The following is a 54142-nucleotide window of genomic DNA, read 5'->3' as shown; positions in this document are numbered from 1 at the left end:
GCTTTCATCCATCATTTGTTGACTTTGGTTTCTCCTATTTACTGTTCTTTTTGCAATATGAAAGTAAATTGCAACAAGAGAAAGCTTTTCTGCTAGACGACATTGTCAGCTACGATCGGCACACGCCATATACCAGTGCTGAGTGATGAAAGCTAGGCCTAACATTAGGCTATGCAGTTTCTTATATGCGTGAATCAGTTTGGTGACCTTGTAGTATTGAACTGACCTTGGTGGCCAACGTTAGTAGTTGTGACAAGTACACACTCAAATGACAATATGCAGTTCAAAATAAATTGTTATATCCAACGAGTTTGTCTTCTTTGTGATGTTTAAATTATTTTACTTCAATTTTACAGTAGAAGATATGGAAAATCTTTTCAAACACATTGCGCACAGTTCGTGTCCAAAAATGATCGTTAAAACTTGAAAGGTACATTGCGCAATCCAAAATACTATACGACATGTACAGCCACGCACACAGCTGGCCCAGAAGACACACCTAGCAGTGAGAAAACATTTGAACAGGGCTCTGTTAGTTGAACAACAAAAATGCAAAAAGTAACATTAGACCAATCACAGTTCATTATTCACAGACACACCTTGCGTCAGGGTTGAGCCAAGGAGTACTAAAGTAGTGAAAATGTTGCATATATGGCTCGAAATTACAGATGTTGCCGTTGGACAACTTTTCTTTGTGCGCTAATAGATTTTATTTTCTTTGTTAGTTTCCTTTCACTATTTCTTCTGTTGGTTGTTCGCTTACTTTGATGTACACATGTTTCGAACTTTAACGTGAACAACTTTAACATTTGCTGACCAAATCTCCACATTTGCCAGCGATATTTTTTCAACTTGTACTTGAAGTGAAGACGGTAGATTCTCTTCACTCCTTGAAGAGAATTTTTTTACCGCCAAGACACCACCCGCGAACATGGCTAAAGCCTTGTGTAATTTGGTACATTCGAACACTTTGTCAGCCACTACTGAATTTATTGGACCAATCATATTATAAAGCAATCTTTTTACGATCTCCAATTGATACATTTCCTTTGATCATGTATTTGAACAACTATTACCAAGTTGAGTATTCAACCCGGTATTGTCTGGTGGGAGAGTTCAACGTGAGTGACAGGGATTGTAATTATATCGATCGAACATGCATTGACTGGATTATCTTCGCCGCCGCTGTCGGCTCGATATAAAGTACACTTGTGCCTCGAATCAGGAAGTTTTCAAAAAAGGATAACAGCGTTGCAGAGCGCAAGCTATTCATGCTTGTATTAAAAAATCTGTTAGCGCCGATTAATTGGCGCTAACAGATATAAGTTTTACAAAAAGCTTAGAGCAAGCAGTGTGCTTGCCTTTAAAGCCGGTAGAAAATCTATTAGCGCCGAGTAATCTGTTATTTATACATCAGAAATGTAGTGCATACAAGCCATTCATATCGCCGGATACATCGGGGGGGGGACAATAGTAGGATTACGTTAGCGGTTTATGATTCGACTGATCGTAAGTTGTGTTGTTATTTCGCATAGTAGACAAAATAAACACGGGAATTGATACGCGATTTTTGCCAATAATTTAATTGTCAGTTGATATCATAGTTTCGTTTAAACGTTCATCAGGTTTTATTAAACGTTTAAACGATGTTTCGTTCGTTTACACGTTTTAACGGCACAGCACTAGAGTACATCTTCCTTCTTTACACAAAGCTGAACACATCTTTGCTCAGAGTGCCACCCCCTCCCATACTTGATGTTTATATTCATTCCTAGGGTCTTGTACATTTCTCAATAGTTATCTTATCGTTCTGAGCTAAACGGTCTTTTCGATGTTTTAAGGCAGATTTGCCAAAGTAAAGTGAAGCAGCTAAGCAGATAGCCAGAAGGGTTCACTCCTTCATACATTCATGTATGTCCTGCATCCCACCCTCATGATTTGTTCTGTAAGAAACTGATCATCATGGCATAGCAATTTTGTACAAATCCCGCATCTCTTATATGAATAAAGATTCATGCTGTTTGGAGGAATGTCCACGATTTTTGTAACGGACAGAATCCTCAGCCAGGTGGTATTCAGTGAACGATCTCCTTCAGATACTGGGTATACTGGAATTTATCTTGTATACTGGGTATACTGGAATAAAACATGTTTCTCCATACCCTATTAAAGTTTAACTATGAAGTAAATATTTACTCATGCCTTGCAATTTCTTTCTTACCTTCTTTCACCACGGTAAATCTGTTTGCCCATAGTTGTACCGAAGTTCTTGACCATGTTTTATGTCTTTTAGGGCAAACAAACAGAGACAGACTCTTCCTTGAAGTATTTGTTTCTTCAAAACAGAATTGGCCTCCCTGCCAATCTCATCTTTTACCATCTTTGCAACACAGGCTGTGTCTGTAGCATCAATACTGAGGGCAACAAATTGAAAGTTTAAGTGGATTATAAAAACAATTCAGAATGACTATGAAACCAAAGGAGCAGGACTGAACAACTTTAAAAGTTGACACACTGTATAGAGAGCTACATAGACAGATCACCCATTGTATATGATAGTACAAGCCAAAATGAATTTTTGACAGGTTAAATAGGAAAATGAATGTAACATTCTGGAGGAATTTGATCTTCAAGTCATATGTTTTGATGTACATTTGAAGTTGTCTCTTTTCACACAAAAGTCAACCCCAAGCATCAAGTATGATTCCTGATTTGCAAGTTATTCATTCCAAGGTGCAAACATACAGTAGTTTGTGAAAGGTAAAAAAAAAACCTTTGTTGTCAGTGCGTAAGTCTGACATCACCCTCGTTTGCTTCAAGTCCACTTCTGGTGAAAAATCAGTGTAATTCAAAGGTGATATCTCGCTCCATCAGACAAATCTTTGGAAAGTAGACTAGGTTTTATTTGTAGAAATATGCAGCAAATATTCTCAGGGAATTTAGGCTACGCCATGAAAAATAGTAGTGCCTTTCATTTTCTCCTGGTAATAATAAAATCCTACTCACAAATTAGCAAGTAGTGTGACATTTGAACCCTCCATTTTGTGAATATTTATAGAACAAAATATGCATTTCAAAGTTTAAATTGTTATCCTTAATGTTGTGAATAGTCAAAGAAAAATAAACATTTACAGACCATAATATGGGAAGCAAACATTTTAACTTACCATTCTATAATTCCACCATTCTCATAAAAGTACAAGAAGGTGTTGCCATCTTCCTTGGTTCTAGCTATTTTGGATGCCTCCTCAGGAGAAATTATTTCTCCTCTATAGTCTAGCTAGAAATCACCTTGCCTGATTTCCTTTGTTGCAAACACTCCTCTTCCTGTCAAGATGTCAAAAAAGGAATGGATTGAAAAAGATTTTCTGATACAGGGAAAGAAAATAGAAGAGTTCTTTGATGTTGTGTCCAAAGTCTTCAATCTTGGACAGCCTCACTTCCCGCGTTCCATATCGGATTGGGAACAATCACAGAAGGCCATACACAGTTGGTGTTCTACAAGTGACTTTGTTCTTAAATAATCTCCCTTCTTTCTGCTCACCCCCATCCCTCCATCTGTACAACCATTATAATGAAACAGTAATGTTATCAAGACCAACTCTTCTAAATGAACACCCCCCATCACCCCACATACAAAAAGGACAAAACAAAATGAGAGAGACACTGGGCATGACCCCCTCATCCCCCCACCCCACCCCAATGCCAGTGGCAGGAAGAAAAATTGCTTTGTATTCATAATAGTATTCCATTGAGCAACAGTAAATGGTGGTACTTTCCATATTGGAACTAAATCAATTTACCTCACTGGGACATTTAGTCATCTTGTGTGTTCATTTAGAATATGAGAACAGTTTGGAAATTAAAGACCTCAAGGTCAGTACTTTTTGAAAACTTCTAACAATTTAAGCATGCCAAAATTTAGGGCCAATGCAGACTACCTTTAACATACTGTACTCCAATGTCAGAAAAAAGCAATTTGACCAACGTTCAAGTTGAAATTTTTAGTGTTAGTTTTATAATTTAAGCTGTGGATCATTTCCCACTTAAATTTGATGCACTATCATACAGAATATCCTAAAAAGGCATTAAATGATTTTTTTTTTACATCTTACCAATGCCTCACTTGAAAGTCTTCCTTATCACACTCTGATTGTAAATGATGGAGGCAGTCCTGGTGTAGGGTGATCTTATTATGAAACTACATAAAAAAGAGAGATAACACAAAACATTTAAAATCATAAAAACAATACACATGCAATGACATTGAAAGCAGTAAGTTAAAAGCAGAAGCAAAACTGGAAAATGTCCCATAAGTAGCTGCTTAAGAAATAATTACTACTGTTTAATCTAATAATAGGTAGAAAGTTTAAAGAAAGAATTCTTTAATATGGTTTGTTTGATTTTTTTTTCCATTTTGTATCAGAGACATGCTGCTCTCAAAATAAATATTTGTTAAAAACAAATCCAAGTGGCAAGGTATGATCCAGAGTAGTTAAGACTCACAGCAACTTTTGATAATTTATAGCTTCCACACAAAAGATAGCCACTATAAGTACCAGCCATAACTAGTGATTATCTAATGGCAGATGATATTTCCTTTTGCACAAGTGTAGAATCCAAATTCATTTAAAATCAAATGAGCTATTGGTTAAATGATGAAAAACAGGTTGGAGTCAGTGGAAATTTACCCTTATAATATAGGAGTTTTTATTTGCATTCAGTAATTTATTTTGTTATTTTGAGGTTAATAGTAAGGGGCTGGTTTAGAAAATTTTATGGTCTATGGTAGCCCCCTACTTTAAAGGTACAGAAATATTGCAGCACTCTATCAGTACCTGTTGGCTAACAGCCGGCTGTATGTTTAAAGTAAGGGTTTGCAGCTAATAAACTTTTGCAGAACTTTGCTTAAAATTAACTTGTTAGTTTTGTTGAAATACCAACAAAGACATCATGGTGAAATTTGTCAAATGTAGAGATAATTGTTTATAGACCTAACTTGATCAGTACCTCAAAACAAAATTGTGATCTCTAGAGTGACTCACCATGAACCAACTGGAATATGCACTCAACAATTAGCTTTGAATATATAAACATTTTTTGCACAGTAAATGAGTGAAGAAATTCTAGTTTCTGTATGGGACTGAAGTTACTGTTACATTTTCTTGAAAGTAATTATCAAAATATATGAAAATGCATTTAAGAAGTAGAAGCTTCTATACTATGTTTTCATTCATCAACATTTTGGCAGTTTGAGAAGATAACAGGTCATTTTGTCCCACTACCAGTTTGCACACTACCAGTGTGCCTCCCAAGTAGAAATCCTTTCAAATTCCCACATACCTAACAGTTTGCCTCCTCACATCTATCCAATGTGTACTTTCAAAAATTGCCAGATGCTGTTATGAATATTCAAATATTAGGATTAACTCTGTGACAAAATGCCATGTTCAGCAAATTTAGAGTGGAATATAATATGTTCAGACAGGTACTTTATTGCTGAGAAGTGATGAAGGTCAAATGTGGGTCATCAACATGCATATATTTGATGTGATTTAAGTAACAATGAAGTTTTAATTTCATTGTTTAGATATAAAAAGTTGTAAATAAGGACAATGTTCCACATGAACAATTTACTTAAATGGCACAGGCCTTGGCAACTCATGAACATATGCCATCAATGCCAACAACCAATCAGGTGATGAGCTGAGACTTGTAAACACATCAGCAACTTAAAGGAATTAAACCAATGCTCCCCTCTAAGGTCACTACTGTACTCTCAGCTAATTCATCAGAGTCATCCAGGCACCTGATAAACAACAGCAATAGGACAAACCAAACTTTTCAAACCTACTTTTCTAATATCAAATATCACCTGTACTCATGTACACATTCCATCAATGACAAGGACCATGTGTCGAGCTGAGACTTGCAATCTCATCCACTCAGGAAGGATAATTAATATTCATCATATATAAGTAAGATATTTTGTAACATATTAGTTCAATAACACTATTTTCATTTTTAAGATGTAATGGCTGAATTGTATGCACTTATGATGGTATTTCTTTGCTCTACCATGTGGTGAGCAAGTTGAGCAGGAGCGAGTAGGAGTCAGCCTAGCTAGAAGTAAACAGGGATGAGACTGAGCCGGGAAAAAAAAATCTGAAATTCATCGATTGCCGTCCCGGGGGAGGGGTTTAAGGGGAGGGGGTGTCCCCCTACCCTTGAGAAAATTTTTGCCAGGTAAGGAGGGCTTAGATGCAAAATGGTGGACTCTAGAAGGAATCTATCACATCACGTAACTCGCCAAAAAAGTGTGGAATTTCTGCTTGTATAATTTATCCATTAGCTTTTTTGCAACAAAAAAAGGCTTTTTTGCTTGCTCTGTGCTACTTGATTCCACCACTGGTCAAATTCAGTGTTCCATCCCTTCACAGTCCAGCATGTTCGGCAACAACAACAAAAAATCCCCCCCCCCCCCAAAAAAAATAAAAAAACGCGAATTACGAGAAAAAATGCGAAAATGAAAAGAAAAAAAATCGGAAATCCGCGTTTCCGCGGAAGAGTCTCATGCCTGAGTAAACCTTAGACAAAACCAAAATAATAATTTGCACGCAGAGAGCATAATTGTTCTTTTTCAATCAGTTTAGTTACTAAAATATAATGGAATAAATGCATTCGTACTGTCCAACAAACATGTCATTTTGGGGTTCAATTTTTTTAAATTTTATTTTCTTCATTAGGATCACAACAGGAAAAAGAGCATTTTATGCACTTGTGTAATCTTTGTATGGGCACTCACCTCGTGGCCCTGGGCATGCTGGGTGAGACTTGCCCCAGCTGACAGCCCTTTCAGCTGCCCTACTAAATTGGGAGGGTCATAAGGAGAGGAGAATTGTTTTCAACAAGGAAAACTAGCTAGACTTAAATGTCAATATGGTACTATCCATGATGAGACTCTTGCTGGTAATTGTTAAGGAAAAATTCATGTTTATTGATTTTGTGTAGTTTCATGAATGAAAGTTTTTTGGATCACCTCATGACGGCATCAGCAGTGGGTTTGGAAAGTGGGTTGGCCAAATTTGCATCTTCTCACTTGACAAGTACATCAGTGGCGCACAAAGCATGATATTTTCTTTGGATCACACAAATAGCTGCATAGAGCCTTGATGTCTGAATAAGGGGCAGGGGTATGAGGGGAGGGGTGTCCATAGCTTATTTCCCAGATTTAGCCATGTGTTTAGCTCTGAAATTATGGTATCTGCATAAAGTGAATCAGAGAAACAAAACTGAAGGTTTTGGGGAAAAGTGCAATGGTCCACCCTTTATTACCTTCCCTCCTCCCTCCCATGTTATCCAATCCACCCCCTTCCCTATCACACCTTCTCATGTTATAGATGTTTATTTGGACAAGATTAAAGTAGAAGGCAGATACTGAGATACCATTAGATTAGCACTAAAAATTGGAAACGCAAACTAACATGGCCGAAGCTATTTGTTATAGGCCTCAGTAGACCAAGCCCAATCACTAATATTCATAAGTTGTGCACCAAAACAATAGGGATCACCAACTTCCCAACTTATTAACAAAGTATGGTGTCACTCTAGTATGCATTTTGTAGAGATATTTTGTTCACAAGCTCATTGTCACATACTGTACACACCCAGACACCAACTTGATTGCATAGGTTTTAGTTGCCTCCAGTATGGGAAGTAATTAACAAGGAGCCAATCAATTGTTTCAAGACAATACAACTCACTGATGTATGGTGTTTTCTCCTTCTTCAGCATCATAACTACTGTGTTTATATCTTTGGCATCAATCATTTTGTCTATATATAAGAAAAATATGTAATGACAACCTAGACCAGTAGAAATATCATGGCTTGCTTTGCACTACTGATCATTATTTCGCATGAAATGATAGTTTATAGTGTGAACTTTTCATTGTTTATCAACAATTAAATCACATAATTAAATTAGTAAGGGTTGAGTTTGCATATGATCAACCACCAATAGAAATGACTTCCTTGCCAAAAATGAGCTATTAGCCACAAAAGTTGTTATTAATTAACTTTTACTAAAAAGTGCAAATTGTTCAAATCTGCATTGTTGATAAAGTAATGATAATAATCATATTTACATGAGTTCAATCCAAATGGAAAAATAAAATAATGTTATAGCCATACAGGAATTAACATTCTAGTTTAGCAAATTTAACAAAATGGTAAAATATTCTCCAATATGATAATTTCTCACTGGTTCATGTTAACACCTACAGTAATCAACCAAGAAAATTTGGTAAACACCACAATTATTAAATGTAACAGTCAATGTTATGTTTTTGGACTAATTAGTAATTGGCATTAGAATGGAATGATCCACACAACACAAATACAACTTTATGAAATGTAACAAAACATTCCCCCAATTATTGGCATGTAGAAATCTTGTATTGGTCCATAAAATTTGTTTTAACATTTTATGTTTGAGTTATAATAAAGTTTTCAAATTTTGTTAAGGTCAATTTATGTTGTACAGCAGCACATTCCATGCTTGATGAAATTTTACCTACTTTATAGTTGTGTATATATTGAAAACTTAATTCATAATTAATTTATGGTACGAGTACCAACAATCCAACATAACATGGCATATTGGCTCATTTAACTACATAATCCAAGATTCCATTATAAGACATACACACACACATAATCACACAAAAACATGCAGACTTCACTATGTCTGATCAAACCTCTCACCTCTAATCTAGGATTTTAACTTTCTTGCTGGTCTCTTCGCTCGAGTCCCTTGAATGATGATCTTTGAGCTTTGCATGGTGATTATCACACTGAAAATAAACAAGGTTTGAGGTTATAATGATGCATTCATAGTTTTAAATAGCTATGGACAACTTTTCTGGGAGTCATCCTGTTCCAAAGTTTAATCTCTCCCTACCCCTTCTCCACACCCGTACCCACCATTCCCCAATAGCCTCCTTTACTCTCTTCTGCCCCCTCCCATACAATATGACAGGGAAAACTTGTAAAACATGACTCATAGACTGCTTCATTAACACTACTATGCCAAGAGTTTTAAAATGTCTTTGAATCCTAATTGTCCAAGCAGTTGACAAACTGTCCATACTGTACTTATCATGCCTTATCGATTACATAATGGCAATCCAATATTTGCAAATATTTAAGTACAATCACAAACAACGTTACCAATGGCAATACATCCAGGCCAGCCAAGTTGGTGTGAGCAACAAAAATCAAAATTATGTTTCAACTGGATTCTCGACTCTGATATTCTTGTCCCGGCCTTCACTCTGATTCTGACATGGCTTGGACTCAGGACATGTTGACTTGGACTTGATTTTGGACAAGTGAACCTGGCTAGAGCCCTGCTATATGCCTCACTATTGGTTGCTCAGATCATATTAATTAGGTCACATGGGTCAATATTATATTTTATGAATTTTTAAATGGAAAATCTGAACTTCTTCAAATTGGCTGGCCTGGAGATACTGCTACTGAAGTTGTGATTTTACTTAGATATTTGTAAAACATCAGATTGCCATGATTGCAGTTGTATAAACAATGATGAACCATATATAGAAGTGCTTTTCCAATGTAACAGCATGTTGGGCAAGGAAATGACAGCTAAAAAGGAAAGAAAACAGAATTAAAAATTACAGGAAAATCATGAAATTACAACCACAAAAAATAAAAAATTAGAGAAACACATTCAACATTAATGAATAAGAAAAGCAAGCCACTGTAAGCTTGGATAAAAACAGTTCAGCACTGCAAGCAACAATTCCCGCTTTCCTGAAATGATGCAAGTGAAAGATAGTATAATTGACCCATGAACAGGAATTCCGATTCACAGCCTGACTGGACAAGCATAGCCAATGTTAGCTCACACATATAGTCTGTATGAAAATATAATCAGAAATGCCTGCATGCACATAGCCACAACCAAAGATGTACAAATCATCAAACAAGAACATAAGTAAATTCAGCCTGAGAGTTGATGATGGGGATATTTTAGGTTACAAACCAAAATTATCATCAACTCATGCACCGGTGCTCAACCTCTGACCAGTGAGAACTGCTTAGGCGTACCTGACATTTATATAGGCTATCATTAATAAGAGAATGCTGAACTTGGTCTGTCATTTCTCCATAACCTGAATTTTTGAGACTCACAAAACACACATCATTTCTATTCATAGCAGACATAAATCAACTATTCATAGGACACAGTCTGCCCTTTTACAGATGTCATGAAAATCCCTTTCTAACCCCTACTACTTCACCAATTTCTGGAAGGCCACTTTCATCATGCCACAAATGAGCTTTCTGCCAAAGTCTAACTGGACATACAATATATGGCCAAAAGGCTAGGTAACTTCTGATGAACATGACACTCTTGTCAAAATGCAAACATTCTACAGCCTCTGATATGGCAAGGTTCATCCTTGGCTTGCACAATGACAGACTGACTACCCATATCAGAGACATTCATTCCTACAATCTGACCAAGGATAATAAACCATACTCATTGTCTCAGACTGGAACTGTTTGTAAGTTAATCCTTAACTGCTCCAGCCATCTGTGAGTCTACCTACTGTAGGTCCCTATCTATCAGTCCTGAGACAAGAGACACACCCCTTCACAGACCATACTTTGCTATAATCATGTCAATTAGTTCATTTTTCATTGCTATTTTATGTCTATTTGAAACACATCAGTTCAACAATGTTATATGCTTTGAGGATGAATTTGAAAATTATGTCAACATACATCACACTCTTTACAAAATATTTAACCAAGGAATAATAGCGCCACTGATGAATTTGATTTGGTATTCACCATGTTGTACGATATCAATATTTAAGCAGGTAATCATTTAAACACTTTAAGATGGCAGCAAAATGAATTGATTAGCTGCAAACTCTCATGTCCATCAAAAAATCACTGCAATATGCCATATATTCAAGTCACAATTCATTCTCTGAATACTTTATTTCAACATACTTCCATCTATTTCTATCTTTGCAGGTTTTCCTTCCAGTGTGTCATCACTTAAATTCTTTACTCTAGTCGCCATCAAAATCTGCGTAACTACTGTACAGTATAGGATTGCCCCTCTGTGAAGATACAAATAAATTAAAACATGGTTACTATCTTAGAAACTTACATGATGGGTTATTCAATACATTATGGGTCCAAAAGTGTGGCATTTTGATAAAATATTTACTTTCAAAATTTAACAAAAGTACTGTGAGTAAATATTATGACACAAAAATAGTATTTTTATTGCATGTGCTATCAAGACACCAAGCTCACTATCTCCAAGTTAATAAAAGTCTTCAATCTCAAAACCTGGTTTGATTGTACATATTAGCTTCACCTTTTTATAACATTTCATACTATTAGTGTTATATCAACACAAATTTGTTACAGTACTTGGCTATCGAAGATTTCAATAACTATCAGGGTTGAAACTGAAATTTCTTTACTTTTCCAGGATTTTCCACTGGACAAATCAAAGTTATCCACTGCTGAATAAAGTTACTGACTGACTGGAGTAACATCACACAACACAAAACATGGTCTAGCCACTTACAACATCTTCAGATCTAGCTGGAATAGAGTTACTGACTGACTGGAATCACATCACACAATATGAAACATGGTCTAGCCACTTAAAGTGCTGCATCTTTAGATCTAACAGGTGAGACCTTGTGAACTGTGAAGGGTTATTTCTAACAGGAGACCTTTTGAACCGTGAAGGGTTATATCTGAAAGTACCTTGCAATGAAAGTACTTTTGATTAAGGGCACAAGTACAGGATGCTACTACAAAATTGCATGCTGATTGAGCAGAAAAGGATAGAGCTAGATGCTGTCATTCAAATTGGAAGAAGAATGTGAGTTTCCTTAATAAAAAAGGCAGTAATTTTACTTGTCAAAATATTAGAACTTTACTTCTTACATTGTGTGAATATGATACTTTTCATAAAAAAATTTGCTACTTACATTTGTCCTCACTAGTACTTAAGCTGCAATCTTTGGCCTTTGTCCTTCACCTGGTGTTGCCTGGCTACATGGTGTGCAAGGTAGAGGACATGCTTCCCACAACTGACACACTGTATTGCTCATCTATTCTCCATATTTGCCTATAGGAGAATATACGAGAATAAAAAAAATTGCTGTATAAGATTATATGAGATTCTGTATGGAAGGATCGATAAACATTTTGCCTGTGAGTCAAGAAAAGTATCTCAATGGGACATAATAAATCGTGTGTTGAAGCGGTGAAGCCTTGAGAAAAGTGAGGCAAAGAGCCAGATCATTTATAAGTCGTCATACATACATTGTCCATTCGACTTTGAAAACGGAATTTGATTTTATCCATTTTCCGAAAGAGTAGGTGTACTTTTCACAAGAGAGACATGTTATGGTGACCAGATCAGAGTAGTAAGTACTATACTCCTGACTTATAAGAACCAACTTTGAAACATTTTCTCGCCTCTTATAAGCAAGTGGAGTGCTTTATGCAACTTTTAATGTCTGGAAAGTGTCATTTCCGGTAACAGAGAAGCATATGGCAAACATTTTCTTGCTTGTATTATTTTAGTGCTCTACTCAGATAGTGTCAGTTGTCCCAGGAAAATGCAGTGAAGAAGCAACCCTCCCTCCACCTTCCACCCCACTCCCCCTTTCCACACACCTACTTTTGTGTAATATTTCCATATTAGTCTATGCATGCAGTTTTCAGTTAAATGTTAATGTTGCAAAGTGAGTAGTAGATTATGCAGGATAACAGATCCCACCTTATGAAGTGAGAGTGCAAACACTGTTGATGCATATCTACATTCAGTCACATATTGTCATAGATGAGATGTTATCACGAGTAGTGGCTTCAGTGTGTTGTATTGCCTACAAAGCTTCAATGTCCAAACATGGTAAGTGAATATCATTAGGCCTTTAAATCATAGTTGAGTAAATTTATGCAAATTGCCTGTAATTAAAGTTACTATCCAGAACATACCTGGCTATAGGCTTTGGCCTAGCCTACCTCAAGACTCAGATTACTGGCTACGCCTTTAGCCTGCTTTACTGCTAAGGCCCTATACACTTTTGCCACACTTACTTGTACATTGTTGGGAATATGTTGCAAATGGAGAATGTGTTTGAATATTTCTTCAATTCTAGTGGATATATTAATAAACTGAATTATTGTAGGCTTTGTTATGACCTAGGCGAACCTATGTTAGAATCTTACTCTTCAGACTGGAAAGAACTGTGACCATATGCCAAAGAAATACTGCAAGGTGGATGTGATTTTGTTCTGTAATTGTTCGCCACACTATCTGAGCGGAGCGCCACCATCGGTTGGCGCAGAGCGTACAAAAAATTTTGGTCAATAAGGCCTCCTAGATCGCAGGAAATGGCACTTCCTGGACCATATAACTTACATCTGTAATTGTATATTTGGAGGTTTCGTGTAATGAAAATCTGGGTGAAATCATCATGCGTTATGGGGATAGTAATATATTAGTACCACCCTGGAACACATCACATGACCCTCCATGCATGGTACCAGGGACGTAGCCAGGGGGGGAGCAGGGGGAGCGACCGCTCCCCCCCTTTCAGTGTCGATTTTTTTTTTTAAACTTGTTTTTTTAGCATGGTATTTTGTCAGTGCTCTTTTGATCTTGAATACTCGTCAGCTCCGTTAACTCGGTTATAATCGTAGTAACATTCACGCCTACTGATTCAACTACTAACTTAGTTTGGCAGATGCAATTAGCTAAATTTAGCCTATAGCCTATTACAAGACTACAGTTGGCCACTGCGTAATAAAATACATATTGCCTACCTAACCGCACTCTATGGAATGTCACGAACCGTATGCACAACAACGTCGACAACGTTCGTTCTCATCCTTTCTATGATTCGTCCTAAGTTGTGCACGAACAGCATGTTATGAAGCTAAGCTATAGCAATCGTACGTGATACGCACTTCCTTTAAATAATTATTACACTGCTAACGATAACGATATTTGTTTTTAGGCCACTGCATATCATGGCTATATTACAAAATATGAAAGTTTATATTGTCCATCAGTTAAGTTCGTCAAATGTATTAAAGTCCAGACATTGGACAATAAACAAGAATCATCCTACTGGAAAATTGTAAAAGAGCACTATGTTTGTCTTTCTGATATAGTATGTAAAAGAACATGTAAAAGAATTCAAACAGGAAACAAAATCTGCTGATAATATGATATCCGTGATCAGGGGCGTAGCCAGTATGTAGCACTGTAGGCCCAGGCCTACACTTTTTTTTGGCCAAGTTATCTTTTTTAAAAACACCCATATTTCAAATCCATAAGCTTGCTGGACGAGTTTAAGAGTCCAGACAGGAATAACTATTGAAATGAACGTAGCAAGAATATGGCTAAATTAGGTGACCTAGTCTTCTAATTTAGGCTGTCATTTCTATCGCGTGCCGTTTCATTCAACACTCTACCCGCCGAAAAAGTCTAGAATCCGATCTTGTCAGTTTTTTTAACATCTAGTTAAGAACCCGTTTACGCAGATAAAATTTCAGTTGAGGAAATAGTTGAGAAATTTGCATCAGATGGCAATCGTCGGATAGCTCTCGCCTTCTCTAATATTAGGCTAACTTAAACATTTACAGTTGTATCAAAGACAATTACTGGCTATAGTTGTATCAAAGACATTTCTGGCCTATCTGTATCTACAAGTATCAGCAATTGAAAAGTAAGACTACTCTGTACATGTACTTTGCTAATTTTAAATACTGAACATTATGTAGTATTGAATTACGTACTATTTTAACTCGTTTGTTTTTTTGGTTTAAAAGTGATATTGAATGAGGTGTCTCAAGTTAGCAAGAGGCCATGAAACCAGAATGAACACTCGGGAAGGGCCGTTTCCGGCCATCTGGGGGGTTTGTAAAACCAAAAATTTTCTTGTACGCTCCGCGCCAACCGATGGTGGCACTCCGCTCAGATAGTCGTGCCTACAATTTGAAAATCCATATCAGTCGCAAAAAGTGCTCCCCCCCTTTCAAATTCCTGGCTACGTCGCTGCATGGTACGCACATATTTACTGTGTGGAAGTTTCTCCAGATTTATTAAACTCGATGGTATGAACCATGTTGCGTCACTTGCACTGTTGCGGCTGAATTTTCCTCCACGCTTAGGCGATACGCCACTCCAACTGTCGTACTTTTCCCTGGGGCAGTAATGTATGCCGTACGCCAAATTTATTGGCGTACATTTCCATACGCCAAAGATCTTTGAGTGAAAGGTCGTACTTTCCAGTATGGCTCTTCAGTAGACCAAGCTATAAGGCAAGGTAGGCTATGTAAATGTCATCTTCAGTTATTCTGGCATGTGGATCTATCGTTAGGGATGAAGTTTTAAGTAAAATGAGGTGGTGATAATTGCTGTCATTAGGCTTAAGTCATTTCGCATCCAAAAGGACAGCCGTATAGCTGGTCTAGGCCTAGGGGCCTACAGTAGGCTAACTAGCCTACATCCAACTTTCCAAGGTCCAGTGAATAACAATACAGCACTAGGCCTAGGCCTAGGCTAGGCCTACTCACTAGATCATTAGATGGGCAGACGACACTAAAGTAATTATATTCCTATGTAAATGCTTCTGCTATCGCTTCTTAATAATTACCTGTGAAGCTGCAGTCCACTGCCACATTTTTGGCGAAATGCGGCACACTATATCACCATTTGGAGTGATTTATGTAAACTTTATCACTTTAGTTATGCCAAAGGCATAGTGTTTGTACTTCGCGCTGGTACTTTCTTGCCGTACAAAGCAAGGTGGAGTGAGGGCTCTTGAAAACGGAAGTACGTCACAGGTCAAATTCTCTGTTGTCGAAACACCTTGGAACTAACCTCAGCCCCTTCTGCTGCCGATTGGTTAGCTAGTGAGTTGTAATACTCTAGCCGATTTATGAATGTTGTAATGGTCCTATACTTGCCTTGAACACGGGGTTTTGTGAAATACTGTAGCACCGTATCACAGATCAGCAGCAAGAAACTTTTGAGCATCATGACTCTGGAAATTGAATCCGCGGAGTAAGTTAATTTGAGTTATTGTCTATTTATCTTATTCGTACTTCTTTAAGTTCAACCACGCACTATCCTCTGTGGATATAAAATCAGTCATGTTTGAGACCCATCTAACTTACTTTGGTATCAAAGCTTAGCAAGGCCCTGCATTTACTAACGCTACTCAACAGTACAGTGTGCAGGCTTCGTTAGATCAACACATCACTTGTCATTCTACCAGATGTGCGAATTAGGCTAACTATTTCGGGGAGAACCGATTTTCAGTTGTCACCCACATTTTGACTTTCCATGTAAATTTGGCAAAAGGTCATGATGCATTGCTCTAAGTCCAAGTTATCTGTAATGCAAGAGCAAGGACAGGGTTCAAGCCCCAAGATGCAAAGCCCAGCTAGACCTTCCTCTTCATAATCATTTTAATCGATTTTCATTTTCATAATTGATACTTATTTACTACTTTACTTATTTAGGAATTTGCAAATACTGCAACGACCTTGAACAACACTGATGATCTTCAGCATCAAACAAGAAACCCTTTATTCATTAGAACAGTCAGAAATAAACTTTCCTTGGTTTGTATTTCAACAAATCCAAATGAAAAGTCACACTAAACATGAGAGAAATCCAGCATTTGAACACATACGGGTAGTCAGTCTCATGTTAACATATTTCTTACTACAATTTAGTCCCATAACTTTTGTTTACATGCTTTACATGCCATGTTTTATAGATTGATTGTTAAAAAATGAGGCTAAGTTTGAGTAATCCATAGACCTAGGCTATATATTATCAGTGAAGCCTGGTTCTTATTTAATTATTCTTTTTTAATACTGTTGTTTCTCTTGTACTCTTCAGTGTCATCCGACTCATTCAGCAGTATCTAAAGGAAAATAATATGCAGAGGACTTTGGGTGTTCTGCAAGAGGAATCAACAGTTTCCCTCAATACAGTGGATAGCATAGATCAGTTTGTCTCAGATATTAACAACGGCCATTGGGACACAGTCCTTCAAGCTATACAGTCTCTTAAGCTACCAGATAAAACTTTAATTGATTTGTACGAACAAGTAAGTACCGTTTTCCTTTTTAACAGTTTTAATAGAATGATGAATATATTTAGTTCTCTTCAAAATATACAAGAAGCATGCTTTTATTGTATAATGGTTTAAATTCTTAAGTACTTTTTTTTTTCAACTACATGATTTCAAAACTGTTCTTAAATTTTGCTAAAGTTTTCTAACTTCAAAGCTGTGAAAAGTTGCAATTTGCATTTTAAAAGCAAGAGATTTTTCCCAGCTATGTTCTTGTGCTTAAAATTGACTTTACATTGTGAGAATTTGTGATATATTGTGATAAACTTGATTTACTGTGATATAGTTTGGTGACACTTTTACCATAAATATTTCATGTATTCCTTTTTTCATCAAGTGAATATTGATAATGTTTTGTGAAATAACATGCTCTTTGTAGTCACATTTCCCTTTTTCCTATTTTTCGTTGACAACCAACTCAACTGCTTGCCTTCCATAAAAGTTAGTCACACATTTGCTTAGGCAAAATTTGTGAAAAAAGATGTAGCCTTAGAAATGATTTATGTATATTTTTCTATTTACGATTTACGTCCTGTTACTTTAACAAAACAAGATATTTGGCCTGCATTTAACCAGTGCAGTCCTTAAATCTTTCTTGGTAAAGCTGACAGGCATTTTTCAAATAATATCATTTTCCATCTAGATTGTGCTCGAACTGATAGAACTTCGGGAGCTAGGAGCAGCCAGGTCATTGCTTAGACAGACAGATCCGATGATTATGTTGAAACAGCAACAACCAGAGAGATATGTTCATCTGGAGAATATGTTAGCAAGGTCATATTTTGACCCACGTGAGGTAGGTGTACCCACTAGACTAGCCCCAAACCGCGTGCGGCCATCTGAAAAAGTTAACTTTCAGTTGCTTGCAAGTGTCGTTTTGTTCGTGTCGCTAAAAAATGCAGACAGAACAGTAACGAAACGTGATACCTTGTTATCTTTAGCTGGACCTGAGATGTCCACCGCTGTATTGTTTGTACACTGTGCTGTGGGTATTGACCGCAGCTGTATGTACTGACTGTACACTAGTGTCTAATTATCGATGGTAGCAAGCTGTGTGTGTGTATTTTCTGGGATCGATTGTGGTGTCTAACAGTTCTGTTACACCTCATTCGAAACTAGGTCAAAGTACCGGCATTAGCCGTTTCTTTTTGCGCGAGTCTTCACACCCTTTAAACTCTCCTCCTCCCTGTGCAGGCATATCCAGACGGCAGCAGTAAGGAACGAAGGAGAGCCGCCATCGCTCAGGCCTTGTCTGGTGAAGTCAGCGTGGTGCCTCCATCTCGTCTCCTGGCCCTCCTCGGTCAGGCTCTGAAATGGCAGCAACACCAGGGTCTGTTACCCCCTGGTTCCACCATTGATCTCTTCAGGGGTAAAGCAGCAGTGCGAGATGAGGAAGAGGAGACATATCCCACTCAATTGAGCAAGAGCATCAAGGTAAAAAAAACAAAAATGTGTTGTTAAAGTTTCTTTCTGGATGGAACTGAAGAGCGGGGATGGGGGAGGGGAAGTAAAATGGGAAGGTTAATTGTTGCCGACAAGAGTTTATAAATGTCCGGTCTGCGATGCAATAGCGACTATAAAAGCAATTCATTTTTTACCCTTTTACATTTGAGAAATATCCATGTCTAATTACCTTGTGTTTGCTGGTGGGTAGTAATTAATCTGGAAGGGGTAGAAGGGGGGGGGGGGGTATTGGGGAAGAAGGATGGCAAACATGTGGCAAAAACATGCTACTAAGTTGTGAAATACATGACTTTTCAAGTTCACAGAAGCAAAGAAGGCACTGCATTTGGGAAGAAACATGTCTAGTAATGTAGCAGAATATTAATATAAGCAGCATCACACAAACTTCGTCTTCTGTTATTTATTGATTTATTATTTTTATTTGTTCTCCAGTTTGGTCAGAAATCCCATGTGGAATGCTCCGCATTCTCTCCGGATGGTCAGTACCTGGTAACCGGGAGCGTAGATGGTTTCATTGAGGTGTGGAACTACCAGACCGGTAAAATCAGGAAGGATCTTAAATACCAAGCCCAGGTTAGTAAGAATGAATAATATCACTGGAACACGTTCAGGAAATATCGGAAAAAATCTGTGTTAACAATAAGTTTAGATTCTTGAAACAAGTTCCAACATTCTGGGAGTTTAATTATAAATCTCTACAGATATGAAGGTCATCACTATTGCCTTCAATTTCAGATATATGCTAGAAATTCAAGTAATGGTCACATTTGCTGAAATTTGCTGGAAAAAAAGAAGCGCTTTACTGCCACCATTGTGTTATTGCCACTCACTGATATGTCATTAACTGAGGTGGGATATATTTCTGTGCTTGTACATGGGCTAGGTGTGGTCGTACAGTTATTTCATGTTCCTCTAACCGAACCTTGTCAACCAGAATTTTGTACAAAAGCAGGAATTTCTCATGTTTTCACAGTAAACAATCTGTGACTGTAACAAATAAACTAATATTTAAGTTACAATAGTTTTAAGGTTGTTTTCCCAGTCTATGGCAAACACTCGACTAGCAGAGAAGAATAAAATTGGCCTCTTTTTCTTGTTCATGACTTTAGGACAGTTTTATGCTGATGGACGATGCCGTTCTGTGCCTTTGCTTCAGCCGAGACAGTGAGATGCTTGCCACTGGAGGGCAAGATGGTAAAGTCAAGGTAGGCAGAATTGAATGGTGAGAGAAAGTCCGATAGAAAAAAAAATATATAACTCTTGTTACTCCCTGCCGAAACTGATTATCTTTCTTTCCTTTCCCCTCTCTATCGACTTAGCTTCTTAAACATCTTTTTCTTTGTTCGATTGCCCTTGCTTCATGAATTGGAAAGTTTGCAAAACCTTAACCGCTTTGGTTCTTTAGGAAATGGGGGAGGGGATATTGGATGGTGGTGGATCATGAAATCAATGCTTTTCTCTGGATAAGTAATATTGATACAAGTGTAATTGTGACTTTAATAAAATTGATATTCAAACATTACGTTACAGGTTTGGAAGATACAGACAGGACAGTGCCTCCGCCGGTTTGAGAACGCTCACGGTAAAGGAGTGACCTCCCTAAAATTCTCCAAGGACAGCTCACAGCTGTTGAGTACCTCCTTTGATCAGACTATCAGGTAAGCAAGCAAATTGCTCTTATATTTATAGAGCAAAAGGGACCCCTACAACCCCCCCCCCCCCCAACCTTTCCACTCTCAAAGCAGACAAAAATATCTTTTAGGTCAGCCATTATTTAAAGCAAGCAAACACACTTATTTAAGTGTCCCATGAGTGGTTAGTCGACCCATTAGAATATAAACCAAGGTTATCATTTTGCATCACAGTGTGTAGTATTATATGAACGCTATGTAAAAAACTCTCTATAAAAGTCATTCTTTGGAAAGTTTGGCAGGTTGGGCCATAGATGCATTATGATAACATTACAGTCTGTAGTTTATAATAGTCATTCTTAGGAAAGTTTGGTAGGTTGGGCCATAGATGTGTTATGATAACATAACAGTGTGTAGTTTATAATAGTCATTCTTAGGAAAGTTTGGCAGGTTGGGCCATAGATGCGTTATGATAACAGTACAGTGTGTAGTTTATAAAAGTCATTTTTTGGAAAGTTTGGCAGTTTGGGCCATAGATGCGTTATGATAACATTTCAGTTTGTAGTTTATAATAGTCATTCTTTGGCAAGTTTGCAGGTTGGGCCATAGATGTGTTATGATAACATAACAGTGTGTAGTTTATAATAGTCATTCTTAGGAAAGTTTGGCAGGTTGGGCCAAAGATGCATTATGATAACATTACAGTGTGTAGTTTATAATAGTCATTCTTAGGAAAGTTTGGCAGGTTGGAACATAGATGCGTTATGATAACATTACAGTGTGTAGTTTATAATAGTCATTCTTAGGAAAGTTTGGCAGGTTGGGCCAAAGATGCATTATGATAACGTTACAGTCTGTAATTTATAATAGACATTATTAGGAAAGTTTGGCAGGTTGGGCCATAGATGTGTTATGATAACATAACAGTGTGTAGTTTATAATAGTCATTCTTAGGAAAGTTTGGCAGGTTGGGCCATAGATGTGTTATGATAACATTACAGTGTGTAGTTTATAATAGTCATTCTTAGGAAAGTTTGGCAGGTTGGAACATAGATGCGTTATGATAACATTACAGTGTGTAGTTTATAATAGTCATTCTTTGGAAAGTTTGTGCAGGTTGGGCCAAAAATGCGTTATGATAACATTACAGTGTGTAGTTTATAATAGTCATTCTTTGGAAAGTTTGGCAGGTTGGAACATAGATGCATTATGATAACATTACAGTTTGTAATTTATAATTGTCATACTTAGGAAAGTTTGGCAGGTTGGGCCATAGATGTGTTATGATAACTCCCAGCTTGACTGTTTGTTTCCTGAACTGTATTGGTGTATGATGAAGGATATTGCTGATGATAAGCTGTCAAGAGCTGTTTGATACAACTTGAAGAGAAATTATCCTTGGGTTGAAAAATGATCACAGGTTGAACTGTGTATAGTTTCAGATCTTCTTCCATTGAACTCCACCCATACCTACTCTCATATCCCCACCGTTGTATTTGTGACAAGTGTCATAAATATTTGTAAAATGTGATCTTTTAGTCCTATCTGGTTCTGAAAAAAATAAATTGTATTTACCTTTATAATTTTTTTTTCTATTACAGAATTCAAGGCTTGAAATCGGGAAAGACCCTGAAGGAATTCCGTGGACATACCTCATTTGTCAATGAGGCGATGTTTACACAAGATGGCCACAGTATCATCAGTGCCTCGTCTGATGGGACAGTTAAGGTGAGGATTACTCAAATCTAGTTTTCATATATGTTTTTTTTTAACTAGTTTGACAAATGTATGGATTTAATTTTGAAAATTGATAACTCACATCACACAATTCCAGTTCCCATGAGGGTTTTATCCAAGTAACTACAGCAAGGGTTCGCATAAATGATGTGGAAGAATTTTTCTTGCTTAAAAAAGTTTCCACTTGCTAATAATCAGTGTCATGATATCATGGCAAATAATAATGTCATCTGCCCTAGTGCCCCATCTTTTTCAGTCAAACTGAAGTTTTGATGTCTGTGTTCAGAATTAATTGCCTCTTGAAAGAAATCCTGCTAGGATTGAAACCTTGCGACCTGTAACTGTTTGTAATTTGATCTACACAGGTTATTAGAAGTAGATAAGACATTCTTCAAGAGTTGGTCCCCTCCCCCCCCCACCCTTCTTTGCTTTCATGAGATGAGAGGTTTTTCTGGATTTTATGTAGCATACTTTATGTAATGTAATGATTGTATGTCGTCATTGCAAACGTTCAAAGAAGGCCCCCTGACTGACCCCGAAATAGTCATCCTTGCAAGATTCAGTTGCCTGATGATCACTGCAGTGAAAAGAACTCAATGTGTGTTAAACTCTGAGTTGCAACCCGATGGAATAGCGTGTTTATACATATATCTAAATATATATATATATATATAGTTAGATATATGTATCAACACGCTATATATATATATATAAATATATATATATATATTATAAGTAAATGCCTTGGTAAGTACAGCTGTTACTCGGAGTTTCACGCCCTTAGGGTGGCGATCGTCAGACAACTGAACAAATACTCGCTGCGCGGAAATATTCTATGGGGAACACAAACCCTATTTCTTACGTGCACGGTTCATTGGTTTGAGCCTATTGTGGCGACAATTGGAGATGAATTCAGATCTCTTATTGAGTAAATGCGGGTTTTTTGGACAGGAGGATACAAAGCTTTTCATCAATACAGAGGTTACATTGACCGGATCTACGCATATATATATATATATATATATATATATATATATATATATATATATATATATATATATATAACTATATATCTATAACTATATATCTGTTTTGCTCCTAGGTTTGGAATATCAAAACCACAGAATGCAGTAACACGTTCAAGTCTTTGGGCAGTTCAACCGGAGCTGACATCACCGTTAACAGCGTCTTACAGGTGCCCAAGAACATGGAGCAGTTTATCGTCTGCAACAGAAGTAACACGGTCGTGATTATGAACATGCAAGGACAGGTGAGTTTCATTCTAGCTGTAGTTTCGTGAAAGCCCCCCCCCCCCCCCCGGAAAAAGATACTGTTGACACTGTACTTTTCTCTTCAAGTCCACATTTGAACTGCCCTCTGATTGAATATTCTGTACCAATATTGGATAAAAAGACTTTTAAATATACAATGGAAATCATAGAAAGAAGAACAATGTCAAAGCATACAGTTACATTACTGCTGACAATGTTGTTTGGTTGCAAATATCATTGAGATGGGTGCATACAACTTGTGGGTGAGGAGGAGGAGGAGCTGTATACCTTTCCTCACCATATTAAAGTGTTGACTCAATAGAAGTGACTTTAGCCTATAGATGTCAATTCTTGTGTATGTTGGTCTGTTTTGTTCGCTTTGGGTGCTTTTTAAATTTGTTTAAACTTTTTTCCGATCAGATTGTGAGAAGTTTCAGCTCTGGCAAGCGAGAGGGAGGTGATTTCGTCTGCTGTTCGGTTTCTCCCCGAGGAGAATGGATCTACTGCGTCGGTGAAGACTTGGTCCTCTACTGCTTCTCAACTATGTCCGGAAAACTGGAACGAACTTTGACGGTAAACTTTGTCTCGGTTTTTCTGAAGGAACTGTCATTGTTGATATTACACTGCTTCCCCCCCCCCCATGGAGAAAATGCCACAGCTGTTTTAGTGTTGATTTAGTCACCAACATTCTCACTGACAATATGAAAGCTGCATTTGAGTCTTGTCTTTCCATGTTGGGTTACCAAAGGGTAATGATGTCATCAATAGGACTATTTGACTAGACTGTTCTTATCTCTCTAACCATGATCAGCTATATGCAGACTTCTTAGTCTAATTGAGGGGGGTAAGCAATTATACGTATTGCATGACTTGGTTAGGCAACAATGAAAGCACAAGCTTGCAGTTTTTTAACAATTCACAGAAAAAAAATGTTATTCTCTTTGCAGATGGAGGACACACACAGGCTTTCACTTTTATTTCTCCGTTATCTCTTTTGTTTTCTTGGATTTATGTTTGCATCTCAAAATACAGATGATTAACCGGACTACTTTTTTTCTTTCTGTTTGTTTGTTCATCAGGTCCATGAGAAAGATGTGATTGGTATCATACACCACCCACACAATAATTTATTGGCTACATATAGTGAGGACGGCCTCCTAAAGCTATGGAAGCCTTAGATCCTTTCTACAGCACGAGCAGCAGAACGAAACGACCAAGATTTAAAAATAAGTTGAGACTGCGAGTGGCGATTGTTGTCTCATTTATGTTCAGTGAGCATCACTAAAGAAACCTCATTGGATTGATAGCCTCTACCAACGGAGACTGCAGCATTAAATGATGAAAAGTATCATATGCTGGTATAGTGCGAAGAGATTTTTGTACACCTCAAGCATATGTTTGTATCCGATAGTGTTACTTTGTAACATCTTTCACCCTTGTATATATACTTTGTATAAGTAAATGAAGAACAGAAAACTGTCTGGGAAATTGTAAACAAATTTAATGGAAAGGAAGGAAGAAAGAATGAAGGAAGAAAGAAAGAAAGTTTATGCTAGAACAGGATTAAATCAGTGACTTCATGATGGCCACCAAGTAAGAGCTGTATAACTCCATTGCTATGGCAACAGGACTTGTAACCCCGAGGTTATTGGTTTGAATCCTGTTCTAGCCCAAGTTTCTTTGCTCTTGTCACACCAAATCAACTTACAAAGAGATTATACGTATTTCATCGTTTAAAACTCAGAGCAGGTACGTGTAGACTTGAGAGAATTTGTTATACTTCCAACAGAAGAAGGGACACCTAGGCTAGAAGGACCTACCACACTTTTCATAGCAGAATTACTCAGCCTAGCCAAGTTTGCATATGAATAAGGACTGCAGTTGTTCTTGTTATTTTAGTAATTTCTACAAATTTTTACCAAAAAAACCCCCTGCACAGAACATTGGATTGGTATCCTCAGCTAACTGTGTTAGTTGGTGGGGAATTGGAATAAAAATATCAAATATAACCAGCCACTTTAAGTCCACCTACTTTTGCAGCTTCATCATAAATGCACCAGATATTGCCTCATGTTTTGCTCTCCTATTTTTCTTAACCCTTTCTCTTTTACATAGACATTTAGGTGTCTATTGACTAGTCTGCTAATATGAAATATTTAATTTGTGACGGAGGAACATATTCTAAGCGTCCTGATTAAATTTGCATACAAATTCCTACGTAGTGAAATTACTTTTGTCCTATTAAAATTTTCATCAAAGCATGTGATACTGCTAGTCATGTGGTACGTGTGGTTACAAAGAACCTGATTAAATAAAGGACTATACAAAGGGTGATAAAGTAGTATAACAAAAAGAGCAACACATGAGAACTATTGGGTCATTTCCATAAATTATGGATGCGATGGGAATAGAACCTAATTTGAATGTGTTGTATTTAGAAAAAAAAGTGTGTTGATGTTTTGTTGTTATAGCTACATATTGTGATGAGAGACCTACCTGTCTGGTTTACTGGTGTATGTAATATTCTGTAATTGCACAGAAGATGAACTACTGACGCCACTGGGGAGTTTAAAATTGTCTAGTTTAAAATTGTCTGTTATTATAACGTTAAGCATATGACGTGAGTCTGATCGGTACAAATAGAAAATGCTGTCACCCCATTCTGCTTCTGTTACTAGTTGCAAACTGTTCCAAGGCAATATAAAAATTGGGTTTATTTAATTATTTTTATTTTACTTTATTTTCTTTAACCGTCTCACTGAGAAAAACTTCTACAAAGGACGACGACTGCAGAGTTTTTATGTTTGGTGATAGATGTACACAGTGCTAGTACTTTCGAGGCAGGAAATGAGGTGGGAGGGGTGGGGGGGGGGTGGATGGGATCAGAGGAGAGGTCAGGGGGAATTTGTATCTCATTGTTTTTAGGGCTGTGTGATGTAATTATTGTTAGTGTACAAAGATTTCCTTACTGTAATTTTGCTCTCCATTTTTTTGATTATCTGGTCAATATATCAGCTTAAAAGTTGCATCAATTGTGACCGCAGTTTCTGTGTGAACTGTGAAGTCTGTCATGAAATGATGAAAGAGGGGTGATATCTAAACATATTGTTTACTTCATACTAGAATTAGTCTTGCTGATGAGTCCAGAACAACAATGCATGGCCTAGACCATCCAGGATGGTCATGAATGTTACATAATGATTTCTAGCTCACCGGAACGCTTTAAGCGATTGTGGGATTCTGACGAAATTCTGTCACTTTTTGACACCGTGTTTGAATGACCGCTCTGTTTTCATCATCTTTGAATCATTTTGACTGAAATTTGGTTAATATTTCATAAATTTAAAGGTCATTCTCTGGAAACATTAACAAAACCTACTAGTTGTTTGCAATTTGTCGAGTGTTTGTACAAATTTGCTGGAATCTTGTGGATATAACGATTGAAGGATGGTGACTCAAAGTTGTTCATGAAAATATTTGTTGTCGTCATGTGAGGGTCCAAAACAGGGCCTTTTATATAGAGTTTTCAGTTATGGTGAAAATGTAGGCCACAAGAGTTTTGACTTTTTCAATATATTCCAAACTTTTATCATTGTTTATTTCAATAAAGATAAAAAAATTACATTCATCTTTATGTTATTTTTTTTTCTCTCAAAACAAATGACAAAAGCCTTTCTCTTATCTACTGTTGACTTGATTTTAATCAGAGTTGTTCAAGTTGATGCCCATGTCCCTATCACAGTGTCCCTGTTTCCCCCCCTCCCACGCCCACAAATGAGGTCAAAGGTCATTTGTAGTCCAAGATATATGGAATTACTTCTTTGGTTAAAGTTTTCACTCACTTCGTGCCGACGATTCATTGGATAACTGACATGTTAACCATATATTGTACCTTCAATTTCTGGAATGACCACACAAAGAGATCCGACATGCTGGTCATCTAAAGAAAGAGGCACATTGATAAAATAAAAGCCCATTGATTTAATTACACATTGAATCACAAAAGTAATGTCGTTTCTGTCTAGAGAGAAGTTCTCACTAACTAAACGCTAGGTGACAAGTTTGCCATTCATGGCACCATCACTTTTTCGTATCATGAACATGCAAATTTTTGCTTTCAGAGCTCTAACGTTATATGTAAACAAACCCCTCACTAAACAATTTTCGTACGCTGCTCCTGGGCCTGCGAGGCGTAAAAGGGTTATAAAATTGCCTCAATCGACCCAACTGTTGCACCACATGTACTTCCAATCATGCTCTTCGACATGCAAGCCACAAAAACAGATCCTGATTGATAACATATAAGAAAGATATACTCCTACTGCTTTTTGGCACTTTACGTGAGAGGAGAAATCTCGGGCGGACTGATATAGTATATGAGCATGCCACCTGAAGGTCAAATTATTCCGCACTTGCTGGGCTCCCTTGACTATCAAGTTGAAATTCAAAGTGGAAAGGTCTATAGTCTGATGACGTCGTAGTGCGTACATGAGTGGTACATATCTCCGGATCCGGTTCCGAAAGGAAATGTTAAACTGACGCCATATTTTATTTGTTCACACAGCTTTGCTCTTGGTTGAAGCTGACTATCCGTTACACGTTAGCTGGAGAATTAAAGAAATACTAATTGACTCTAAACTCTTATTGAAGATGGAAAAAGCCAACTTTGTTCAATACGGTATGATCGCATATTTGTTCTTTAATTTCAGTAATTCGGTCATGTAAAAAGAGACTCAATCTGACAAAACTCCAGTTAGGCTAGGCCTAACTTTAGTAGTCAGTTCACTTCCATACTGTATGTCTTCGATAAGAGAGTCTCAACATGGCTTTTGTCAAAAAGGTCTTGTCTCACTAATATTCTTAAGTTTATGGAAGATGTAACAAGCACACTAAATAAGTAGAAGTCTGTAGATCCTGGATTTTCAGAAGGCCTGTGATTAAATTCCCCACCAGCGTCTTTTACTTAGGCTGAAGTGAGGGATGGCAAATGCTTTTTAATATAGGCCTAGATTAATGCAAGGTGAAGCATACTGTACAGTAGCATGGTGGGCTCATAATTGACGCACTTAAGGATTTGATCAACGATATCTATCAAGGAAAAATCCAAATCACTCGACTTTATGTGTTTTTCATATGTGTAGTTCATCAGAAATGTTATGATCTCAACATATTTAAGGTTCTGTGCTTATGCACCGTACAATTGAGCAGAATTTAACCACAAAATGTCTGCCGTGTGAAGTTCTTTCATACCCCTATAATTGACACATTCGTTGTAAAGCTAACTGTAGTGTAGGCTGTTATTTTATGCCTCTTATTTACGAAGAAGGACTCTACAAAGATGTATTTAACAAAATACCAAGTATATTTCTACTCCGGTTCTAATAATACATGTTTATAACAACGAGGTGTGATCAACAGATGATCCTAACAGATGGCGCTATTACAATATCGTAACATCTTTCCTTCTTTAGAGTTAAAAACAAAATATTAAAGTTACTTCACTTCATTGATGTTGATTTACATCCTGTCCTTCTAACTGATACATAAAATGATACAGATGAAGATTTTTTTTTTTTTTTTTTTTTTTTTAAATATAAGAAAAGAAAAGACCTAAACTATAACTTTGTAGAACTAAGTCTAAAACTAACATTAGCTACACACTGAAATTATTCTGTGGTATAAAATCAGGCCTTAGAACCAAACTACACAGCACTAACAACTGTAGTTATGTACAAAAGTTCAAAGGTTCAATTTTTGAGGTGCACGGATGTTTCTTTCCCTTCTCCGTAGATTTATCTCCGGTCCTGGAGTACTTGCTATTATCTGGCTTTGATTTTTGCTCTGTCTGCTTTTGCTATGTCTGCTTTTGCTGTGATTGCTTTCGCTATGCTTGCTTTCGCTATGCTTGCTTGCGCTATGCTTGCTTTCCTTGTGCTTGCTTTCGCTCTGGTCGTTTTCGCTAAGCTTGCTTTCGCTTTGCTTCCTTTCATTATATTTGTTTTCGCTCTGATGATCATTTCCGCTATGCTTGTTTGCTATTTTGTTATATTGCGGCAGTTTTATCAGTTCATGTTCAGAGATACAAGGTTCATTGGAGGGTCTTGCCTGCGATTCCTCCGATATTCACGACCATCCTCTGTTCTAATTTTGTAAGATCTGATATCGACCTGTTCTTGAACTTGCGCTTTTTCCCATGTGGACTGTCTGTCATCAATGTTTATTTTGACACGGACTGTTTCTCCTTTATTTAGTTTGCGCAGTTCTTTTACTCCTCTGTTATAGTATTTTGCTTGTTTTGCTTTCGCTTTCTGTTTGTTTGATTTGACGTTGTTTGGCACTTTGGGTTTGAGAAGGGAATTTACGGTTGGAATCAACGTTTTTGTTCTTCGACTGTAAAGTCTTTGAGCTGGGGAACTGTCCAAGCCTTCAGTGGGAGTGTTTCGCCAGTTGAGAAGATTAAGATAGAAATCTCCTTTACTTTCACTTGTTTTCTTGATCAGATTCTTTGCTATTTTCACCGCACTTTCAACCTTTCCGTTGCTTTGTGGATATCTAGGTGAGCTTGTTGTGTGATCAAATTGGTACTTGTCTGAAAATTCACTAAATTCTTTTGAATTGAATGGTGGTCCATTGTCGGAGAACAGCTGATTGGGTATGCCATGATTTGAAAAGTGTTTCTTCAACATTTTGATAACTGTTTGCGAGTCCTTTTTGTGTGATAGGTGGTCGACTTCAAAAATATCTGAATAATAGTCGACAGTACACAAATAGTCCTTGGAGTCAACTGTGAAAAGATCACATCCGATTTTCTCCCAGGGGCGCTCAGGGGTATTGTGGGAAATAAGGGGTTCTTTCTGCGGCATTGTCTGGTATTTGTTGCAAACTGTGCAAAGTTTTATCAAATCGCTCAGATCTTTGGCCATCCCCGGCCAGTACACACTGTCTCTTGCACGTCGAATTGTACTTTGTATTCAGGTATGAGCGCTGTGTAATTTCTTCCTTATTTCGTTTCTCATGCTTTCTGGGATGACACATTGTTGACCTTTAAACACAATCCCATCTTGTACGGATAGTTCTTCCCTCATTGAATAGTAAGGGTGTAAGTTGTAGGGTATAAAATGCTTGTGTTCTGGCCATCCTTGGACAATGTAGTCTTTGACTGTTTTCAGAGAAGGGTCTTTGTCTGTTGCTTCTTGCATGTTTCTTTGTGTCGCTTTTGAAATTGGGAGAAAGTCAATCATGTTTATGCTTTCTGTCTCCGCTTCTGTCACTGACCGTTCCTGTGTATTCAAAAATGCTCGTGATAGCGTGTCGGCTAAATACATTTCCTTTCCAGGCTTGTAGCGAATTTCTATGTCGTATTGAAACAGACGCAATAGGAGTCTTTGCAAACGTTTTGGTGCTGAGGCGAGTGGTTTGTTTGCGATTGCTACAAGTGGTTTGTGATCTGACCAAAGAGTAATGCGACGGCCGTATGCATATTGGTGATTTCGCTCTAATCCAAATAGTTCCTTCATAATAATCCTTCCTTCATAATAGTTCCTTCATAATAATCCAAGTAGTTCCAAGGAATAATCCAAGTAGTTCCTTCTCGATTTGAGAGTATCGCGTTTCAGCTGGCGTTAAAGCTCTGCTGCAGTATGTGATTGGCTGCCCATTTTGTATAAGGCAGAATCCGAGTCCCTTTTCGGAAGCGTCGCCTTGACCTTCTGTTTGGCTGTCTGGGTTGAAGTACTTCAACACTGGAGCTGTTGTAACCAACTGTTTGATATCTGCTAGGGCGCGATCTTGTTCTATGGACCATGTCCAGTCTACGTCCTTATGAGTAAGACGTCGAAGTGGTTCGCTTTTGTCCAAAAGTGCTAGAAGAAACTTGGAGAGGTATTTAACCATGCCCACAAATCGCTGTATGTCTGCAACATTTTCTGGTTTGGGCATTTTCAGGATTGCCTCAACTTTTCGTGGATCAGGTCTGAGGCCTTCCTTTGACAACACATGTCCGATAAAGGCAACTTCCTCACATTTGTATTCAAATTTGTCCTTGTTTAGTTTGATTGATCGTTCTCTGCACCACTGTAGAAAGCGTTTGAGGTTTGTGACATGATCGGCATTTGCTTCTTCTACTGTGTTTCCTGTTCCGGTGATCAAAATGTCATCAGCTATTACGAACACCCCAGATAGACCTTCCAGGTTTTGATCTATCTTTTGCTGAAATAGCTCTGGAGCAGGACTGATGCCAAACGGCATTCGTTTGTACCTATACCTGCCCCATGGAGTTTGGAATGTTGTTAGATAAGACGACTCATTATCCAGTTCGCATTGAAGGAATCCTTCCTTGCAGTCTGCTTTACTGAAGACTTTGACTTTCGCTAATTGGGGCAGTATGTCCTCAATAACAGGTAGTGGATAGTGCCCTCTCTTCAGCGCTTTGTTGAGTGGCTGAGGGTCGATGCATACTCTCAGCTTACCACTGCTTTTAGTCACACTAACGAGGCTTGAGACCCAGTTCGTAGGTTTTGTTACTTTCTGGATCACATTTAATTCCTCCAGGTGTTTTAATTCTGCTTTTAGTATAGGTTTAATAGCCAGCGGAACTCTCCGAGGGGGAATGACAACAGGTGTAATTGCAGGATCAGTTTCTAAATGTACCTTACCTGGCATATGGCCAAAACCCTCAAAAACATCCTTATAGTCCCTAAGGATATCGGATTGACCCACCACACCTGAATTGACAGAATCTTGAATGTCAAATACCTCCCTCTTTATGTTACTTTCACAAGATACTTCATTAACAGTGGCAATATTTTCATACATAACTTGAATCAGCTGCATTTGTTGAGAAGCTCGTGAACCTAACAGTGGTACACATGAATCATTTCTAACAACAACAAAAGGTACCTTATAACATCTTTTGTTCCTAGGGTTTCTAACATGTAGTTTACAATTGCCTACAACTGGCATTGTGTCCTTACTGTACATTGTAAGTTTCTGATTAGTTTGCTTAACAACTACTTCAGGTGGTAAGTGTTTGTCCGCAATGACATTACAAGTGGCCCCTGAATCAACTTGCATTTTTATGTGGTTTCCATTTACTTCCAATGTTGCAAATATTTTAGTCTCAAATGGACTGTCTTTGTCAAAGTTGACACAGTTTACCTCACCTTCCAAGGTCACAGATAATACTGATTCTTCTGATGAGCTACAGAGTGAGTCAGATTCATTTTCATCACTTTCAACTTCTACTTGCCTCACAAACTTTGCTTTTTGCTTGAAGGAATCTTTGTTGGTACATTTGCTTGCAAAATGATTTTGCTTGCCACAGCTGGTACATGTTTTTCCATACGCTGGGCATTTGAGTTTCTGAAGCTCATGTTTCTTACCACAAAATTTACAATTATCTGTGAATCCAGCTTTTGACTTTCTGGAATATTTGGAACGAGTCTTATGCTTTACATAGTTTACACTAGAACCACCCTCTTCACATGCCATGCCTTTGAGTTGAGCTTGGGTGACCTCTGCTGCTTTACATTCATTTATGCACTTGGTGAGGTCTAAATTGGGGGTCTGCAATAATCTTTTCCTAACATTTCTGCTTGTGATCCCACACACAATTCGATCTCTGATTAATTCATCCTTTAGAGCACCAAATTCACATGTTGATGCCAAAATTCGTAGACGTACAACATATTCATCAAAGGTCTCACTAGGTCCCTGATTGCAATTGTTGAATTGATAACGTTAAAAAATGACGTTGGTTTTTCCAATGCAATATTTCCCCCACAGATCCAAAATTTTGCCCATTTTTTGCCTATCAGAATTATTCTCATAGGGGAGTGCATTGTGCACTTCAAGGGCCTCTAGACCAATACAGGTTATAAAGGTTGCTACTCTAACCTTGTCGTCTTTTGTCACTAAATTTGTGACAATTTCGTAGCTGTCCCATAACTGTTTAAATTGTTCCCAATTTTTCTTTAAATTACCCTGAAGGTTAAGTTTGGGAGGTAACGGTACTTATACGCCACTCATTTTGAACTGTTTGGTTTACAAAGGGCCGTAAACTTTAAATGGTAGGCCTCTTACTACGTGTTTTCTTAATAGAAACAATACTGCATGACTGTGAATGAATTAGCGATAACAACTAACATTAACGTGCCTAGTATGCATTAGCCTAACGTTATAAAAATACGAAGACCTAGCCTAGGCTAAAATATTGACCTGCTTATTTGTTTTAAAACCCACTTGTTTTAATTTGCCTTGCGAGAGATCCTACTTCTGACACCATGTTATTTTATGCCTCTTATTTACGAAGAAGGACTCTACAAAGATGTATTTAACAAAATACCAAGTATATTTCTTCTCCGGTTCTAATAATACATGTTTATAACAACGAGGTGTGATCAACAGATGATCCTAACAGATGGCGCTATTACAATATCGTAACATAGGCCTTAGTATACATCCATTGACTTTAGATGCTGTTTGCTATGCTCTGAGCCTCTAAGCTCAGACTGGTCAGGTTCCAGAGAGCAGTGTTATCATATTGAGGTAATTTAGGGAGTAAGATTTCCAAATGACCAAAAAATGTGCAAAACTGGTGGGAGTGTGTTAAAAGCTTAAAAAATACCACAATTTGGTCAGCAAATAGCTGAAATGGATTCAAAATCATAAAATATGTCATTCTGCTTGACTGCAAAAAGTTTAGGTGGCCTGCTGTATCGTTGCTAGTAATAATTGAAGGTGCGTCAATTACGGGGGTGCGTCAATTATGAAGCCTTTACTATACTGGTACTGGTAGTAGTAACCAAAAGTATACATACGATCTTAATGTTGAGGAGTTGTAGGATGTCTTTGTTAAAAGAGACCTTGGTATCTAAATTAAATCATCACTGCAATCTTCTAAACATTGTCCCGAAGCTGCTAAAAGAGGTAAATAGGGTTTTAGGTATGATCAAGAGGAACTTTAGTTTTCTGAAAGGGGATATAGTTGTTAGGCTTTATAAGCATATCATTTATTTATAATATTTATATATTTAAAAGCCATCATGAAATGTGATCTACCTCACATAGCGTGAGTTAAAGCCTGTGACACTAACCCAACAATCACTATTGACATCTACTGTATGTGATTAAGCAACTTCTCCAAACAGCTAAGAAAAGTCTTTATTCCATTTGGGATCCAGATTTTTCTTAGCTGTTTGTTGAAGTTTTTCTTCACAAATAGTTCTGTCATTAAAGTTAAGTTGTTGGTTTTGTGTCTCCTTTCAAGCCTAGACCCAATCCATTTGCATATAGGATGTAGCATATTACCTCGGATACACAAAAATCAAATCGTTATCAAAATCAAATCAGAAGTTGTTCACGTATTGCTATCTTTATTGTTTTTTACAATTCTGTAAACGTCACAAGTTGTCTATATATTAAAGATAATGTAATGAGATACTGTAACATTGGAGGGAAAGGAAACCAGCGAACAAAGATAAAAGGTCACATTCATCACCAGTTCTACATCTATATCCTGAATAACGGGATGGGATGCTATCCGGATGGAATGCCATCACCAAGAATGAACAAGCTATTTCCTTACAGTGTCTTAATGTGTGTTCTTTCTTCTTGTATGTTACTAAGTTCCAACTACCTTGAGGGTTTTCTTTCATAGATATGGGTTTCTCCACACGATCCTACGCTATCGAACTAGTTTTCAACATGAGTTGACCATTTTATTTTTTATTTACAATCCTATAGTTTAGACCTTAAAGTTCTATATTTATTTTGATATTTAAACCAAACAATATGCTAAGCAATCTGGTGACAAATTGATTTCAATTTCTGAAATTATGTAAATAAGACGTAAAAAAATGGTTTTTGGACTCGTCCAGAATGATGGGTGTTGGGTCTGGTGGCCAGGTCTAGGTAGAGCGTCTGATCAAGGAGTCGGTTACCTTTGTCTGCTCGGAATATAACTGTCAGAACTTGAAACTTCGTTGAGCCAACGTTAGGTGAACAGACGTACACGTTGAAATGAACAGTGTTGAAAAGTTATAATTCTGATTTGACGATTTGTTGTTTATTGAGTTCCTCTCTTGACTTCAGTTCAAGAAATGAATCATTTGTGATTTATTACAAATTAGTCAATAATAATGCTGGCAATTAGTAAGTATAAAGAAACATAATGAATAACTGGACCTTGGGGCTCGGGCTAACAAGCTACATGCTGCTGGTTCGAAGCAAGACTCTCCCTACTGGAAATTTTTTGCGCAACCAAGCTGATTTTCCTTGTGGCTTGTTAAGTTTACTGGGTATGCTCAAAATTGGCTGTGTCATATTGAAGGACTCTGATTGGCCCTTCTCATCAATTTGGTAATGAATAACCATGTTTATTGTGAATCAAGCATGCATGGATTGAAAAGAGCCAATCAGAGGCGTATTAGGAATCTAACAGAAGATACTCTATTCGCGTCAATACATAGAACTTTGTGTTAGAAGGATCTTAGATTTGGATTCGTGACAAACATGTTACATCATAATAGTGAAGTTCATATGCACGCTCTTGTTATAACTTTTGGCTAGTAGTGAACAACTTAAAGGGGAATAATAAGGCACGTGTGTATCATGCTAATGGTGAAATATATTGAACTCATTGATATTGATTAAATTGCATTATCTATATACACTGCTTGACAATGTTACAAATTATTAAAGGCTATTGGCATAAAATTCTACAAACTATATATCATGTCAGCCCTGGCTAAAGGCTGAAGCATACTGTGGGTCGAATTAGTAGGGTTCCGGAAAGCTATCTCGCCGGTTGCAGAAACTTTGATCGAGCGCTGCATGCAGGGCCACGGGTTGGCGTTTTGCCAACTTCTGACAGAAGTGACTTACACAGCCTTTGGGCCTATGGTCACTGATGTACAAGACCCTGACATTCTGCTGTTCCTTTGCCTGTTACAATTAATATGAGTGCACCCTCACATCCTCTTTCAAAAATCTGTCGAAACCAGTTTTAAGGCTAATTCCCCTGACATGCAGATTTGTGAAAGGGCGCCCTCAGTTTTATAATTATATATAGAACGAACGTCTTGACCAAGACTAGTGGGCCTATGATAATATATCGGTTGTGTGATCATAAACAATATCAGCAAGACCTATTCCAGACTTTGATCAAAGTTGCATACATATCCGCATGGATATTCGGCATCAGCAATGGAGTCGAAAACTATCACTCGCACGAACGGTAGTCGTTAATTATCCCAACTCAGATCGCCTCTTGTGACAGGATGAAATTATTGCACGTTATTGCACGTTATTGCACGTTCTGTTAACCCTATCGTAATGTGAGTAAATTTGATTGTTAAATGTGGTTATGACTCGCAACTCTCAGCTGCACCAGATGAAGTAGTTGTTAGGGCCTCTGACTCCTATTAAGTTCCGTAATCCCGACGTCACTGTAGTTCGAATTACGTTCTAGCGTACAATTGCTTTGTTCATTTCAATTTTCTTTCCCTAAATTTACCAGTTAGTTTTTTCTGTTTTGTATTTATCTCAATATTTAAAACACCTCTACAAAAAAAAGAGAAAGAAGAAGATAAAGTATCGCTTTAGGGAACACATAACGTTCCAACCAGGGCGTAGTAGTTCTTACAATACGCGAGGATGGATTTCTTAATGGATATAAAGCGGTGGCGATTTCTTACCTTTACTTTTAATTACATTGCACCATATTTAGTGTTATGACATGTAAACTGATTTCATATATTTTTGTTTTTCTAAGTCAGGGTTTTTATTCTGTTCCCGTGTAAGTAACCTTTCCGTCATTTCCCAAGGAGTATTATGATGTTTATCTCCCTATTTGTCTTGACAGAGCAAGGTAACACCAACGATTTACCCCCGTACAATGCAGCCCCTGCTGCGTATTATCCGCCGCCGGGTCAAGGCGTCAACCCACCGGCTATGAATTATGGGGCACCACCCGTGGTCATACAACAACCACCTGCAGGGGTAAGAGATGGTTCCAACCCTTGCAGATATAATCATTTCATTTCGAAGGGGGATGAGGAAAGATATCTGTGAAAATTTCTCGTGCAGATTCCAATATCTGTTCACTTGTGTACACATCTATACTAAAAATTATGCAAGGTTGTATAAATTGAGAGTAATGACGGAAGTAAAAGTATTTGATGAAGTGGCGCAGTGGTACGTGGCGGGAGACGGTTGCGGTGGGGTTGACAAAAGATCGAGAGAACAATTCTTAACGATTAAAGTGGCCTATCGCATCAACGCCTTTATGTAGAGTGCTGAGGATCGGGCCAGTGCTAACCTTCAATTTGACATATAAAAATTACATCAACAGCAGTATGAAATTGCTTCATAGCGTTCGTGGGGACCGATCATCCGTAATAGTTAATGCTAAGGACACAAATGTCGGGAAGTTTGAAAGCATTGCAAGTGGATTGGTTTCAAACTCAAATTGTTAGAACATTATTCAACAACTCTATATATTCATTTAATTTTCGTATCGATTAGCATGCCCAGTTTTTCAACTAGGCCTATTTTAAGATTAAAGTGGGAATGTTGTTCACACTCTGTCCTTTCCATGACTAATTCTCCAGCATCAAACTGTGGTGGTAACAGATATGAATGCCATGAACCAACCACGCCCATCCCACGGGCTGGCGATTGGAACACTGATTTTTGCCATCGTCACATTCGTTGTGACTTTCCCGTCATCCGCACTGTGTACAATACCAGCAATGATCATGTCTGGTGTGGTAAGTATATTACTATATATATATATATATATATATATTTATTTATATACATATATATATATATATATAATATATATATATATATATATTATATGTATATATATATATATAAATATATATGTACATATATGTATATATGTGTATATATATGTGTATATATATATATATATATATATATATATATATATATATATATATATATATATATAAATATATATATATAACTGAAGGTCATGTGATGTAGTGGCATATAAGATTTTTGGTATCTCAGTGGAGGAGGGGAGAGGGGAGGGGAAGATGAGGGGATGTTATGTGGGACAAACCAGAAGATCACACAGATGTCATATTCAGACTGTTGTGGTACAGTAGCTGAAGTTTTAAGACCAATATGCAAGATCTTTGTCAGTGATTCTTATAGTATACCTCTTTACCGAACCAAGTAAGGACAATCTAACATCATTTCCTCTCATTTCCTACCATCAGTGTGTATGGGTGCGTGCGTGTGTGTGTGTGCGTTTATGAAGCACTACAAAATAAACAGACTTTGAAATGGACCCCGGTTTTGTTTTGGTTGACAGTAATGTTTTTTTTTGGGATATCAACCGACGAAATGTTGCAACAGCTACTAACATGAACCATGTATAACAGTGACGATGATGGTGTCTGGACTGTAGTGTCTTTGTGGCGTTCCTTGAGTTACCATGACAACCGTAAAGTATAGTCTCACATTATACATCATGTGAGACAGTCACAGTCACGAAAGTGACGATGTCTCAAATCTTTGCATCTATTCAACAGGCTCTTGCCCGAGATTACGAGGTAGAGGAAGCTAAGAAGCTGTCGATGGTATCGCTGGTGTTGACGGTGATATTCTGGGTATGCGCTGTGGTCTTCATCGTTGTCGTGATCATCGTCGTCGCAGTATCAGCTAAGAATGAATACTCAGACATTACTAGTCACAATTTTGACTATTCTAGTCACAATAGTGACGATCCGTGGTTCCAAAATTAACTGAAACTCTCCTGAGAATTGCTCTAAACTCCATCAAACTATCAAACTCTTCTATAACACTTTTTCTCCCGATATGAGCGTTACCCTTTTTGGACCGTTCACTTAACAAGTTGAACACGGTTCTGCGTAGGTTATTTAGTATCAGTTTACCTGTCACAAAGCCCCCAATCGAAAATCTTCAGCGCCCCATAATTGGCATGAACTTTTTATTTTCTACAGTCAGGCAAACTAACTGCATTTAATGATATAATGTTAGGTGATAAGATGAGAAAAACGAGGCTGATTTTCATTATAATCAAGGGTGGGTATTGTGGAATGCGATATCTTAAATTAACCAATTAATCCATCCATAAAACTCCAATTGTTACTTTCCAGGGTAAATGTACGATTTGATCTTTACGTGAGGAGTTACGTTCTAGGCAGTGAAATATGATCGTGTCCTTTGAAACTATAAATCCGCTTTTTTTTTTCTGCAAATATTGGATACATCACTGGTTTAGATTACCCAATCCAATGTCATACCAACAGAAATCAAGGGAACATTTTATTTTTATGTTTTACAATTCACGTGCATGTTTGATTTCACATAGCTGTTCGCTTGAAATTCCAAAGTCGACAATATCAGGAAATAAGGGCCAAATTACAACGGAATTGCTTTCGTAAATATTTATGTTACTTCAGTTCAGCATCATTTCACATCCGAGTAAAACAAACTGTGTCCTGCTTTTGATGGCATTCTGTACATTTGTCATCTCACTGATTAGAAAGTGCATATTAATGTAAGCTTAATTATTGCTTTATATTGTTATTAATTTGAATTTGGTTAGTTGAGGCTAATTTGGTTTTGTGGTACTTGTGGGTTTTTTTTTTCTTCTCTTCTCTCTTATTTTTCGAGACCAAGCCTAGCATTTAGTAGATTTCTTGACTATATTCAGATTATTTCTTGTGTTCAGTATAAGTATCTATCAACTCATTCGGTATATTGGTAAAAGTATAAACTATATCATGTTACTAATAGCCTACACAAACCAGGTTATAGTACTGTATTCTCTTTTGATAGTATAACTATACTATTTAGTATGTCATTATGGCACAATAATTATTTATTGTTTAGAGTGCTGTAGTATAAACAAAGTGATCACAAACACTGTGCTTAAGTAAACGTTCCCAAAGCAACTACATATATTCTTTGACAAGAAAACTTGGTGCCGAATAACGGCCCACTTAAATGTCATCAGTTTTTGCCCCCCCCCCCCAAAAAAAAGAGAAAATTATCCTAGAAATTCAAAAAGAAAATTATCCTAGAAATTCAAATAATGGTCACTGGCTCAGATTTCAACTAGCAACTTTTCAGTACTAAAATTTGTGGCAAAATACTGGTGGCCTTTGACATCAAATGTTAAGTGCACCATGAAATAGCTCAATTTGAAATAAATTTTATAACTCGTATAGATTTGACATCTGAGCCGAAAAACATCCTCTATAGGTTCGATTTGCCGATCGTTAAATGTGTGTTCGTGAATGAAATATATATGTTTGTAATAGATTGTCTGCGTTAGAGCAAATTAAGCTTAAAAAGCGATTTAGTTACACATGGAGAAACCATGTGCCTTCACAAGAATGGGATCAGATGGTGCTACATCCACAGAGCCCGAGATCAATTATTCAAATCTCCGTCGTTACTAATTTAACAATAATTTTAAACCAATTATCTTCTACTGAAATAAAGCCCTACAATTCTTATTGTAAATATATCTTTCTTTTTTTTTTACTATGTTTCCTTCATTTATACTTAAGTTTTTCATATTCTTCCAAGTGTCTTAAACTCAAGAGGACTGTTAATAATTACATAATGGGGAGTGTGTGTTTGTGTTTGCGGGGGAGGGAAGGTGGGGGGGGGTGGGTGTTAGTGCAGCCAGTAATGAAACTATTGATTGCTTGTTAAATTAAGTGGGGTACTTGCATTTTGAGATTCTGGCATGTCGCATGATTTGACTTTCAAAAAATATTAATTTTTGATATCTACAAATCTGCTTTTTCCATTGATATTATTCCAATGTGACTGCTTCCTTGCAATAAGCACAGGGGTGCGGGGGGGGGGTAGAGATGTGTGAGAGTCGCTGTCCCAAGATCTGGAAAATTGCCCATCATGCTCGTGAGTTCGTGTTCTGTCCAAGCACGCCACTCCATCATCACCATTTGGGAGAAAGTTTCCCTGGCTAGTATGATGAACTTTCAATTTGACTGGCATGTTACTATCCCAAACTACCACCATGTTGACACTGTGGAAGAGGATTTTTAGATTTTTTTTTATAGTTAATAGTTTATATTTCTATCTCTGCTTTTTTAATGCCATTTTGTTGGTTCTTTCTGCTCATACGCCTTGTTAGTTTCTTTCTAAATGCTTTAGATAACCTCTTTCAAAATAATCAGATATTGCAAAGGAAACTATTTGTTTTGTGTTTTATTATCAACGTGTTGGATCTTATGTTTTGAGATTTTTGCAACAATTGATGAAAGTCGAGTTTCCTTAGTCGATGGTTCATAATAAATACCTCCTCTGCGTGTACGTACTGCCATTGGTGCTTGGACATATTTTTCATATTCTTTTTAACTTCATACCAAAAATTAAACCAGAAAGCATAACGTTGAAGTGTATATCACAAGGGGTGGCTTTAACACCGACATTTAGTTATTTGCCTAATTTTGTGGATTTTCGCACCTTGTACTTGATAAAAAAAAATTGCTTCATTTATGCCAAAATAGGAACAGTTTCTATGTTGGGCGTTGGGCTGAAACAAAGACGCCTCCTTAAGAAAACAGTACTATCCTGATGACGTCATGGGAGTAACTTGCAGCGTTTTCAGGAATATCTTTCCACTTACAGCTTAATTGAATAAAAGAAAATATATTTTCTAAAAACACGTAGCCTTGACAGACAGTCTCATAGTTAGGTGAAACCATGTCACATGACCACATCCTATTCATCCTATCCATAGAAATTGAACTTCAACTTCGATGATCCTATCGTAATGTATAGTGCAGTATAGAGACCCTATAGTGCAGTACAGTGCACAACGCTAAGTGCGACCGTCGACTGTTACAGAACAGTGTTTCGCTATAGTACTTAGTAGTAGTAAATCGACAACTTTTAGCGGAGTTTTTATGTCGTGCTTATCATAACGTGACTATGACGAAAGGGAAAGGTCCATAGGAGAAAAGACGGTTGCTAGTTTTGCTTCCTTCAGTGTGAATTAATGACATGCCTCAATAGGCCTAGTATAACTAGCCTAGTAGTAGTACTAGCGGGATATTTGAATGGATCAGTCGCGGCGTGATCATATCATCCCTCACGAGGAGAAGTGCCCATAGACAAGATATTAGAGCTATAAATCGGTGAGTAGACCTACTATTTTATTTATTCCCCATCTTTCGATATTTGGTGTATAATTTGATTTTCCATTAACTGTCCCTGTTACTTTGAACTCCAGTAATACCGGAGACGAAAGCTCATGCATGGTTTGGAGAACGATTGTGCCTAACCCCAATTCGAGCTTTATTGACAAAGCCTTATAAACGTCTCGTTTTGACAAATTTGGGAACAAGTAAAAGCTTATTCTCTCTCTCCAATAGCGTTACTGCCCCAATTTATACTGACTCTCTGAGCAATTTTCACGGTATAATAGCTTAAAATCCCCAGGAGTATTTAATTAGGGGACTCGAGGAAGCTGTTCATTCATAATTCTTTATTCGATATAAATTTACAGCAAATTCATCAATAGCATATAATAACAATAAAGCACATCAACAATACAGGTTCACACAGCCTAGATTAAGAAGCCAATAAACCTTAAAATTCATAACTAAAGTTATCGAAAAAGTAACAATTGGATCTAAAAAGCCGTTCTGTACAAAAGGGCTGTTAATTATGTATTGAATTCAAAAAATCGGTCGTAATGTAGTTGAATTGATGACGTCATACTATCAGACGATCAACCAGAATGTCTTGGGTCCGCAATGTTTTTGCAAGGCTTTCATAAAATGTGCGACCCAACGTGCAAAAAATGTCTATCAACATACGGTGCAAATATTTGTAACCCCATCTTTTCCTGAACCGAAACCTTTCTCGAAACTCAGTTAAAGTACCGATAGGACTATATACTTCTATAAGCCAACCGCCGATCGAACGGTTGCATTAAATTGGTAAGAATTGACTGCTTGGCGTCCACTCGAAATTCCCTGTAACAACAAATCTAATTACTCCTTCCTGTCAATGGTTTCACGTCTTCAGTTAGAATATACCGCTCGGTTTGCACTTGTTATTGAACCAACAAGTCAGATTATTCCATTAACCATTCATTGCAGTTTACATGAAGTATGCACTACTCAAGTGTCCACTCAATTGTCATCCTTTGAAACCAAAAATAGATATAAAAAAGAAAAGGACTACTCCTTTATGTCAGTGACTGCATTTCGGTGAGAATTGACTGCTCGGCGTCCACTTGATATTCCTTAAAACAACAACAACATGATTGTATCATAGCGAGTCTCAAAGCTTTGCGATTTTTCTTTTTGAAGAAGACAAATATCAGCGGGTCGATACAATGGTTTAAGGTTAACAGCCAGATGGTCAACCGGAAGATGATATCAGCCGAAGGAATACGTAGGGCTGCCATGAACCTATCGACCTACAAAGGAAAGATTCAAATGATCTGATTAAGGTTGCAATTTAAAGAAAACTGTAGCAGACTGTGGTAGTTAGCTGTTAACACTACTCATTTATTAAAGAGGCCATGACACGAAAAATCCAACTCATCGAGATTAACTTCCTCTGAATCTATGAGAAAATCTATGTTCAAAACTATCCTCAACACCTTGAAAACCTCAAGGACTAATTAGTAATTAACGTTTTAATATTCGCATTCGAAAATAGATATCTGAGAATGCGATTTCACAACAAGACAATGATGACGTCATGTTAGGAACACACGTGCAAAGCCCAGGCATGTATCGGATGCGCGACGATCATACCGTTCCATATACAGTACACGCACATTTACACTGATAGAACAACCACTGTATTACGCTATATCGTTAGTAATTTCAAGTTTTTTTTACAACTGTTGTAAACTATCCGAGAGAAATGCCGGTCCGTTGTGTTGTTGGGGGCTGCATAAATATCATTACCCATGCAATTAGCCTTCATCCATGGCTGAAGGACGAAAAAAACACGGCGATTATAACCAAGTTAGTGCACAACACCAGCGCCGATTTCACTGGGCCTAGCCAGTATGCAGCTCCGAATGAAGCGAACACTTCACGGAAGCATACTACGATCCCTCCTTTTTGTTATGAAATAAAACAAATGGACTTTAACGGTTCGACATAAAAGAGTCATTCTTCTGTCAAGTAATCCACAAAAAACTACTCTGAAGACCAGATCGGGGAACAGGAAACCTCCAATGGGGCAAGTGGCGATCCTTAGGAGGTAGCGCGCTGAGCACTAGTAGTACTATAGTATTAGCGTTACTACACTGAAGTCGCAATAGACGAAGAGATTTTACTGTATCATCTAAATTAACACCCCCTTCATTGCTCTATTGTATACTAATAAGCTATGTGGTTAGCTTCAGAAGCGATGGGTTACATCTTCTTGTGAACAAATCTCAGTGCCCCAATTTATTTCTGGAATATGCTGGATCAGTTAGTTATAGCAATAATTTCTTATTCCTATTCCAGGAAAACCATTTTTTATGTTGTGGAGGGAGTGGGGGTAATGGGGATGGGTCAAAATACTAGGTAGGTAAAAAGATTTTATTCCAAAGGGTGTTTAATTAAATCTCAAAGCGATTTATTTTAAAGTCACAGAGCCAAAAATTCACACAACATAGTTCAAGTGTTAAATCATTGAACAAAATTTATTCAATATCAGTTCTAGACAGTCATTCTGGACAATCTGAACTAACATTAACAACAATCATTGTATTATATGACATAAAAGTAAAACTGTACTTTCCATAAACATTATCATTCTTAAATTACACTAATGTAATTTGTGACATCAAAGGAGGTTAAAAGAAAACAACTTACATGAATTTTTTGGCTTTAAGCCTACAAAGCAGTTGCATGTCCATCGCTATCAATCGTTGTTGTGACAAATTAATTAGAATAATCCAGAAGCAAATACAATAAAGGGTTATTTAAACCAAGAAACACTGCACGAAGTAACTCACATGCAAAAATGTTACACAAGCACGACGACACGTACAACACTGATGGGCAATGTGAAACACAGCATCACACGCATTAAAACAATTGAAGACCATTAACAGGGTGTACTGCTGAGTTTTTGAAGAAAGACTACAAAACAAACCAACTGCTGCTGAAGAAACAAAGTCTAAACATTCAAGAGTTCTGCTGCCTCCATTGGTCTTTATTATGACTTTTCTGTCAAATATCATTGGTGATATGGATATTTTGGCTTCCAGATTAAAGGTACGAATCAAACGTCTGGGAGGTAAATGCCCCTAAAAAGGTCAATGTCCGTTCCCTTATGCACATATTATATGACATCACGGTCACGCCAATACTTGTGTCCAAATGCTTCAAAACATGCCTTTTCTTTCATTGTTGATGTTGGGTCTGGAAAATAACCTTTTCATCCTGAATTAAAAGTCTTGAATTTCAATATATCAACACTGAGGGAACCCTGACGGATTGATAATCCAACACAATCGTAGTTTAGAAAAGGTGTTTCTGGAGGAATTTCTCAACCAAGGCTTCCTATACAATGAGTTTTCTCCTGGCAACTTGAATCCAGTGTAATGACCATTGGCTGGAAAATCACTTCTGATCCTTTGGACTGCACATGATGGTAGCACAACCCTGACGTGTCTTGCTAGGAACCCCAAGTATCATTGAACCTGTTGACCGTAGGCTATGTATCTGTACTGCCTGGGAAAAAATTTATGAAAGTTCAAAATGTATTAATGTTGGCCATGATGTCCACAATAACAAGCAGGCATACAATGTACAGTTATGATTACATTTGTTGTGATTTTACACCTTCCGTGTATCATGAAACATTCTTTTGTTTCAGAAAATTGATTTGCAAAACTCCAGGCCAAAGTACTAGCCAAGTAATAATGAGTATGAAATAACACATATGCCTACCTAGCATGGCTGCATAATGCAACTTACATCCCCGAGCCAAACTTTCAGTATGCAACCAACCCTACTAGTACTACACACTCTACATATGGGTTGTAAGTTACCGTAACACAACGCACAATACGGTTTAGGGTATTCCGCGAATTCCAACAACACATGCACAAAATGGACTGGATTTTGTTTTTAAATGCTTCGTTAATAAATTCTTACCACGTTGTATGTTCCTTGCAATGGTTTCGAACGGATGTCTTCTTCGATATGTTGTGGAGCTTCAATTTCGGCTCGTTTAACAGGATCGAACTGATACGGTTCTAACACCTCCGCTCCACCCTCAACGTTCGGTTCAATATTGGAATGATCATCGCCTTCACTCTCTGCTTCGAATATGAGAAAGGGCACTCTAATTATAGCCCAATTTCACTGCCTAGTGAAGAACCATTATCACTTTGAACTTCGGTTGCCGCAATTGGTTCTGAATCCGCCATTTCACAGGAAATTTTGATTTGATATCGCACTTGTGATCGGTGTTTTGTTTAGTAACTACTAGTGGTATGTGTACTTGTCTACTGTGTACGTTAATGGTATGTTCGGAGGATCGTAAAGCAGCGACAACAAATGTGTTCAAAACGTGACGTCACATGACGTCATGCGAATCGGAAAATTTTCGAGTAAACAAAGTTTCAAACGCCGAAAAGGGTAAATTCATTCTCAATTTTCGACTTGAAAAATCAAGTTTTAAACTGGCAGATTGGTTGATACATGTTCTAGAGAACATTCTTTGATGGATCCCAAAAATATAGGACTTTGAAATTTTCGTGTCATGGCCACTTTAACATTATAAAATTCGGGTATTGTCCGGGGTGGGGTGGGGGTGAGAGTGACATGATGAGAAAGAGTGTGCTCGGCTGTGGCTGAAATGATTGCTTGCAAATGGAAATTGGACATAAAAATGTAAAGCAAGTCAAATTGTCATTGTCAAACCGATTTGGTATGGTAATGTAATAGTTTGACAGTATTTAATTCATATTCATATTCAAATCTTTTGTTGCTTTCATTTTTGTTGTGCTCTTGGGTTTTTAAGTTATTTGCGTCTAGAAATTTGTTCATTTTACTTAGATACATACTCCCCAACCACTAAAACCGAAATTCCACCCTTTACTTTATACCTAAGGTGTTGAAATACTATACCATCTGATTGTCAACATACGTGGGCTCAACGTCACCATCATTTCCCTGCCCCCCCCCCTCCCCCGAATAGAATATTGTCGACTAACATGAACAAATACCGATCTGGCTAACGCAGCGCATTGCCGCTACTCGAGGTGACTTTTCAATAATATGGCTCAATGAAAGGTTACTTCACTAAGCTTTCACTACACGGTTTGGACCGCACGAACTAATGGCAGTGCGCGATATTAAACTCTCCATAAATCACGTGACTGCTATAATTTCACAGTGGTCTACGCTGATTTAACCAATCAAAAGTTTATATGCGTTTACTATCAATTAATGTTGTGGAATAAATTATAGACAATGCAATCAAGAGGAAAACATAAATTAAATACAGTTTCTACCTATTCTTTGTTTTTTTTTTTAATCTGATTAAATTAATTGAAACAAAATCCCTGATTTAAATTTACACTTTCACATATACATTTATACTATGCACGTATCCACCCAGAAAAAGGGCGCGCAAGGCGCAAACACCAATTAACTCATACAAGCGTCCCTGAAATCGTGTCGCGTAAGGTGAGCATTTAAGCTTCTTTTGAAAGGTGGAGACTGCACTCTTAAGCCGTCTTGATTTCAAGTGGTAACATATTCCACAATCGCGGTGTAGCAACTGACAAAAGTTCTACCCCCCCCCCCCACCCCAAGAATGGTTGGATTTAGATTCCCTGAGAAGTATAACTTATCATTTGAACGAGTCGGAATTTATTCTTGAAGGAAATCAAGAGATGTATAAAGACACCACATTGTGAAAAGACTGCAGCATTGGACAATCAGCATTAGCGTGAAGACAATTCCATAAGTTACAGGGAGCCAATACAGTTCTTTCAGGATTAGTAAAGTGTTCTGAACATGCTGAAGACCAGACAGTTGCGTTTTTGGTAAGCCCAAAAAAAGCGCATTTCTATTGCCAAAACGTTTTGCCAATACTTATAATGTAAAGTAAACAAGTACGGACAATGTTAGACAGTTAGAGACACGTGGCCTTACCGTCATTGATGTCAAACTTGTCCAATCATCAGCCGACCAAATTTACTTAAATCTAGATGTGAACATGCGCATAATCTCAATTAATGATCTTGCGCATAAAATGCGTGATTCTTTATGCTTTCATTCAGCAAATGACGGCGCACAAGTCTCCTTTACACAATTTTAACACATTTCCTGGTTATCTCATGTTTGACAAACGGCTGCACGTTCTAACCCTTATCAGTCATTATACCTCAAAAGTATTCGATGAGTTTTCATACCAGGGATCTAGCACTGAGCTGCCACTAAGATGGCAGAATTCGTTTTGTTGTTGTTGTAACAATGTAGACGTCAAATGGTGCATTATGGGCATATTTAGACAAACAACTACGTGTAGGCTATGTCTACATAATTAACTCTTAACGCAAATTGCTTATATAATTGATTTTGTTTATGCGAGGTTTAGCGGTGATGTTCACATGTAGTAGTTAGTCTAATCCTTTATCGTCTGATTGTAAAAAAAAAAAATTAAGAACTCCCCTCTGCCAACCCCTCCTCTCGCCTTCTTGCTCATAACACTTGATATAGGAATCTATCTTAATATAGGCACGAACAATTTATATGTGATCGTATAGATTATGCTTAACGAGGCACTACTCGACCTATGTCATACACGCTTGCGTGCTACGATGGAACGGTGTGCGGTGTGTCTTATTGTGAAAACATGAAACAACCACACGGTTACTTACATATAGCGGTAGCCATGAGATGGTGTAAACAATGGAGACAACAACAAACGTCATAGCCAATCGGATTTCACTGTTATTAGAATTTTCTTGTCCTTTCGTCTGCCCAGTGGTTCCTCCTCGCCCACTTCCTCTTTCCGCTGCGCTCTTCATATGCGACTGCGCAGACACCTGATCCGCTGAAGAAGATGGTACAGTACGCCCTTGTGGTGCTCTCATTGGCGCGATTTTCCTTTGTAGTTTCACGATGTAGCAGACGACAACCATATTACCAACGATAATAGTTATTATTGTAGCAAACCCAACTAAGAAGAATATTATGGTGTACTGAAGCACGTAGTCAACGCCTTCTACGTGTGGGTTTCCGGGTGTAAGGCAATAATACTGCCCGTTTTGTAGAATTCGGAAAGAACTGAATCCAAAGAAGGGTAAACTAGATATTAGAAGGGCAACAGATACCATAGTAACCAAGAGCACTTTGGCTTTAAATAAAGTCACATGTTTGCGGTAAAGAAAGGGGGCCATCAAGGCGAAGCATCTGTCCAAACACATTGCTACATTAGCGAAGCCAGAAGCCCATGTAAAGAAGATGTTTGTAGATAAGCTAAACTCACATCGAAAAGTCAGATTTGACAGAAATACTGGTGATGCTAATCCTCGCAAAAGAAAGAAAACGACTGCAGTGAAGTCTATTTTCAGTAGACCGTTAACTAGGAAATACGGTACTGTGTTATGCTTCTCTTCTTTCCAAAGTTTGGCCGCTTTACGGGTTGCCACGAAAGCTAAAATATGAGCAATCAGTCCAAAAATTAGGAGAGATAATACGATCAGTATGGTGAACTTGAGAACACTCTCTTCAGCACCGTCATCTGTAGTCATAGAGACAGGGAAATCTGTTGTCCATGCAAATTCTGATTCGTTAAGATTCATAGTGGTATTGCTCCCAAAATATAGTATTTCCTCGATTATAAGCTGACTTATCTCGTTTCAGTTGAACTGCAATCATTAAGCCGTTACACTCTCGTATATAGTAGGCCTATTAAGGAGAAAACTTGTATGGAATAAAAAGTCGCCGACAATTTCCTCAAATATTTGATCAATTTTATGAGTGGAACGCTTGATGACGAAATCAAAGTTACCAACTTTGTTCCGCGATACAGTCAAAAACGTGTCTTCCGTTCAGAAATAGACCATCACTGTCGCAAATAAGCAAAGTCGTTGCATGATTGGTTATTTGTTTGTGACGTATTTTCGAAGTACATCGCTGATTGGTCGGTTCTATGACGTGTAAAGAAGTTTATATAAGTGAGGAAAGAAGGAGTGGCAATTAATGAAATGAAGCGTCTTCCTTTCAGAGGTCTTTGAAGTACATGTAGGTCGAGGAAGTAGCTTTGCTGTGATTCTTTCTCCATTTAGATTAAAAACAAGATGAAAATTATTATTAAGGAGCGCCGTTTAACAAGTTTGATCGGCATTGTTGTAGAATGGCTATATATAAATATATATATATCGACTAATCAACCAAGAAACACAAACGCTAGCAATTTAAGGAAGGAAACGCCTACAGAATGAAGAGAAACGAATATGTTTGGAAAAATTGTTACTATTTATGGAAACAATATGTGTTAATGTGTTATTCTTACCGACCGGAACGCGATTGTCTTCCCTTCATTACTCTTAGACAATGGGAGATAATATTACCCAATCATATGCAGTATTTGATGTGACGTATATTAAGTTAAACTGTGTATTGCTTGCTCTCACGACCAATGTGGGTACTGCTTTATGTAAGTAAGTACATATGTTTACTCAATAATTTTACCGTGTATTATATGCTAAACTCGACAGTACACGATATATTCATGTAATATGCATAAGTATATATAGGTAAATGACGTCATTGGCATTTGTTCGGTCTAGTCTCAAAGAAAAAACCCCAAAAATCTTCGAATCAAACTACGGACGTTGTATATAGGTACTTGTATACGTACTAAAATACTATACATTCTACATCCACCACAATAAAGACTGGTTTGCGGGAAAATTTCTACGCACTCATTTGTTACTTTTTGTTAATTAAACTTTGTCAATTCATTTCGATACAGGACTTTATGTTAGTATTTTGTCTATGTTTTTCTTCTCTTTTTTTTAAAATGTTTTTGGCAATTACCAAATATTTAATGGCACGCAATATTTCATTTAAAAGCCTTAACAAAAATTCCGACAAAGAGAGCATTTAGGCTTTACCCCCCCCCCCCCCCACCCCTCTTGCCACCAACAACAAAATGAGAAGAAAAAGAAAAGAAAAATTAGAGCAATTTAATATATGTCGAGTTACTTTAGAGATATAATTAGGTTTCTAAATCTTAGAGCATTTGTTTCCATTCAATAAAAATGCCTATAATATAAAATACCATAAAAATGGGGCAATATTTCTAACGATGCAATTTACTGCAAAGAATAGAGTAAGGAAATGAGAGGGGAAAATAACTAACCTCCTCCACGAGTCTTGATAACTACTTTTCCCAGGAGATATTAGGATATTTAGGGTAAGAAATTGCTAAATGGATTAATGAAGAGACTGAACTGGGTCTATGTCAGAGTTGTTCCATAACAACTCCCTGGTCTATGCGCGTCACTACAGTATCTGCAAGAAATTGTGCCTCTAAAAAAACTTCCTATATAAAAGTCCAGTTCGGTTCAATCCAGTCCTGTTCATTTAATTTCAGTTCAGTCCTTTTCATCTTAATGTTCTGTTGAGTTCAGTCCAGTACAATCCAGTTCAGTTCGGTCCAGTCCTGTTCAGTTCATTTAATTTCAGTTCAGTCCATTTCATCTCAGAGTTCTGTTGAGTTCAGTCCAGTACAATCCAATTCAGTTCGGTCCAGTCCAGTCCTGTTCATTTAAGTTCAGTTCAGTCCATTGCATCTCAGAGTTCTGTTGAGTTCAGTCCAGTACAATCCTGTTCAATTCGGTCCAGTCCTGTTCATTTCATTCATTTCAGTTCAGTCAATTTCATCTCAGAGTTCTGTTGAGTTCAGTCCAGTACAAACCAGTTCAGTTCGGTCCAGTCCTGTTCAGTTCATTTAATTTCAGTTTAGTCCATTTCATCTCAGAGTTCTGGTGAGTTCACTCCAGTACAGTTCAGTTCAGTTCGGTCCAGTCTTGTTCATTTAAGTTCAGTTCAGTCCATTTCATCTCAGAGTTCTGTTGAGCTCACTCCAGTACAGTACAATGCAGTTCGGTCCAATTCAGTTTAGTCCTGTTTAGTTCATTTAAGTTCAGTTGAGTTCATTTCATCTCAGTAGAGTTCGGTTGAGTTCCGGTGAGTTCGGTTCAGTGGAGTTGAGTTCAGTTGAAGTTTCAGCTTTAATCAGTCCCCATCCGACGGACGAGAGTACATCTTATCATCTGATCCATCTTTATCAAGTACTGAGAGAAGTTTAAAGCACCATCCCCCCTCCCATTATTTCACTGCAGCTATTGTGAAGGAAATTTTAGAGTCGATATCCCATTTCCAAATCCTTTAAACCAGAAATACCGTGGATCCACATAAGACTCCGTTCAAGAACACCGCACAGCTAGTTTTTGAACTTGTATCCTATAGAAACTGTGAGACATACACTATAACCGCCACTTTATATGCCTTTATCCCTCGGTGGGGGGGGGGGGGCTTCAGCGGTTTCGCCGTGTATGGGGATCACGTTCAAGAGTTATTCGAAGACGGTGGCCAGAAATCAATTACAGTTTAGTCTATATCTACCCTGAAATTTGTTCATATGACTTAACGTCACGTGTTACGTATTCCGCTCTATTTGGAAATAGCGAATAGATAAATATTGCTTTTAAGTTTATGTACAGCTTAGTCACGATGTTGTGAAACTTATTAATATTACCTGAAGGCCTGGCATAAAAATGAGAAGTCCGAATTTGTGCATTTAGTCAGGATTGGAAAGGAAAGGGGAGGGGGGGGGAGAGATCCAGGAAGGGGTACGTAAATATTCTCCTTCTATTTTCATTATACATTAAATTAAGTTTCTTTGAATTTCTTCAATATTCCATGAATTGTATAATAATAATGAATGTTAATATTTCCGTGGTGTAACTTCAAAAGATAAAATTACAAAGCTAAAACAGAAAAAAAATATCGGAAAGCCCACTATTTTGAAGTAACTTCATAGCTTATATATATATATATATATATATATATATTATTAGAGAAAACCAGAGAAATAAGATATGACTCATAATTGACAAATAAGGAGTAAGTTTTACAAAATATATTGGAATTTTCGGTCCCCCTGGGACCTTCGTCAGCAATACTTGGCAGTCGAATGAGAAGTACAAAATGTGACACAATGAAAGTATGACGCTAGATAAGAGTAAGTTGCAATGATGGAATTAAAACCAAATAAACCATGACTATACAGGAAGCGGATTAAGGAGCAAAGAACGGATTACATATGCTTGTAGAACTGGTAGTTGTTAAGGGGTCCCAAGTCTTTGTTGAGGCCGGTGATGTGAGACTTAATACGAAAGATCCAATCGATTTCTTTACGTTTACGTTCAGTAGTTGATTTGAAGTTCGAGGCAATTAAAATACATTTTAGGTTTTTTAGAGAATGACCATGAAGATTGAAATGTTCGGACACTGGGAATCCTGCAAAATTATCACGAATAGATTTTTTGTGATTATTAAAACGTAAGCGGAATCGGGAGCCTGTTTCACCTACATAATTGCCCTCTTTGCAAAGTACACAATAGAAAATGTAAATAACATTAATAGAATCACAAGAGAGGGAAGGGGGTCTAAGACTAAAGTCAACATTGGGAATCTTGACCACGGTGCCTGGGGTAATATGGGGGCATATTTGGCATCTAGGTTTACCGCAAGGAAAATTGCCTGCGGAGGTGGAAA

At 37.5% G+C, this 54142-nt stretch overlaps 2 protein-coding genes and 1 long non-coding RNA gene across 3 annotated transcripts; 1 reads left to right on the top strand and 2 right to left on the bottom strand.

The window, feature by feature from the left end:
* Positions 1-15989: 15989 nt before the first annotated feature.
* Positions 15990-41557, top strand: LOC139979951 (WD40 repeat-containing protein SMU1). The gene is made up of 14 exons (XM_071991217.1): positions 15990-16146; positions 16993-17203; positions 17871-18023; positions 18422-18661; positions 19124-19264; positions 19801-19896; positions 20222-20349; positions 21924-22050; positions 23162-23329; positions 23751-23903; positions 24410-28008; positions 37192-37328; positions 37940-38098; positions 38897-41557. Exons 1-11 carry the CDS (start codon positions 16121-16123, stop codon positions 24506-24508), a joined length of 1542 nt encoding a protein of 513 aa, XP_071847318.1. The 5' UTR covers positions 15990-16120; the 3' UTR covers positions 24509-28008; positions 37192-37328; positions 37940-38098; positions 38897-41557.
* A 988-nt stretch (positions 41558-42545) lies between these two features.
* LOC139979902 (uncharacterized) lies at positions 42546-51438 on the bottom strand. Its single transcript, XM_071991115.1, has 2 exons — positions 49228-51438; positions 42546-43797 (listed from the first exon to the last, which is right to left on the bottom strand). Exons 1-2 carry the CDS (start codon positions 50152-50154, stop codon positions 43564-43566), a joined length of 1161 nt encoding a protein of 386 aa, XP_071847216.1. The 5' UTR covers positions 50155-51438; the 3' UTR covers positions 42546-43563.
* Positions 45009-47113, bottom strand: LOC139979903 (uncharacterized). The gene is made up of 2 exons (XR_011797394.1): positions 46490-47113; positions 45009-46063 (listed from the first exon to the last, which is right to left on the bottom strand). It is a non-coding gene; the product is annotated as an uncharacterized lncRNA (long non-coding RNA).
* Positions 51439-54142: the final 2704 nt, after the last annotated feature.

The sequence above is a fragment of the Apostichopus japonicus genome, chromosome 14 (assembly GCF_037975245.1).
Source record: "Apostichopus japonicus isolate 1M-3 chromosome 14, ASM3797524v1, whole genome shotgun sequence".
NCBI lineage: Eukaryota > Metazoa > Echinodermata > Holothuroidea > Aspidochirotida > Stichopodidae > Apostichopus > Apostichopus japonicus.
The sequence above is the reverse complement of the archived record's forward strand: the minus strand, read 5'-3'. Positions and strand labels throughout refer to the sequence as shown.

Excerpts from the sequence above, each read along its gene's own strand:
- LOC139979951 (XM_071991217.1), top strand. The coding sequence starts at position 16,121 with ATGACTCTGGAAATTGAATCCGCGGA. Across the intron at positions 18,024-18,421 it reads CATATTTTGACCCACGTGAG|GCATATCCAGACGGCAGCAG; the intron begins GTAGGTGTACCC and ends CTCCCTGTGCAG. Across the intron at positions 18,662-19,123 it reads AATTGAGCAAGAGCATCAAG|TTTGGTCAGAAATCCCATGT; the intron begins GTAAAAAAAACA and ends TTTGTTCTCCAG.
- LOC139979902 (XM_071991115.1), bottom strand. The coding sequence starts at position 50,154 with ATGAATCTTAACGAATCAGAATTTGCATGGACAACAGATTTCCCTGTC. Across the intron at positions 43,798-49,227 it reads TCTCATGGCTACCGCTATAT|GTCGATAGGTTCATGGCAGC; the intron begins GTAAGTAACCGT and ends TTTCCTTTGTAG.